Source organism: Sinohyriopsis cumingii, chromosome 2 (genome assembly GCF_028554795.1).
Source record: "Sinohyriopsis cumingii isolate HCF-2022 chromosome 2, ASM2855479v2, whole genome shotgun sequence".
NCBI lineage: Eukaryota > Metazoa > Mollusca > Bivalvia > Unionida > Unionidae > Sinohyriopsis > Sinohyriopsis cumingii.
Genome location: NC_142962.1, coordinates 13217779 through 13289867, shown reverse-complemented (window position 1 = coordinate 13289867; position 72089 = coordinate 13217779). Strand labels below are relative to the sequence as shown.

The window sequence follows — 72089 nt, the reverse complement described above, 5'->3', positions numbered from 1 at the left end:
TTCCTTGTTCAGTGGAGTGGACTTGTACTTGAATAACAAACTAGTCAGTAGCAGCATGGATACTTACCCTTATCGAGCGTACCTGGAAAATCTATTGACGTACGGAATAGACGCCAAGAACACTCATCTCAATGCCTGTGTGGTATGGGAAGCTGACGATGCAGGCCAGTTTGAAGAATTCGAAATTAATACAAAGAATCCACACAATGCGGGATTTGTAGAACGAAGAGACAAAATCAAAGACGGACAGAGTTTAGAACTGATGGATCGTTTGCATTTGGACATGTGGTTGCAAGAGAAATATTTGCTGAACGGGGTGAATGTTCGCCTGAGACTGAATCGTAGTAGTGCCGCTTTCCATTTGATAGGTACTACTGCTTGCAAAACTGTCATCAAGGAAGCCAGGCTCTACGTACGACGCGTGGAAGTGTTACCTAAAGTGGGAAACGACATCAGTCAGACGTTGAGCAGAACGACCGCTAAGTATCCGATACGACGCGTGGAAGTGAAAACCTTCACCATTCCCAAGGGGCAAAGATCCATGATCGAAGATCATCTGTTCCAAGGACAGTTACCCAAACGTTTGATCATTGGTATCGTCGAGAATACAGCCTTAATCGGAGCTGCCAATAAAAATCCTTTCTACTTTCAACACTTTGGTGTGTCAAAGATTGAAGTCAGTCGCGATGGCAAGACCTTGTGTACTCGACCCTTCGAACCTAACTTTGACAAGAAGAATTACTTGAGGTCGTACTTATCCTTGTACGAAACTACCGGTCAGTTAGGAACCAATACCAGTCACGGCATTACGTACGAAGATTATGCAGGAGGCTATGCTTTGTGGGCTTTCGATTGCACTCCAGACCAAGGCAGCGACGAGGGACATTTCCACCCTATAAAATCGGGTCAGATTCGTGTGGAAATTCAGTTTGCAAACCGAACCCCTGATGAAACGGTGAACGTCATTCTGCATGCAGTCCTTGACAATACCATAGAAATCAACAGTTTGAGAGAAGTCATTCTAGACTATTAGAAGCCATGGAAGACTGTTATCCCTCTTTGCCCAGTGGAGAAACTTTGGAGATGGACTGTGAGGAGACCGGGGAAGAAGAATCTCAAGACAAAGACGAAGAAGTTATCATGATGAAGTCAAGATGGCCAGAACAAGAAGCCCATTTAGTCTCCTGTTTTGCCAAACACTTGGTCGAAAAAATGACGGAATTGATCAAGAAAGATTGCTATGGATGTCAAAACGATCATCCCAGTCAAATTCAACACGATAAATGCCTGATGTTGAGTCAAGAAGAAAAATTGAACGAATATCTGGACGAAGCTTGGAGTCTCATCTCGGACGAAGTCGTGTTGCATCAGTGGTATAAAGACTTGCGTGAACATTCTTGTCCACCATTAAGCACTCAAGAGATAAATCGTATCGAAGCTCTTCTGAATCAGAGTGGGAAGACGAAGCTAAACGCCTTTTACTTGTCAGACATTTTCAAGCAAAACGTCAGAATCGAATTGATCACTTATTATTACCTGTGAAGAAGAAGAAAAAAACCACACAATCAATCGATACCTGGAACTTTATTACCTTTTGAACCACAGCTCGTACACGGCTTCTCGGAATCCTGTCGTCTGTGCTAAAGATGCCTCAAGACCATCAAGCTTATGTGATCAACACGGACGACAGTCATCTCCCAGGAACCCACTGGGTAGCCGTCTACTTTCCTCAAGAAGGATGTGTGGAATATTTCGATTCGTACGGATTGCCTCCTTTGGAAGACGATATCATTGACTTTATGAGAAGACATGCTCAGACCACCCGATTCAATAATGTGAAATTACAAGGCACAGATTCCTTGGTGTGTGGACAGTACTGTGTGTATTTTCTGCATCATCGCAGCCTGGGCTATTCCTTAGAACATTTAGTGACTCATTTTGATCCTCGTTCTTCTTCTAGAAACGATGTGAAAGTAAATCAGTGGTTTTGTGACCATTATACTGGTCTTTTGTCTCAAGCTAGGAAACGTAGTGTCCATCAATGGCCTAATGACTTCCAAAGTTGGAAATCACAATTTCATTCACAACGTTGTCAGCCCTGTCCAAAATAATGTGTTAGTTGAGAAAAAATGTTTGTGATTTGAAAAAATGTTTAATGTTATATTGTTGGATTATTGTTTAAAATGTTATAGTTGTTTGTTAGTGTTAAGTGATTATGAATAAAAAAATGTTGTGTTTTGAAAAAAATGCCTTTGTCGTTTGTTTGGCTATAGGAATCTTGATTCATGCTCTTTGACTTCTTACTATCCCTCTCATGACACTCATTGAACGTTGCGTGAGTGGAGAGTAGATTTGGGATTTGATTGCTTTGCGTGTGGGGATAGTAAATAATTATTTTAAAATGAAAATTTTTAAATTAGTAATGGATAGTATAAAAAGTGAGTGAGTGTTTCTTTTAGGTCCGCGCGTTGTTTGGTCATGATCTAGATAATATAACTTTTAGTGTGAATATAAACACTTACTCTTTTTTCCGTGTGTGTGTGTGTGTGTGTGTGTGTGTAAGCGCTAGCATAGGTTAGTGTGGATAGTAGATTATTGGGATTTGATTTTAATGCTTTGCGTGTGTGAATAGTAGATTTGGGGTTTGTTTATTGCTGGTTCACGTATGTGGATAGTAGATAATATGAAATGAGAAAAGTAGGGGATGTTTTCCTTCACGTCCGCGCGTTTTAAGTAATAATCTAGGTAATATAAATTTTGTGTCTTAGGGGATGTTTTCCTTCACGTCCGCGCTTTAACTATAAGAACCCACAAAGTTCGTCGTTCGCACCATTCTAAGGAATAAAAAAAGAAGATGGAAGTGTCCCAACTGTTCAATGATTTAAGGCATGTTTATTTTTGGATGGTGGATGGTGAATATGGAGTTGAAAGGATTGAAAGAGATTGGAGGTTAAGAACAAGTCTGCACTACGTGAACGAACTAAAATTAGCCAGGGAGATGATAGAGGGATTAATTGAAGAAGAAGTGAAGAGATTGAGAGGGCTGATAAATCCCCCTTATGTCAGAGTGGGGACAATAAAAGAGGCCATGGAGAAGGTAAAAGAAGTAAGAAGGTTCTTGGAAGAGATAGAACAAAGGTCAGAGTGGCCCTTTGTCAAAAGGAGTGTTGAACAATTGAAAAAAGGGGAAGAAAAGATGAGAAAGGTGATAGATGAAGAAGTGCAGAAAATCAAGGACAGGTGGGCAAAAGATAGAAAAGAAGAAGAAAATAGAAAGAAAAAGGAAGAACTAGAGAAACTGAACGCTAACTGGATGAAAATCCAACAGAAGTTCCGAGCCATGGGTCACCCGGACTGGATACCGGAAACAGAAAAGAAGAAGAAGAAAGGAATGATGGAAAAAATAAGGGGATGGATAAAGAAGTTAAGGAGTTAGAAGAAGAAAAAGAAACCCAAAGGCCCTTTTCAGGGCCACCCACATCTCTCGAAAAGAGATAGACTTTCAATTGCCTACCCCATTTTTTTTATTATTTTTATTTTTTTTAAAAAAACAAAAAAATAGAGACCCATCAGGTCGGGACCCTATTAAAATAGGGTCCCGACCCTGTTCCATTTCCCCTTGACGCTCAACAGTCCCATATTCCCATGTTCAATTCCCCTTGACGCTATAGTGTCCCAGGGTTTTTCGTCCTTGTTAAATTTACATGGACGCTATATTGTCCCAGGGTGGTTAATGTTAAATTTCCATAGACGCTATATTGTCCCAGGGGTGTTTTTAATGGTAAGTCCCATTGACGCTACGGTATCCCCATTCACTACTGTTAGGTGTCTTTGTGTCGCCTACTTCTGGTCCTAAGAGAATAAACACAGAAAATGTCAACATTAATATAATTTTATTATGACGGCTCTCAGCTGCTAATACATATGGATATCATTAAATTATGTAAATAAATATATTTCAGCACAACTCCGACTAACAGAATGTGGGTGTCAAGAAACAAATTGGATAATTTAAGTAGGTTGATTCTAACCCTTATTTTAATGCCGATTTAGATGACGTTATATTTATTCCATGACTTCAGATAGAAGGTGTTTTCTCTAGAGAATGGAATATACGTTTATGATATGTACTATAGAAGGTGTACCATGGAAACACTAGCGATGACCGTGGCAGAAGGTGCAAACCTTAGTTGCACAGGTGAAGGCACACTGAATGAAAGCTTGGCAGACCAAAATACACCGGATATTGCGGTCGAAGATAGAAGATGACATAGATTCACGATGCTATATGGCGAAGGTGCAGTCAAATCAGATATACCATTGTCCTTATAGCATTTTCGCTAGCCAAGGCTCCGATAACCCTATCTACACCTTGGCAGACAGAACAGCTATATTGGTGCTTTGTCCTAGCGACATCTATTGGATTTAATGAGTTGCCTCCCTTAGTATGTAATGCCAACTAACCAATAGCGTGATGCATTGTCCATCGACCGAAAACGTTGGGGGCAATATACTTAAAAATGATAATTTGAAAGTTTAACATCGAAAGTTTGATTCTGTACCAGAGGGAAGCCATTACATGTGTATTTGAGTAAAAGGTATTTGTGCAAACACGAACCGGCACTTGAAAAATGCTTATTTATCAGTCCATTCAAGTTGTGTGCTCCCCTTGTCTCGATCACATAGGAACAGTGTTCAAATTTGATCAAATTTTATTGGATGCGGTGGCTTGCTGCCGCATCCAATGAAATTCACAAACCCGAATCACAGAAATATCTGCTCGTTACGCAAAAATGTCGATAAGATTATATGAACCTTGGCTAGCGAAGATGTCCTTACAGTAGCTTAAAGTGCAAGTATTAGACTAAATGGGTGAATATGCTACCCATAAAGTGCACAACCCTGACATAAGGGTGATGACATTCAGTACTTACTACACCATGACCGCTCCGGTGGCCTAAATGGTTAGAGCGTCCGCCTCCGATGCGGAAGGTCGTGGGTTCGAACCTCGGCCGAGTCATAACAAAGACTTCTAATAATGATACTAGTAGCTACGTCGCTCGGTGCTCAGCATTAAGAAGATATTGTTAGGTAAGGACAGATCGAACTAGTGTCAGGATAATGTGACTGGGTTTGAAATGATATTACATGTCATGCGGCATGATGCCCCAGTGCTAGACATCACTATAAACTGCCACAATGAAGACATTGTAGCGGGGTGAATGTACATTGGCTCCAGTCTCATGACAAACAAATATTTCTCATATTATTGTGTGTGAATGTCTACTATGAAACTAGCCTTTCAAATACCAAGCTTCAGTGGAGCATAATTAACTGTATTGAGGGTTCTGCGTATTAATCATTCTCTAGAGATAATCATACCTCTATCTTTCAAATATTATTTCCACATTATCATATTATCTTGGGACTTTGCATCCTCAATACAAGATCTTTCTGAGCCATGGTGGATTTTCAGGTGTAAATAAAGATAGAAACGGAAATTTACAGTTGAATGCTATGAAATCAGATAGGATCAGCCGCGCAGGTAACAGCATCTTCGTTAGCCAAGGTTCCGATATATATATATATATCCTACTTGAAAATGTACCCGTGAAACAAGCTATAGTAAAATTCTTATAGGTCATGCAGGCGTTCAACAGCGTTTATTTCAGCAATGGATACCATGTTTTTTTATAATCTGATTATAAATACCTTTAAAGGGCACTTGATTTGGATCCCAAAGTATCAACATTCTTCTGGAAGGTCATTATTTACACTCCCCGAGAAGTTAATGCGGCTAGATCAATGCTAAGGTACGTTGACATTTTTGGACCAGATCAAACTACAGGTGTGATTCAGTACAATCCGGATTTAATGTCTTGCTCTGTGATGTTACGTTGAAAGCTACAGCATGTTTATAAACAAATTCGTACTACCCTATATTGAGACGATTAGACTTGACGGCTCTTTTCTCGACACAATTTAGTACCTGAACACCATTGTCAAAGTCCATAACGATCGATAATTTTCGTCTCGATGTTTCTTGATGACAGTTAAGTTGCATTGTATTCAATAATCATGCCTGAATTGATTTTGGTAAACAAAATCAGTATTAAATTTTAAAACAACATTGTATATTCCATTTAAGATGAGTAAATGTGCATGCATAACCTGCATGACTTTTACTATAGTAAAAGCCACACAGGTCATGTAGGTGTTCTTAACAATTTAATTAACGAGTGTCATTTTTAGAACATGATTACACGTACCTCTAAATGGCAATTATTCACTTTTTGGGGATCCTCACAGATCCATATTCCTTCGGAACGTCATTATTTACACCACCCTTGAAGTAATTACACCAAAACTAATGTTAAATTACGTGGACATTTTTGTTCGAGGTCAACCTCAACGTGTGATCCAGTACAAACTGGATAGAATATCGTGCTATGATGTCACAATGAAAGCCGCACGTGTTGAAAACAAATTTTGTACTACCCTGTTATTTGTTATGATGGGCCCGACGTCGTCTTTTCTTGATCCAGTTTAGTACATGACGACCTTGGTATATTTTCATTGCGATCAATAATTTTTGTCCAGAACTTTTTTCATGATCTTTAAGGTGCTAAATATTCAACAATTTGGACTGAATAGACCAATGGTTACGCTATTTTAATAGTACGTTTATGATGAGAAAAAAAATATATTTAACTTAATTTGAATAAATGCGTATACTTGGTCACATTGACATACACTGTAAAATGACTCAAGTTAAAGGTGTTCTGGAATCAGTCAAGAGTGCTTTCTAGCGAACTTAATTTAACAGGAATGATATCGAAAGTGAAACATCTGGGGGAATCGATGTCAACTTGTCATTCGTTGTTAAAGAGCTAAAAATGAACGTGTACGATAAGGACCGTTAAAACGCCATTACCTGTCACTCACTGTTACCACATCTGGCATTCAAGACAGATATGTATGATGTAAAATGACATCAGATGAAATAATCCACATAATCATAAAAAGTATTTTGAAACTCTATAAATGCTAATTTCCACGGTATACACATCGAACATACTTGTCACAGGAGGTTTCGTAGCACTACTGAAATCGTAGAGAGTTAGTGAGACACCACTGATCAGAAATGAACACAAAAACATATCAAAATATCTATTCATAATTAGTATATTCTCTATATGTATTTTCTGCTTTCCCTATAATTTGTGTTTCTATGTAGCTAAATATTGTAAATGAGCCATTGTTTTATACGTGTTGTAATCATCGTTTCTGGATCAGTCATTCATAAATGTGAAATAAATTCTTAAAACTTTCATATTTCAGGTTACGTGTCTGTCTATCAAACCGTCCACCACCGTTGTCTGTCGCTTGGTATGTTTTACTGTTGATCAAGAAAGTTACACTGACACTTCCAAACGAATTACGTCGTCGTCTACAACGGTTGACATAATAACTTGAGAAGGAAAATCTATACTTCAGAACCAACAACTTTGTTATATACTTACTATAACACTGATGAGGCTGACCAGTTTAATCAATCATCATTAACATATATAAAGCGTGCGATCTGTGCTTCAGGGGTCAATAACCTTAGAGTGGCATGTAGTTGACTTAAAGGTCAATGACCTACTGTTTAAGGTACTGAACATATGCTAATTTTCTCCTTGTCATTTGGTTGCTTTATTGTTGATTTTACGCGCACCAGCACCATAAGGATATATAGCGCCACAAAAAGGTTAATATAATTTGTATCAAAAAGATTTGTTGCCAATGAGCCATGAAAGTACAAAAGCAAAACGATGAGAATGTGATGATAACAGATGAAGGTTCCCGATTAGCGTGAGATGTAAATGGTATGTTCACTGGGTAATTAGATAATAAAAGATAAATCAGGGTGATTAACAGTGCACATGTGGGTTACATACAAGCTATACATTAGGATAAATGTCAACTTTCTTCAAGAAATTAAAAATACAAGAAGCATGTACCGTCTAAAAAAAGTTCCTTCATGTGCTAAACACTGTTGTAACGATCGCGTTTATGTTGGAAATCGAAACAATCTATCAGAACGTGCTTAAGGTAAAACATTCATTGCAAGAAACGCACTCAGTTGGGTTTTCGCCCTTAAATATGTGGGTATGGGTTATATAACTAAAGCAAATTCTAATTCTTGCAATAAATACCTCGTCCTTACGGATGGTTCTGTAGGAAGGAGGCCATTCGCCTAAGGTTGGTTTGATCACATGGAATTTGTTATGGAACCATGATTATTCCATGATGTCTGCCACTTACTAACTAAGGATTTTTTTAAATACCAGTTTAAAATCAGTGTATGGTATTTTAGAATCAGAGACAGCGCTATTTTAACAGTACGGTCTCATTGCCTTTAACACCAACAAGGCTTGGTAACCAACATTGTACTATATTGTGAGAGGTACACAGCTCGGTATGCTTGATGAGAATCGGGTTTTCCTCTTACTATTTTGTAGTGACTGAAGTACTGATAGTGAATCGGAGAAGACGTTTGAGTTTAAAATATGTTTGGTTTCGATGTGTTCAAGGCAATGTCTATTGCCCTGATTTCGGGTGAAAATATCAATGCAACATCTGGCAAGTTTTGTAATGTGATTTCTGCTAATAAAGTTTAAAGCAGCCTTTTCTATGGAACTCCACGGCTTTGGGATTTTCGAAAGGTCCATTTTTGTGTTGCCCAGGCAGGAAGATAATCTAATGCCAGCAGTAAGAATATCGTTTGGTTTATTTTTTGGTTTAATGTTTTGTATTGGGGTTGGAAAAAATACGCGAAAACAGGGTTTAAAGGGTTGGATTTGAATTTTAGAGCATCCTGTAAAGCTTATGTTTCTTTTCGATGTTATAGAGATAGCTCATTCGCTTCAACCAGTGACTTAGTGGCTAGAGCATCCGCCTCGGATGGGGGAGGTCGCGGTTTCTATCCCCAGCCGACTAACACCAAAGACTTGTAAAAATTGTACTAGCAGCTGCCTCGCTAGACGCTCAGCATTAAGGGGTTAGCGTTATGACTGGTCGGCCTGTTGTTAGGATAATGTGACTGGATGGGACACGATGCCACATGTCGGCCTGTTGTCAGGATAATGTGACTGGATGGGACACGATGCCACATGTCAGCGGCATGGTGTCTCTGTGCTAAACATCACTAAAAACTGCCACACCTCAGACGTAGCGATATGACTGAAAAATTGTTGAAGTTATGTTAAAAATCCAAATCAAACACATACGCTTCTGCCAACAGGCTTTTACATTGGGATGTCCTAAACGCTGTCTTCCTTGGCAAAATAAGCTATATAAAGAATTTTGTAATTTCATGACAATATGGAGAAAAAGGAAATAGCAATCCTAGTATTTTTCAGCAATATGCCTAGCAGTGTATGTAGGTGTATAATTGAGTCGATATAGTTAATGGAACCTATATTTAACGTCATGTACGTGTAGCTGTCAAACGGTTTAATTGTAAGACTATGAATTCGCATGCGAGTCTCAACAATAAAGAAAGAGGGTACCTGGGATGGTGTTACCTCGGGGTGTAAGACGTTTTTCTTCATAAAGTCTGCACATGTGTTATAAATTGGACACTTATAATAATAGTTACTTAAAACTCAAAAAGACTGAGGTTGATGTTGAAATTGAAGAGTCTGTTCATCAGAGAATGAATGGATTGCATTCAGCTACTCAGATCAAACATGAAAGATTTTCTTTAATGATCAACTTGCATACTTTTATACAGAAATAATAACTTACAAAAGATTCGTCTCTTTGGCAATTCGCATTGTTTTGCAACTGAAATGCACAAACTTCATACAGTAAATTGACGGATATAACGATTAATTGTCTTCCAACCGAGAAATACAAATGTCTAAATTGATTACTTCGTTACGAAAGCTACCTTGTTTTAGCGAACGATTCATGTAGATCCCAGATAGTTCAATACAGCGAGGGACCACTTTATGATGATTTCGGCATGAACTGAAAACAAACTTCATCATATCGTTTTCTTGTCCCGTTTTCTTTAGCCAAGTAGGATTTTTTTAATACTCAGCACACAGGAGCACGCAACATTTTGGGGAATTGAAAGAAAAAACGTCATTTATGAAAATGTGAACAGTTTGGTATTATTCATTAGTACATTCACACAGAATTATTCTTGAAAAGTGTGTGACCCTGTTATTTCTTCAACAGAACTTAGGTAAACAAACAATTCCTCACGACTGGTGTAAATAAAATGACTAAAGCTAAATGTGCGGAGTCAGCATTATGGATACTATTTGTACTAAGCCAGAAAGAACGCACATGTGTTATGTATATTTAATTGAATTGGTTGTTTGTTAGCTTAATTATTTTTATTTATTTCATTACATGCTATTGTAATGTTACATTCTATGCTGGACTTGACCTTGTCCAAAACTGAGTTCATTTATTTTGATCTGATTGTTTTTATATTTCATTTTATGTAAACAACTAATACATAGTTAAATTATTCTCTATGTGTATGGGCTTAATATCAGGATCTTTATTAAGAGAAGTAGTAAATATGTTTATTTGGGTTAGTGTTTTGGAATTTCCTAAAATAAATTTTACAGGTTATGGTTTTGTTTGTAAACATCAGGATCATTCTCGAAGGTTATTTTCCATTAGGAAATGGCTATTTTAAAAAGAAACTGTTAATTGTGACCTGAGGTCAAGTAGAGAACGATATAATCTTGTAATTGTGAGGACTTGGTCATTCGTGCTTTAACATCTAGCACTTTCAATTTCCATATTATTTGTTGTGACCAGTAGTTTTAGTCTGGAATCATTTTTGTTCACATTAATGAATTCAAGTGATTATTTTCTCTGGAAATACAAAAGTGCTCTGATAAAATTATTGGATAAAGACATGCACTGGAATTTATAGTATTTTCAAACCTGGAATTATATTTCTGTGATTCAACAAAAGACTATTGACACATCAACAACTTTAATAGCTACCACAGGCACGTCATCAACTTCAGTTTTATTATTTTTTCGGGACTTTTACTGAAATTTTATTCAGGACTTTAGATCACTAGGACTACTGTCTGTAATGCTTGGATTATTTTGGGATTTAATTCGCAATACTGTAAGTTCTTTTTTCTCACTTTCACTTTCTATTCAGAGGAAATAAATTATTTGTTAAATTTTACAAAGCTTGTTGTATTTGACTCTTTCCTGCCACTTATTTTAAAAGCATAGACTCGTAACACGTGTAGGTAACTAGGCAACCATACATCGAAAATATTTGAAGCGGCAGGACATTCAACATAGATGTGTCCTGCAGAGATTACTATCAGACAGACCAACATACTGTTCTTTTCAACATTTTAATACGTTTGCTGACATTATTGAGTCGAACACCAGTATAAACTGCAGTCGAATGGTTAACGATCTTGTCTGCACACAAGCGTTAGCAGCTTGTAAACGGGATTTCAAAAGCCGCCGGACAAATACATGCTTAAATTAGAGAGGGGAATGATAATAAACTTTGAGTGTTTGTAAATGTTCCTTGTAATTAATCGATAGAAGAAAGACTCGACTTATTGTCTCATTACAAAGGTCAAGTCCAGATACTTGTATTTTAATTTCTTAATTACAAACTGCCTGAAATTCACAAACATCTACCATTGAAATTTCCTCTGCACACTCGTTCTCGGCCATGGCCAATAATGTCCCAAAACAGAAGATGGCGAGGAGCTTTTTGGTCTCACTATCAGAGGGCGAAAATGGAGGTGGCTCAGACGTCTACGTGTGGGACTCACAACCAGAATAACACTCCTGTTAATCTTCCCGATATAAAGATAAAATCAGCACACAAAAAGGTCCTCGTAAAATGATAGAAGGTGGGCGCATTATTAGGGTATTAAGCTGGTTTTGTCTTTTTCCGAGCTTTCTGATAAATATGTTTCTTATTTGTCTTAGTGCAAGAGGTAGAAAAGAGAGCATGGAATGAAACTAGAGGAGGCTGATGGTGCCAGTAAAATGATCTAGGATAGGAAATTTGATCCTACGTCTCAAGATGGCGGACAACAAACTATACTATTTGCGTATGCTTTAAAGGGTAAAAGTGAAGACCACACACATGATATTCTGATAGAAATAAAGGAAAACAAACGAACAAACACGGCATATTATGTGGAGTTGTGAAATAGATTGAAAGAATAAAAATGATACGATGGATGATGAAAACGGCAAGACTCATACACAAGGGTAAGGGCGCTGAAACCTTGAACATCGACCTTAAATGGTTATGCACGGTATGAACTATGAAAATGAATAGAAGGACGAGTATTGTATTATTCGATTTAAATGACACACGGTAAATAAATGAGTCAATAAGTATTAACTAACAAAAATCATGTGCAACGGAAATGGAGAAAATCTCGGAATGTAGACGGAACACGAGATAACTAAATGTAATTAAATTATAGATACATTAACATAGAAGCATGTAAAGAAGATCATGTCACCATTTTGCGCTTAACTATGCCAGCAGTGCCCACCGCGGATTTCTCAACACTTGTATGCTCGCTGGGTTTACAAGAGAAACCATGGCTACCTAAATATTGATCGATAACTACACTTTGGAAAAACAAATAAGGAAAGAGACCCAACACTGTAAACAGGACCCAATGCTGTCAATACATCCAAAAGTGAGTAGGGTGCATTTCCTTTCGTTTTTATGGTAAATCCCACATTAAGACGTTACAATTTGTGACTGCAGGCAAAATTGTCTTCTAATGTATGTTTCCACAGCATGAATATTTGTTATTTTAGAAAAATACATTGCAAGGTGGGTGCGATGTGATTATATGGGCAAGCTCTCTGTTAAATAATTTTTCCAAATGTAGAAATATCGTAGATTCGTGTGGCTTTTATAACCAACATCTACATTTTCATAAATGTACTAACTACAGTTTAAAGACATTCTACATGCTTGGGTTAATGACTCAAGCCATTCTGTACTGTGACCGTGACATACAAAATTGCGGTTTACGAGTTTCAAGAGAATGTGATCCATGCAGAGACATATAAATTTTGGGGACGCGATTGCGCATAACATAATCTTTCTTGATTTCAGTGTAATGAAACAAAGATTCATAATTTCAGCTCTGTAATGATTATATATTTTTGAATGTTGAGCGTTGAAGCTTTCTTTGATATTATTGTACAATACAGTTTTTAAAATAGTCGCTGTGGCAGCCATATTGGATGCGAGATAGGCACCATTTTCATCCAAGTCAATCTTGATACGATCAAAAGACCTGATGAAAACCAGATGCCACTATCATTTGTAACAAGATGTTCAATACGTTCATTGTAGCAGCCATACTGGCAGTCTATGTGACATCGTTTTCATTTAGGACCAACTAGACACCATAAATAGTCTTATAGTTAAAATCATGTCCCGAAATGACCATAATTTCTACAGTAGCGATAACAAGATTTACAAGATGGCTGCCATTATGGTCATACTGGATGTCAGATCGACATTATCCTCTTACAGGACGATACCAGCTAAACACCATAAAAAGTCTGAAAACATGTCAACATGATTTTCCATTTAGCAGGAGAAACAGTAACAAGGCATTCAAGATTGCTACATTGGTGGCCATACTGGATTTGATTTCGTAACCATTTTCATTTAAAACTAACTAGACATCCCAAGTCCTCTCATGCAAACCCAATGTCGATATGAATTTTCATCTATAATTAGCGATACAGTTTTCATGATATCCGCTGTAATGGTCATTTTGGATATCAGATCGGAACAATTTTAATTTAAGGCTAACAAGACATCATAAAATGTTTTTAAAAAACCCTGCTGATATGACCTTCGATTCATGAATAATATCAATAGCATGATTTTCAAGATGGCCCAGTGGTAACCATACTGGATGTCAGCTCAATGCCATATTCATTTAGGACCAATTTTGACGTCGTTGTAAGTCTTGTGGTGCCGATACAACTTTCCATTCAAGAGTAGCCATAACAAGATGTCTGCTGATAGGACCATATTAAACTTCAAATCAAAACCACTATGTGAGACTAATTTAACATCATAATAAGTATTTCAGTGAAAACCCCATTGTCATATGACCGCCAACTCAGAATGATTAGTGATTTTAAACAATGTCAAGATGACTGCTGTTGTGGATACGTCAGATGTCTGATCAGGACCGTTTTCATTCGCGAGCAAATAGACTTTGAGATGATTGTGTGTGTGCAAAGTTTCATGGCAATCTTCAAAGTAGTAGAACTAATAACGATTCCATTTTTTCCTAACGGACGGATGACAGACAACATACTATTCCATCTTTCCATAAGCTCTTCTGATCTTTGACCAGTAGAGCTAGAAAACGACTCACTTCAATAGACTGACCGAAAGAGCATTTCCTTTTCTACTACTGATTGCTGAAACCATCTGAAGACCATATTGCATGCAAAATCGGCACCATTTGCATCTAGGATCAACTATACATCATAAGCCTTTTGGTGAAAACCCTATCATAGGACAAGTCACTGAGGAATAGCAATATCAAACTGTTCAAGACGGCCATATTGGAAGCAAGATCAGCACCATGGTATTTAGGGCCATCTAGGTATCATAAAAGGACCCTCTATTCAGGTGTAGCGATAAGACCATTTTCTAAATCGCCACGATGGCATCAATATTAATGGATTGGCACAAAATTCAATTAATAGGACTAGACTTCATAAGAAGTAAATCCACTGTCAATATTACAATCCATTTTGGCAGCAGTAATCCCATTTTAAACATGGCTCCAATCCATACAGGATGTACTGTGGCCATCATTTTTATTTAGATCCAATTAGACTATGGGATGAATATGTCTAATGTTCAGTGGCAATCCTTCCAAACGTTATGGGGTAGCATTAACAAACTTGTCCTAACAGACGATGGAAAATAGACACACGAGCTCCTCAGACCTACGACTAGCTGAGTTAAAGCAACAAAACTGGCTACTTTCCATGAAACACTTATCACGTATACTTCATATTCAGTGTGTAAATTCACAAAACTACACACACACACACACACATATATATATATATATATATATATATATATATATATATATATATATATATATATATATATATATATATCCCTTATGGTGATCATCTATGAGAGCGTTTCATGACTGGCTCCTTTGCCATTCAGTTTGGTCGCTGGAATGGAATAAAGGTACACACATTTCAAGAACAATGACATTTGCAAATATTTCTGACAAGTGTATGTATGTAGCCATAGAGGGAATATGAACTATATATGTGATAGACTTTGATTCGCTATCCAGGTGTGGGATGGATTGCATATATCCACTAAAAAGAGGATGCATTTGCAACGGCAGTTGTTAGAACTTATTTTTTCAAAATCTTTTCTTACATATGAAGACCAGTGTCATAATCACATAACAAAGCTTTGTTTGCAAAATATGTTTATCAAGTACTCGCTACTTGATTTGTAACTCAAGGATCCGAGTAAACATCCATTTTATGTACGTATATATGTATGTATGCATATGTATGTATGTATGTATGTATGTATGTATGTATGTATGTATGTATGTATGTATGTATGTTGTTGTAGTAGGGTTTAACACCATTTTTCAGCATGTATGTATGTGCGCATGCATGGGACATAAAATATCTGGCCCAGAGTGGCTTAGTGTTCTAAGGCGCTCGCTTTTACAGACCACTGACTACTCACCTATATCCCATTGGCTGCAAGTCTTGGCTAGGTCAATGTGGGTATGTGAGAAAGCTTGCCGGTAGCTTCCTATGGGATAGTGGTTCTTCCACCACCATATACACTAGCAAAATGGCATTAAGCCCACAACAACATAAAAAAAACCTGACAGAATAATCTACTACCTCGCATTTCTAATGCAATGTCCTACAACAATGAATACTCTTGACTTTGTAATGACTTCTGATGCGAAGATTTGCCTCTTTTTTCAATATTCCCAAGTCAAAAGCAAAACGTCGCAGACAGACCTCACTAAATATGCTGCATAAAAAGAAAAAGAAAAGACAAAACTCTGGTTTAAAAATAAAGTATGATATTTAATAAATAATATGAATGTAAGAACATGATATGAACATTTGGAGCAACATATGTTCTATTATCTACCCCAGACCAAATTTTAATACTACTTCTCAATCGAATCATGCTCAGGTTTTTCAGCCAACAAAAGTCACCTTAGAAATACTATTTATCTGCCACTACATTGTTTACAAGATAGTTTTGTGTGTACTTCACACAACATCAGAATTCATTATGACAACTTATCAATTATGATAATTCATTCTTGGTCTAACCTTCCTAACTTTCTTTTTTTTAAAGACCATTCTTTAAACAATGCTTTATGATGAGGTCTATGCCATCTTCGGTCAAATTCACTCTTTTTACCCTGTATGACTCCACCGAAGTATTTCCAAGGTGGATTTTGGCAGAAATACCATGAGGTGTTCGGACTGGACTAGCTATGTGACTAAGTGCAAAATCTATAAAAGTACCAATAAAAAGTCCACTCAACCCAAAACTTTGAAGGGGGTAAAAATCATATCCAATAGAATGAAAATGCTTTATTTGTACAGGTAAACGTCTATGCACATCTTATGTGTTAATATACCTGCATCATATTGCTTATGATCACTATGATGGATGGAGAGTGTTAAGACTAGCGAAAATGTCTCCTTTACTAATGAATTAAATATTTATTAGTATCTTAACTCATTGTAAGGGAATTTATTACTTTATGAAAACAAAATTCTACACCCATCATAATGAATCTTTGGTACATGCATATGTAAATAAAATGTAGAAGATTCTTCACATCTTAAGTTACAATAAAGCAACTACAATGAAATTTAATACTAATAACAATCTCCGCAAGTTTTGGGTTGACACAAACTTATTACATATGACTGATTTCTTATCAATGCTTGAATGGTGGACAACTTAACATTGCATAAAAATCTGGAGACAGTTTTCAGACATTTAACTGTCGAACAATTTTTGATCATTAAATTAAATATTTTGACAAATTATTTACAGTTCAGTAACAAAAGTAGTTCTATATTATTAATAACTGTATTGTTAAAAATGGATATCCAAGACATCTTTTATGTACATGTTATCAATTTATTGCTAAAATACCATACACACTTTATTTTAGGACAGGAATCATCTTTACACAAATCTGGCATCACATAATTTGTGTGCATGCAAATGATAATTTATAGGCTTGAGAATAAAGATAAAAAAATCTGCAAGTAGCAACTACATCCCCACCCCCATTGAGCAGATATACAAAAAACTAGCAGATTGTAAAATTCTTTTCTCAAATACCAAAATGATGAACTTAACATAAATCTGAAAATCCCAATACCGCATAAGCAGCCCATCCTGTCATAAAATGAAGTATATACACAACTCAAAGTCTTCCCTGCCAGCCATACAACACTTACATTATAAAGAATCACAGCCCTGGTGAATATTGCGATAACAAAACAAGACACTTGCATCTTATTACAGCTTTTTAAGACAGTTTCCTTTGGACAACACATAACCTGACAATTTCAGTTGCAGACCAAATTATTCACTTTTGTATGTTTTTTTTTTGTACAAAGGTAACTTTACAATACATTTCCTATAACAGTAAATGGGAAAAAAGCTGAAAAGGATCTGCAGTAACAGATAATGTATATAGCCCATCACAAAAAGTTTTCTTAAAGAAGATTCACCATTTTTGTAATGTTTATTCAGCTGATAACCATTCTGTAAAAAGAAATTTAACAAATGTTTTGCGTGCCCAAATTTTTTTTTAAAAGGTGTGAGACCATCTGGTGGATACAAGATACCAATACTGTACCTTTGGTAAAGAAGTACCAAATCAAGCAGAAAGATTTCATATATTGTTCAAATAACACATATATCAAATTCCCATGCAGAGAAGCAAACAGTCCATACAAGTACTGCCCATAATAACTTCAAGTACCAAATAGACCAATTTATCTATAATGTCTAACCCAAAACATTTCATAAAATACAAAATAATGATGCAATAAACTGGGATCTTTTTTAAGTTGTTTGTTAAATAGTTTCCAAAACAAGGAAATGATGAGTACTGCAACAAATTATATAAAGAATTTATGAACCTGCATAGACCAAGAGCAAGTTAAATGTGATTCACATTATATTTTGTAAAGACAATTTCCAAAGGTACAGAATCTACATAGTTTAAAGAAAATACTTGAATAACATGAGCATTGCATTATAAACATGAATTTAAACTATTTCTTTTATACCAAAAGAGATACGAGAAAAACTAATATAGACTTTGGTCCATTAAAAAAAACAACATCAGCAAAGTGAATTACTTTTGGCAGACATACTAAATAGTAATAAAATTTTAAAGTTAGCAAATCTCATAACAATTCATAATAAGTAACTTTTCTATAACACTCTTGGAATTGTTCTTTATTTAATTTTGTTAAGTTTACATAGTACAAAAATACTTGCAACTGATGATAATAAAACCTGGAATCATTTTAATAAATTAAGAACACCTCAAAAAAGCTGCTAGTTTATCAAACAGCAAAAATAGTTTCAAGTGTTTTAAAAGACCAGAAATGATAAATATCTGTGACTGCATTAATATGCTGGTTTACTACCAAGAAATTAACAGACTGAGCTGCAGTTTTCATTGCACATAAATGTGAATGCTGTTACACTTCTAAAGCAGACATTATAACTGACCTTGACATGCTATACTGTCTTCACTAGCCAAGTTCCAGTATGATAACCCTATCAACAACTTGGCATATCAAAATGATATTTCTGTGCTTCAGGTTTGTGAATTGAATTTCAACGACTGTGACAGCAAGCCACCACATTCAAACAAAATTAAGTTGTTCAAATTTGAACACTGTTCCTGCATGATTGAGAGCACACATCTTGAATGAACTGATAAATAAGCAATTTTCCACTGCTGGTCTGTTTTTGTACAAATACCTTTCACTGCAATACACCTCTGGTACATAGTCATATTTTTGAGGTTGAACTTACAACATATCCTTTTTAAGTCAATTGCCTCCACAAATTTTGGCTGATGTACAATGAACTGCTGGTGGGTGATTTGGATTTTTAATGTAGCTTTAATAATTTTTCAGGCATATCGCTATGATGTCTGCAGAGTGGAAGTTTAAAGTGATGTCTAGCACTGAGGCATCATGCCGCAGACATGTAGCATGATGTCCCACCCAGTCACATTATACCGACACCAGACCGACCAGTCCTAACACTAACCTCTTAATGCTGAGCGCCAAGCGAGGCAGCTGTTAGTACCATTTTTCTAAGTCTTTGGTATGACTCGGCCAGGGGTTGAACATACGACCCCTGCATCAGATGTGCTGGAACACACTATTGATTAGTTGGCATTACATACTAAGGGATGCAAGTCATGAAGTCCAATAGATGTCGCTAGGACAAAGCACTAAAATATACGCCAAGGTATAGATAGGGTTACCATATCGGATCCTTGGCTAGCAAAGATTTTATACAAAATACAGCACCTTATTAAAATATTCTGAAGACCACAGTTTGACAATTTGCATGCTAAATCACTAAAAGTCAATGCTGAGGACTAAACCAATGCCAAAGGGAGCCTGCAGCATCGTGTATTCACAAGTTCTCAAACTATGGGTTGCAACCGACTCGTGGGCGACAGGCATGCTGCATGTGATATAACATCCAGACATAAATACCCATAGGCAGGTAGCAGGTGCAGAAAGTTTGAGAACCATCGTTGCAGTGAAAAGAAAAAAAAAAACCAAATGTACAGAATACAGCTTCTGCTGGAGAATTTAACATCCAGCATACACTGTAGTTTTTTGTATCCTCCATAAAAGACATCTTTACACTAGATGATTCTGCTGGTTTGCTTTGGCATTCATTTTACCTGCCATCATTGATAATTTAAGCCATATGGAATGCATGGTATGAGTTGATCTATCCATGGCCTTAATATGTATCGATGTTTTTCTCTTCACAAAGTAACTCCTATATGACAAATCAGTATAAAAATAATCAAATGATGTTTTGTGAACACAGAAAATATAAAAATTAGGTCTAGATTTGCAATACAGAAGCATTAAGAAAATATGCAATGTTCCTTTCATACTCCCTCTCCTTTTTCATTATCACGCTTAAAAGCCCATGGTTGCAAACCAAGGGAAAAATTCTGTTCTGTGCTCCTTTTATCACCCATGCCTGCAGCCAACAAGATTTCCATGCTCTGCATGAAAATGCATAATCAAAAATATGCGACAGTGCAATGAAATAAGCACATCAACGTAGGTGCCCTTTTCATCAACTGATACATGACTGTGTTTGGGAGAGAAACTTTGACTATCTCATTAAAACAGCAGGAAAAGTCATGTTTGGTTTGTAGGTTTATAAACATTCAGCAGTAATTTGGAAATCATCACAGGCAAGCATGGGTTAAAAATGAGTATTGCTGAATATTATTCTCCGCTCATAACTCCTTAAAATCAGCAACTCCACCCATTTCCTCGCATGTTTCAATTTGTAATTTCCAAGTCAGATTGAAATAGGATATTCATGATTAATCATCATGCATATTGATTTCATAACTGATTTACTTGTAAATACATTGCAATAACTTAAAGATATGTGGCTATGTACAGAAAATCATAATTCGCATGTTTTATGTATACAAAATTGATTTACGATGTGCAAGTTAAATATCAACAATTACAACGATGTACAGTTAAGCACGGGACACAACAAAAGAATTATCATGCATATCACTATTTACATATGAATATTCATCACATTTTCGAATTGTAATGATAGAATACATTTTAAAATAAGAGAGAGATTGAGATATATGGAGAGAAAGAGCAAAGTTCATATATTCAAATATTTTTACCATGTTTACTTGTTAAGATGAAAACTTTTTCACATACTTAAGTTTTAAATATACTTGGGTCAAACAAATTAACATTAAATATTAAACGGTACAAGAGTTTGCATACTGAAGATATAATTTTCACAGCTTCATTAGCACCACATTTAACACTGTCTCTCCTAGAAATGCTTTTACACATGCCAATGCAAATGTTAATTTTCACAATAAAAAAAAAATAATAGAACTCCAAAAATGTACTTAAGTATTTTCCCCCTTTTTTTTGCCCATGACAAGAGTATAAACTTGTAAATCTTGTACTGGTGATGCTCAGTTCACAGCATCATAGATGCTTTCTTAAGCTTATGGCGTAATTCAAAATTGGTATACACTGCAAGTGATTTAAATGCACACACACACACCTGAGCTGCGTGCAAGTCACAGTACATGGTGCCAGCGATGACATAAAAAACAGCGCAAATGTAATGTTATTTCTTCATTATTAATGTCACTGAAATGAAAGCATGTACATCTAGTTGACATAAATTGAGCGTCACCTGTATATTAGAAAAATCGATTTCCCTCATTTCTGAGATTAATAAGGTTTGTAGGAATGAACAAAAAGTACATGGAGCACATGATTGTGTGATTCAAACATTTAAATCACCTGAATCAACCATCTGTATGTAAATGCACATCATATTTAATTAATTACTAATATGATTTGTCATCAGAGAATTGTTTTTTTCTGATTATTTCAAACTAAACATATCCGCACCCTAATACGGCATGTGATCAAACAAAAAGTTAACTGAGTCCACTTTGGATAGGGCATTAATCAGTTATGAGCAAGTGTACCCAACAATTAAATTAAAAAATAGACAGTGAACGCAGTGTACAAAAGACACAAGCAACCATGATATTATTCTTTGAAGACAGGTACCCTTTACAGAGAGGCTGAAAATCACCCAATAAGTAACTTAATAAGGTGGTGTCATTATAAATGTTGATAAATTTGTTAACAAACATGCACATACCTTTCAGTGATAAATAAAATATCTGTTGTAATTCAATTATCTATTTCCATCTCAAGGTAACAGTACTGCTGAGAATAGATTTTTCTAATGCTAACGAAAAGTTCTTTAAAGTACCTTTGATTACTTAAATACGTTTCTTAACAGAACTTTTAATCAGTTATATTTTAAAATACCATACATACTTGCTTATATGTTGAGTCAAACTGCAAACAACAGATCCTGATCTACATTAGCATAATGTGCCTGCTGATCAGGTCTAGGTTGTTTATTCTATTGATTACCGGGGTTGCACTACAAGAGATACTTCCTATCAGCAAGGACAGAAAAAGTCTGTACAAAGCCAAATTTTACCACAACAAATGCTAATCAATAAATCTCATCGATGTATGGCTTATTACTTGGACTGACCGGAGGTAAGTATATAGTAAACAATACTAACGAGTAAGAAAATGAAATTAATGCATTTCTGACCTTTACAGGAGCTGCATTCAATATTGACAGCATTACACTTCAACACCACATCACAACAGTTCGTTCCAAACAGCATCGCGAATTCTCTCCTAATTATCAGGTCAACATCAATAAATGTAGCTAACAGTACCTAATTTGTTTCACACAAAATTTTTAAAACAAAGTATGTACTTTTCTAATGATGCTGACATGAAAATTTAAAGAGTTACAGATAGGATAAATAATGCAATGGTATGTAGAACGATCTATAGTGTAACCTCATTCCTATAGTGTCATGCCAGTCACCAACTTAATCCACATATAATTAACAACTTTGGTTCATAAAATAAATAAAGTGCTTCCATGCACTGCATAAAATGCTTAGTTTTAGTGGCTTCATGTGTGTGAAAGCCTTCAATTTCTGCATGGCTAGATACTTACAGTGAAGTACAAACTGGCAAAATCCAAACCAAGTGTCCTCCAACAAACACACATGGTTATTTTAAATATTTATTTGTTCTTAACAAGAGTAAATGAAAGAACCAATGGTATACAAAAAAATTAACCTAACACCCAGTACTTTTTGATGATGAAAAAAAAAAAGATTGATTAATATGCTGTGATTACAGATTCTTCAATGCAAATGGAATGAAACAGAAAGTGACTGCTTGGATGAATGTCTGAAACAGAAAAAGGAGTGCTTTAATTTGTATTGTTTCATCTTGAATCAAATATCAAGTCCTTGTAAAGAGATAAGCTGAACTCCTGGTGTTGTGTTGTCCCCAACAATCACTGATTCAAGTCGACAGAGATATAGGACTACAAATGTAGGAATAGAATAAGCTGGCGTCTTACAGGCTTTGATGTTGAGAGAGTTAATCTCAAATCTTAAAAACATGTTACACCGCTTGTCAGGACATTAATACAGACAGTGTCCTTTTCTGATTCAGATGCAAATTTTATCAGTAAAACCCACAATGAATTAAAGTGCACCGACCCAGAACTGATGGTGCATTATGTGATGGCCAATCTGGGTATGTGCAATTTGTGCTTGGACTCAACTTATTTGCAAGTATATATGATAAACAAACATGCTTCAGGTTTTGTAAGCCAGTACATAGTTTCTTAGTCATTGTATATTCTACACAAACACCCATGCAGTACCATTTTGTTGTATTACTGTTATTTTCCAATATCATGATGACCATATGGATATTTTTACTGAAACTTTCAGGGAGTCCACGTCTAACAAAATTAAACAATCACAATCTGAGCAGGGTACAGCATGCACTCAAATAGATGTTACCAAGGTACAGCATGCACACTCAAATAGCTGTTAGCAAGGTACAGCATGCACACTCAAACAGCTGTTAGCAAGGTACAGCATGCACACTCAAATAGCTGTTCCGTAATCCTAATGGGTAAATGTGGGTAACAGTCGAGTTTCTAAATCTTTCAATTACACAGCAAAGTTTTCGTTGTAAACCATGTGCAGAAAACTGGTACAAATTACATTAGGTTGAGCTCAACTTACTAAACGTTGTGGAGATTTTAAACAGTTTTTCCAATGTGAACACTTAATATTTCTTTTTATCAGGGTTGGGCTTAATAGTGAAGCTTGGAATTGATTTTCATTTCAATGCAGCACAATGAAAAAAGCAAACAGGGATAGCTTCAGCTCATATCTGTAATGCAGTCTAGAATTTTCACCAGTCTGTTAGTCTCCACAACAAATCAAATGATTCTTAGATGATCTTAATGACATTGGAATTACATTTATATGATTTTTTTAAAATACATACTCTACCAAAATAATGAATAGGAAAAAAACATGTGAAATTATGTATTAAATCATGATCATGCCATGAAAACAATGTGATTTTGGTGTGAATATGATGGACTATAAAAATAACATGTAAAAATACTATATCGGGATAATAGTAATGCTCCATAAATACAAATATTTCAGCATGATTTTTTACAGGACCTTATGAGGACACAAAAAATGTATGCATTTCAATACTGAGATACAGAATACCTTGCATGTTTTGATTTATAAACTCATTAATCACATCAACAAATTAATATACACCCAAAAAATGATCAACACAACCAAAAATATCTATTTCCAAGATGCACTGAGAAGGATATAGAATATATTTTAATGACAGAATGCTAGCAGACTCAAATGTCGTTCTTCACTCATAAAATTAACACTCTAAAGGTTTTATAAGCGATGTCCCACATTGACTACAGTTCTACTTCATTTAAAAATGCCATGGTTGCTAAAAATATCAACATTTCTGAATAGATTTCATGCTTTTAGACTTCAACGCACCAACCATTTTTGCTAGAGAAGGTTCCGACTTGTAACCCTATCTACACCTTGCTTATGGTCTGTGAATTTCATTGGATGCAGCAGCAAGCCACTGAACCAAATTTAAGGTGTTCAAATTTGAACACTTTTTTTACATGATCAAAACAATGCTCACAACTTGAATGGACTCATAAATAAGCAATTTTCCACTGCTGTCTCATATCTGTACAAATACCTTTTACTCAAATACAACAGTAATGGCTTCTCTCTGATATGTAGTCATAGTCATACTTTCAATGTTTATCTTACAAAGTATCCTTTTGAAATCAATTGCCTCAACCATTTTCAGCCAATGTACAATGCACCGCTGTTGAACACTATTGGTTAGCTGGCATTACATACTAAGGGAGACAACTAATGAAATCAAATAGATGTCGCTAGGCCAAAGCACTAAAATATCTGCTTGATCTGCCAAGGTGTAGATAGGGTTATCATAACGAAAACTTGAAAAGCAAAGATGTCCATCAACAAATTTAAGGCATTTACAGAAGAAGCCCATAAAGATACACAAAAAAACTGTAATCAAGTTTCCTTTCTGTGGCTCTCCCCAAGCTCACAAAACATTGGCCTTTAGTTTCTTTCTACTTACTGATCAAAGTCCGAAGGCCAAAATAAGGGCTTCAAGAATACGTTCCGATGAATAAACTCCTCAGGTTCAAACTCATTGGATACTGATTTCCTGCTTCTGAGGATGAAAACAGTTCTCTGCATAAGACTCCAGAAATTCACAACTCAATACACTCTGATAATTAATATAAAGGCCATGGATGTGAGTGAAATTTCCCTCCTATTACAGTACTTGCAATAAAATGGTAGAACCAAATATTTAATTTCCCCATGTCAGTATATTAAATTCACATCATATGATAACACATTTTAGAAAATGTGTCCTGTTTTGTCAGGTCTCAGATCCCTAGTCTACAGGCAACAAATGAAAACTTGGCCAACCAAACAAAAATGGCAAACCCCCAAAGCAGCTGAGGGGGTACAGTGCACCTGAGATTTTATAGTTCACCGAGTTTGTTGCAAATTGACTCCATCCACATAATTCTTCTGGAGATCAAAAAGCACATACTACATAGTTCTAAATATTTATAATTTATGTTAAAATGGTCTGAAATAACAACTGTGATTTGATGGTTGAGTGCAGATCGTGGAGTAATGACATCATCCATCACATTCTCAATGTAAATATGGCAACACGGTGAATTCACTGGTAAAATCCAGGACAATTGCACATTTACAGACTAGGCACCTTATTGTGAAGGTGGTAACAAAGGCACTGTGCACCTTTACATTTTTAATAAGTTCAGTATATAAATAAATAATAAATAAATAAATAAATACATTCTTTTGTAATGAAATCACATTTTTAAAGTCTCAAGATCCTACAAGAATTTGCATGATATTTTCTAAGTCATCAAAGGCAGCCTCACCTTTACAGAATGGGCTCACCCCTGAGCTTAATATATTTGCGTAGTTTTCGTTGGGAGATCCATTTTGGTGAGGAAAGGAATGCACAACATCTTCAGCACTGAGTGGTGTAAGTTTCATACCTGTTGCGATTGATGAATAAACGTCAAAGTCACTGAATGTGAAATCTATGTCACTGAGCATTTCCTCAACTCTGAATGAAGATAAATAAGTTGACTGACCGCTGTCAATAAAATCAAAATTTGAAGATTTGCATATATCTACTGTAGGAACTGGACTATCTAGTTGGACTTTACTGTCAGCACTTACTGTCCTACTTCCTACAAAAGTGTCAATGGAAGGCAATGGACCAATGTGTTGAAACTGAGTGGGACATGGAGAAACCTCTGTGTCCATTTTGTGACTGTCCAATAAGCTGATATCTTGGTTTGGCAAGACATCCATAGCAACAGACTGAGGATCTGCATCTGGTATTGTGAATGCTGATTCCGATGATGGAGACTGTACACCTTCCTTTTTCAATTCATTTTCGATGTATTTCAGAGTATTCAGAATGAGAACTGATCGAAGAAGTGGAGGTTCTACACGCCTTGTTGGAGACTTCCGTAATTTGCACATGGAGATATTCAAAATGGACTGGCGCTGATATCCAAGAGTCATAGACTCTGGTATTGGCTCAATGTCATCCAGTTTTCTTTTTACACCCATGTTTAGGTTCTGGAGCATTATCTCTGTAAAGGGAAAGAAATACATGAGAATTCTTGTAACTTCAAAAACTATTATGAAAAGTTTACCAAGACACTGATATCCACCAGAGGTAAAGACAAGGCCTCATTTGTTACAGGCCATACATTGTGGAACACTAGCTTGATGTAAATTTCTAATTGTTAAAAACCATGTCAACAAATTAAACAAATCACACATTAGAGTTACAGACCCATTTTTCTGCTTATATACTATAGCAGGTGGCATTTGGTCCAACTTTTTAAAAATATTCTGCCAAAAGATTAGTTAACCAGCCAGATGTATTTGATTTTCTCTTGCAAAGAAATTGCTGTTGAAAACTGCCTTACATGCTGACTTACTGGCCTACTTTAACTAATTTGGTGAACAATCTTCAATGCTGTCTACTAATTAGATGAATACATTTTTCTCTTCAAGTTCATTTTCAACAGTTAACCAACTAGTCAACCAATATTAATTCTGGGTTTTGGAGTTTTCACTGACTCACCAACCTACTTTCTTAATAAAGTCTATATTTTTAATTTCTTACTCATCGCCCAATACAACAAAACTGACACCACTGCTAGAGCCAAATCTTGTTTCATTTCTGTTAACTGGAAATACCCGTCTCATCAAAAAGTGCTATAAATAAACACGAGTATTTCCCTGTCATATGCAATACCGGGTACATAGTGCAATTTCTTGAAACAAGAACCAATCACAGTTCTGGCCGCTTGGCGACGGGGCTTTCTGGATAATCAAGCAGGAAGTTCTGCGATATGTGATCTAAAACCCTTGCTTACAAAGTCTCTGTATGAAATGAATACATTTATCTTTGTTTGCAGGGTTCAATTTATATATAAAGTGATTTAAACTTTTAAAAATAAGCGAAGACAAGAAGGCTGCAAAATCAGGTCAGTGACCTAAGGCTTTCGGGCTCCAAGAAACATTAGCCTCGTTTTGACAAAATCAAACGGTTACCCCAAGTAAAACAAACTTTCAAACCCACAAGTATACTGTATGTCGAAAAACAAGAGATGTGAAATAGAATCTAAGAAATTAGCAGCACAGCAATCTTGTCTAAATCCAAACTGTATAGTACAACGGAAAATAAACTCAAAGTGATGAGTCAGTCAGGCCGAGTGCGCACACAACCGAAATGGACATAGACAAACTTTCAACTTACCACCACAGATCTAAGTAAAAGTCGGTGCGTTTACAGTCTCCCTCATACAGGTTCTATCCCTCCTCGCACTTTCTACATCTAAAACGTAAACATAGGATTTGATTCCTCATGAAAATCCTCTTAATTTTTGATTTTCTAAACGAGTACTTGCTCACTCGAACTTTCCTCACCTACATCTTGGCGGCGCTTGATGTTAGCTCCGCCTTATCCGACGAAGTTATAAAATCAACCGAATCTGATTGGTTGATTGAGGAATAAAATGTACGTAATTGAACTGAAATGAAAGTCATTTGATTTCACATTAATGGAAATATACTTCTCTTACATAAATATTAATTATAAAAATAAATTAACAAAAAATTGACGAACATAGTTTATATCATGTAAGTGATTTTTAGCCAATGAATACAAAGAAATTGTTGATTCCAAAACGAGGCTCCACATCTCCACGGCATCCGGACCAAACACAATGCGACCTTGCCCTAAATTGGTTAGCTCGGAAAGCAACACTTACTGTTTACGTGCTATAGCATATATACATGTATGTGCTGTGTCAGAGGCGACTTGTTTGTCTTGGTTTCCAGAGTATATAAACAACTTACAGAGAAACAACATTCACCAATGAGCAAGCATGTGTTTCATTATTATAATCATCAACATATACAAAAACAAGAGTTTTATCAATCGAAATCTCTGACAACATGAAATCACCTTATCAGTACTGTAAATGAACACATTTATAGTACCGATAAGGTGATTTCATGTTGTCAGAGATTTTTGTCGTACTTTATTGATAAATTATCAGACTCCTGTGTACAAATATTACAGTTCAACATATAGTTTCTTTTTCCTTTCTTCTACGACTTTTTTCCGTTTCTTAAGCGTGCCTCCTATAATTTATAAAATTTTCTTTCCTTGGTTATTTAATTATGAGCATTACGACATTCCACAACATTGTTTTCAGATGGGCTGAATTTTGTTGATTTGGCTGGTAAAAGATGTTTATATCTACCGAGTGGACAATAATAACATGTATTCCTAACTGGTTCGCTCACACGCTCACTGGCCAAGTCGACTTTATTTACATACACATACAAGGCTTTAGGCCTAGTGTTTGTACATTACTAGCAGTGGTAACCCTTCTCAAAGCATTGGAAAGGAGCTAGATACACTGTATAAATGAAATGCTTCTGCATTTAAAAGTGGTTTAGGTTGTTGTCGTGAACATTTCTAACCAGAAAATAAAGTGTGTGAGTGTGTGTCCTACACTGTCATTTAAATGTCAGACTTGGACATCTACAACCTTAAATCATTTTTATACGCTTCATTGAGATGCAAGTGGTATATGATTCGTATTTGTTCCTCCAAATGTGGGTATGTCAGAAAAACTGACAGTAGCTTAATGTAGACGGTGGTTCTTTCTGAGATTTCCTCCGCCAGATATACTGCCAGGCATGTACAGCTATCAAGTACTTAAAAAAATGGTGTTAAATGCTACAAAATACAAAACCATGATATCTGACCAAACCGTTACTATGTTCTCTGTTTGAGCACTGGCATTGGGCTGTCCTTATATGACGTAACTCACGGGTTGGTATAGAGGCGTAGCTATGATATTTTGCGCCCGGGGACGAACTATAAAATTGGCGCCCCAGCCCCCTCCCCGTTTAATCACATTTTTGAATATTACCCTTGTTTACTTATTATAATGTAACGTTGTAAGCCTCATTTTGGCGCCCCTGTACCTTGGCGCCCGGGGACATACGTACCCCCCTGCCCCACCCCACCCCCCAGCTACGCCTCTGGGTTGGTGTAAGACTTGTGTGAAGGTAAGTGAGGGAGTGCTGAAAATGTGACGTCACAAAAATACCAGCGCCATCTGTTAGAGAAACTGTAAACTAAGCAGCATCACAGTATCATCATAGGAGGAAGATAACACTGAGAAGTAAATTCATAAGATGAGATGTCTACGACATCACTCTTTGGATTTGAAATCTTTTTCCTATCCATAATTGTTCTCGGTAGGTTTCCAGAGGATCAAACGCGGAATGTTCAATATATGTTTTTTAAATTATTATATGATTCAAAAGGCTGTGATGTATTCTTGTGTGGTTTTTTTTATGCAAAATGATTTCAAACCAATGTTATAATTTTTATTTGTTATGGCCGGGGGGGGGGGGGTAAGACGTCATATATGAGAGGATCTGAGCTTTTGCAACAAAATGTGTAGAGGGGGGAGGGATCAAGAATCTAACAAATTACATGACGTCATATATGGATGCCACATTTCGAGACGCTAACGTGAAAATGCACTAAGCTACAGAATAGATATCATTCAAGATGTTAGGCTGTATAGCAAAGGGGAGACTCGAGTAAACGTTTGCATGAATAAGTTTTTACTATATATATATATATATATATATATATATATATATATATATATATATATATATATATATATATATATATATATATTATCATTTAGTTCTAAACACAAATCTTATTTAGTGTTTAGAACTAAATGATAATATATATATATATATATATATATATATATATATATATATATATATATATATATATATATATATATATATATATATATATATATATTTAATGTTTCAACACAATTTAACACCAATAATCACTCTCTACTTGATTTTTCTTTCATGCCAATAGATATTGTGCATGGTGACATGAATAGACTCATAAAAGAAACTTATTGGATTCACAAGTTAGATACTCTGTATCCTAATGGACTTAATGCTAATGCACTATATAAAATTGTATAATTTACATTGATATATTGTATATCCTTTATAACAATATAATTATATGTATGATTGTTTGTCTCTAGTTTATTTTATTACATACATACATACATACATACATACATACATACATATATATATATATATATATATATATATATATATATATATATATATATATATATATATATATATATATATAGTGTGTGTGTGTGTGTGTGTATGTGTGTGTGTAACGTCGCCCTCTTAGTAAGAGGGGTGGTTAAATGGATTTGGTTGGCGTTATCTAGAGGATGACCTCCCTAGATGTTCATAAACGACTTTTGGGGGTGACAGGTGGGGCGACCGCCCCAGGCCCCGCTCTTGAGGGGGCCCAGCGCTTCAGACCTAAGGTTGTCCTTATGAATTTGTCAAACTATATTCTCCGGAAAATTGGAAAAGTTGATACAGGCCGCACGTAATGCACGTAAGGTGGGGGTGGGGGTGGCCCTAGAATGTGCGGGGCCACAAGGAAGCAAGCGACGAACGGGGCCCCGAGCAAACAAAAAAAAAATGCATTGCGGAGTTGATTTCCTAAAAGCGCGGGGCCCAAGCGGTTGCCTCGTTCGCCATGCCCTAGTGCCGGGTCTGGAGAGAGTGATGTGATTTGGATTTTTTAACGTAGCTTTAACAATTTTCCGGGGCCCCGAGTGGCCGAGTGGTCTAAAGCGTTCTCCGTTACGGATCACTGCCATCTCACCTCTGTCTGCGCCGGTTCGAGTCTCAGATTCAGCCAATGTAGGTATGTGAGAAAGCATGCCAGTAGCTTCTCGTGGGTCGGTGGTTCTTTCTGGGGTTTTCCCGGGTTCTTCCTCCACCATTAATACTGGCCGCCATATATAGCCTATCGTGTGCTGAAAAATGGCGTTAAACCCCACAACAACAACAAGAACAACAATTTTTCAGTCATATCGCTATGATGTCTGCAATGTGGCAGTTTATAGTGATGTCTAGCACTGGGGCATCATGCCGCAGACATGCAGCATGATGTCCCACCCAGTCACATTATCCTGACACCGGGCCGACCAGTCCTAACACTAACCTCTTAATGCTGAGCGCCAAGCGAAGCAGCTGTTAGTACCATTTTTGTAAGTCTTTGGTATGACTCGGCCGGGGATCGAACCCACGACCTCCCGCATCCGAGGCGGACGCTCTAACCACTATGCCACCGGAGCGGTTGGGTCTGGAGAGAGAGAGAGAGAGAGAGAGAGATTAGGTTATAATTTGACATAAACTTGAAGATTTGTGTTTAGAACTAAATGATAAAAGACTATGTCGAATGGTATGTTTCGCTTGCTTTGTCTGTTCAGCACAAAATCTAAAAACTTGGCATAACCAGTTTAGAAAGAAACGTAGGTCATTGCCAGTAGTACAAGCATATTTCGATTCTTACCGGTATGGTACCGATCCCCCAAGCTCCGTCACACCTGTGCGGGAAATAAATGTATTGATGGTTATAGCGTACCTGGCCGTATCGGCTTCCTTGCAACATTGGCCGTTTTTTATTTTTATAAGTGTAAACATAAGTAATAAATGTAACATTATGTGATTGCATCCAGTTACGTACAAAGGATGCAACTTTCACTTGTAAATGAATGTTTAAATTACTGACAGTAAACATATACAAAATCTGTGATCGGTAACAAAGTAAACAAACATATACGCGTCTGTCAGTCATGTAGAAACTAACACTTCAACATTCGACTGCCTATTTCCACGTTTAAAACAGCCTCAGCTGACAAGAACTGGTTTTACCGCAAATTACAGATCAGGTTGATTTACTGATACTGCTGATTTTTTAAAATTGAAACTTAATTAGTTACCTTTTTAGAACGTGTTCATAAACAGAACCTTTGATGACGAACATTTTATTTCAAGTTTGGTGCATAACTATTTTTTTAAATTTTTTTTTGTCTTTGTAGACGTCTAGTCGCCTTGTCCTTTTTGTTGCCAGTAGTACAGTATCATGAAGATCATAAAATAGTTTGTAAGGTATGTTCAACAAAAGTACGTTTTACAGTCTGAATATTGTTATTATAAGTAAAAGATGCACATGAAATGAAGCAGATGCAAGCTGAAAGAAGTATAAGCATGCATTGACATTGCAATGGCGTTGCAACGACTCATGCGACCTCCATCCCGGTACCCTGGGTCCTCGGTTTTAAACACTAGTCTGGTTCCCTGACCTCTCTCCACTCCCTTAATCTTCGTCATAAGAGGAATAGAGTGGCGAGAGGTCAGGGAACCAGACTATGTAAACACTTGCTCATAGTGAGGTGTACATGTAATATTAAACAAAATTCCAATACAAGTACCGGATTCTCATTGGCTCGTTCGCAGGAGTTGACTAGCGAAGCCGCTTATGTACTTGAACGTCACGTTGGTTTAAATTTTCAAATATTTCCTTTGTCTGTTTGCCAAAGGCCATATTCAGAAATAAGTGTTCCAGAAATATCCGTGAAAATAACAATTAAATTAAGATCACGAGCGGTGGATGTGCTGTATGTGACAGTATTTCAGAAATATTACAATGGAAACCCACTGGGCTTCGTATCAAGCCCCTGTGTCACGGGCACTTGATTCTGGGGTAAACTAACGTGTACACTCACCATATAACACCCTGTTATATGGTGAGTGTACACGTTAGTTTACCCCAGAATCAAGTGCCTGTGCCCTGTGTGGAAAGGCGGGATGCTAGGTTTTGGAGAAGAAGGTACTTTATAAAAAAAAAAATATTCTCGATAATATGTTATACTTTCTAGGATAAAACAGTTATAATTTTTAGCATAAAATGGTTGCAGAAAACTTAGCTATCAATTTATGTTTTATCTCTACATAATGCCATATAAATGATTTAAATAAAATATGTTGTTTTCCGTTTTGCTTATTTCTTGTGTTTTATGCCTGTCAGGGAGCATATGTAAAGGTATCTGTCCAATGTATTGTTATTCCAGTTTCTCAGATAACTTGCCCGAGGGACAAGTTCATAGGAAAATATTAATGATTTCTTCACAGATCCCCACAGTTTTAGGCATAATATGACATTGGTTGAATTTGTTTATATCATATATGTCATGTGTCACTTCCTTTATAAATAAGGCATAAGGCATATTATCTACTTTACAAAATTTTAATCTTTTTGATTAAATTGTGGTACTGTACAACAGAAAAGCAATACTTTAAGAGAAAACGTTGAAGTTTTTTTTGACTCTTCAACAGTTGGGAGAGTTTGAGGATTTTTGTTAAAGAATTTTGAACAATGTTGATATTGGAAATACTCAAATAAACATTATTGTACCAGATAAGATTATTAAGCAGTAGTGAGTAAAAGGGAGTAAATGGAAAGAGAATGATTCTAAATGCCAGCTGATGTTTGTACCAAGATTTACATGGCGTTTTTGAATGGTTTTTGCAATGTACATGTACGTGCAAATAATTCTTCACTTGCATATCATGCTCAAAAATTAACAGTTATTAATGTACTTTTGCTTGAAATATGTCTGTTCTTAAGACAGGAAAAACCTTTTAATACTTAATTTTACTTTCAAACAAAGATATTAAATACATTGAAGTACATATCGCCATCTCACCTTGGCGTGGGTTTGAGTCTCGGGCTCAGCCAATGTGGGTACATGAGAAAGCATGCCAGTAGCTTCTCATGGGTCGGTGGTCCTTTCGGGATTTCTCCTGGGTTCTTCCTCTACCATTTATACTGGTCGCCATGTATAGCCTATCTTGTGCTGAAAAATGGCATTAAACCCTACAGCAACATTAACAACATATAGCTTTCTTACTACATACATGTATCACAAATATAGTCCCATTCTGTAAAGGTTTTCTCTCTTATAGTCACTTTTCTGGTGTAGAAAGGATGCCAATATAAGAGATGGACTACTGTACAATCAAAACTGTCTTCAGATATCATATAATTTCTCAAATTGACTGATCCCAATGGAATTTATCAAATTATTTGTGAAAGTTTATGTATGAAATCCTATGTCTAACCTGGCATGACATGCCATATTTCTAAACTTGAAAATTTATCACGTTAATCTTGGCATTAATGATTCTTTTACCTGCATTTTGATGGAACAGTAATCTATTTGTTGTTGTTGTAGGGATTAACGCCATTTTTCAGCACACAATAGGCTATACATGGCGGCCAGAATTAATGGTGGAGGAAGAATCCGGGAAACCCCCCCGGAAATAACCACCGACCCATGAGAAGCTACTGGCAAGCTTTCTCACATACCCACATTGGCTGAATCCGAGACTCGAACCCATGCAGACAGAGGTGAGATGGCAATGATCCGTAATGGAGAGCGCTTTAGACCACTCAGGGCCCCCAACCTATGTGCTAAAATTATGTTCTGTAGTCTCTATACTTGTTCTTATTGTACTAAAACTGATTTAAATTTTAAAGTACATCATTAAAATCTTTGAAATTTCTTACACTGGCAATTGCATTTAAAATATAGGTATTAGGAGAAAATAACTTGTCACTGTTTATTGAGTGTAAGGTGAAATGATATTAAATAATTATCACACTTTCATTGAGACAGGTCTGCATAAGATTGAAATTTAAAGCAGTTGAATGATTTTTGTGCCACCAAAGACAGTCATATTTATTTTTGACCTATCATTTTTTTTTTTTCATTTTCATTAGTGTTTCATCCTCATGAGCCAGACACATACACAATCGATGATCTTCGTATCCTTGCAGGCTGTCTGGTGAGAGAAGAAGGTAGGTTGAAGATTGAAAATTTTAATTGATCCATGACAGTTTTGCTTGATACTAATTTTTGGAATTTTTACGTCGATTTAATTCATGTACCTTCGTTATTTGTCCATATTATTCCTGGCATTGTATTTGGTTAGATGTCTTCTAATGGTAGACATGTTCTAATGGTACATTGTATCACTTTAAATCACATGCTAATTGGCATGTAGTATGAATTAATACAACTGGAAAATAAATAATGCTTAATAATTATTGATAATGAGCAGCATTGGTGTAATCAGATATTGCTACTTTATTGAAATTTTGTTTGATAAAGCTTCAGCCTGTATATGGTGGTATTTTTAAAACTTGTGCACACACACACACACATAGTGGAAGGCAGGGTGAGGCCACTGCTTGGCTAAGAAATACCTGGCTGCCATCAACGGAACATAAGGTGAAACCACTATTTGGTTAAGAAAGACATGCCATTGACCACAGAAGACACCTGACTGCTGATTATGACATTTCTATAGGCAATTTGCAGGGTGGATTCCATACTACAGATATACCGTTCCTCCACACCCACCCATCCCCTGCTATCAACTGAGCAATGCCCATAGTTTTACTTGTTGTTATTGTGCATGTCTTGGGGTTTTTAGCTATTTTTCATGTTAGGATAGGTTATACTTGACATAACAAACCAAATTAGCCATATTGAAACAGAGGAAACCATTTTTCCCCAATTCCCTTTCTTGAGTCAATTTGAAAAATGGCGGCCAAAAATGTTCATTGAACACAAACAATTCCAGAAGGTGGAGTTAAAAAGAGTTTTTCCACAATTGCAGTCAATCAGTAAATAGAATACTGCACCATAATTTCATAGTCTTATTTGAACCAATCAGAATCACATAAAGTGATATGTTCACATGTTAAAATATAAAAACTATGAAACTGCACATTTATAGGAAAACTATACCGACTGTGTGATAACAAAACAATAGAATTTTTAACAGTATTTTTATCAGGTTAAAGTGTGCATGTCATTAAATGAGATTACTCTGGTACATTTATGAATATTTTTAACTCTTGAGCAAATATATATCTGTATAGCAAACAAGCATTAAAATTTTGCTCTTAATAACCGATTTTAATTGATTATCAGCTGTTTAAGTGGAACCGATTATTGATTGTGAAATTCTGACGAATTGTCATCACTAAGACACACACACACATCAAAGCAAGAATGAAAACAGTTATAAACATAATTATGAAATATAGCAAGTGATATGTCATTTATGGTTCTAGATTTTCTGTTGCTACAGTTTGAGCATTATCATTTTATGTTTCATGAACCTTTGCTCAAACTGTTACAAATGATTCATTTATGTAGTAAAGAGTTTCTTTCAAGCATGGAGTCAGTCGAGATTTTTAGAGGTTTCCATTTTTAGACCAGTCTTTTGGCCCGATAATATGAAATTCCAGTCCCTCATGAGAGACAAAAAGGTATATGTATTTAATATGCAGTAATTGTTCGGTACCTTTTGCAATGCATGAATTTAAGTGCAGACAGGCTACCACCTGTTTTTCTCAAAGTTTTGTTATAGTCTAGAGTATCTCTCTATCCATTAGCTATTAATACTTACCACTCAAAGACTATATCTCTGATTTCAATTAAACTTTGTAAGATGATACTAATATCAGGAAAGCTCAGTGAAATATATGATCTATATCAGGTGATTTTACATCACATTATCTTAATATATAAACACAGATGAGTCCACAATTTTTATCTGATTTTGACCCAAAAATGTGTATGTTTATATATATATATATATGGCTGTGATGGTATGTGGGTTTGTCCTGCTGACCCCCAGAGTCAGGTTCAAATCTCTGTAGAGTACCAATTAAAAAATCTCTATTCTGTATGATAATATTATTTATTCATTTTATAAAACATCTGCTTGTATTATCCTGCATTCCTCTGTAAAATCCAATAAGAACAATTTTAATTCTGTCTGGTACCTATTTGCAATTTCTCTCTCTCTCTCTCTCTCTCTCTCTCTCTCTCTCTCTCTCTCTCTCTCTATATATATATATATATATATATATATATATATATATTATAAGCAGGTAATGCTTCTTTCAAACAATCCAGTTGCCATGCCACACATGTAATCATAGGACTATGGTTTGGAAATAAGACTTCATAAAAGTCTTTGAGTTGCAAAGATTAATAGCTGATATAATTTATTTTTTTAAGTTATGCTTGTATATAGTGCCTGTTCAGTATGGTTTTTTGACAGTATCATCTTCAAAGTCAAATTCAAAATATAATCTAAACAAGACATGTTTGAAGTCAGAGCTGTAAATTCACAACTCTTCATGGGACATGTATTTTATCACATTTTTAGGATGCTATGAAAAGTAATATTCTAACAAAGCAGTGGTTGTAAAAGTGTGTAATATGTTTATTGTAATTTAACATGTTTGGCAGTAAATCTAAGAAGCTATTGTCTTTAATGTTCAATATGGTTACTGAATTAAAATAACAATGATCTTTTTAGTGCACAAAAATCTTTTACTGGCTATAGGTTTAGGACTTCAAGGTTTCTTCCCTTACAAGTGCAGTACAGTCCAGAGAGGATTATTGGAACTAATAGCTGCTAAAGATACCCTGTGCTAATTATTAAGACCACTGAGGTATTTAATAAAAGCGTAATTTATCCAGATGTATAAATGTTTAGACATATATGAAGCAGATGAAATTTCTCTCAACATGATTGCAACAACCATAGTATGGAGGTTAATTAGGTAACCCAAAATTTGATAATTTCTCTTTTTGTATGAAAAGCCACATTCATTTTGTGATGCTTGACTTGCCAAAAGTTGAAAACACTTGCTTCCAGTAATTTTCCATTCTGTAATGATTTCATTCATTTCAGAAACGTCTATATTCCAGGATTCAGTCCAGGATACAGTCTCACACAGGGAGATTGTCTATTTTCTTCATTGTCATACTTGTGGACAGGCGATATGAACCAGATCATGCTGCATCATGAAGTTATATATATCCCCACCGTACACTGCATCATGATGTGTGTACATCATCAAATACATACAGAAAACTTTAAACTCAGTTGTTCAAAACATGCCTAACACAGACAAATGCAATTTGATATGCATATATAAATACCTCTGTTATATTCTTGGGCAAATTCAGCAATTTCTACAATTTTTTTTATGGTTTTCAGTATTTTTTTAACTAATGTTTTTAGGAAGTATTCCTTGTGAATACATTTAGCAAGTATTTTAAATGGCTTAATTAAATTGTAGAGATGTTGATATACATGTATTGGATGTGATGCAATTTTCAGGCAATCACAGCATTTGTTCTTTGTGATATTTTTCATCACTTCTTAACCTTTACATGAAAATCATTGAAATTATTGCAGCAGTAGAGATATTGCAGCCCTCAGAATGTCAAAACCATCTTCAGTTTGTACTGGAAGCTGTTTAATGACACATCTCAGTTGCTCTGAAGATCACTGTGTCTGACTGCCACCTAGGTGGGCAGACAACTTTTAGCTTTCGTAACTAAAACTTTTTGCCTGGGGGTGGGGTGGGGTAGTGGCTGTATTTGTATCTTGTTGGTTGTGAACCTAAGGTATTATGATCTGACAAACATTGTCAAAGAAATATTTTTTACTCCAAAATTTGGAATCCCTGATAATATTGCCGTAGGAAAATCAGACCTCTGACTGTTGTACGTAATGTTTATGTTAATTGTGTATGCATCATTTATCAGTAACACAAAAAGAACTTGAAAATTTACATTTGTGTAACAAAACGGTATACTTCTTGTTGCTACAATGATTTGTCAACTAAGGAAAGAAAATTGTTTTCATCAGCCACAAGTAAAGTCACTAATTGTTTAATGTTAACCTTGTTCAACTTTAAACACTCGTCATATTTTAATTTTAATTGACAGAGTTTATGCTCTGTTCATCTTTGCTGCCTTTTAACAAGCCATTGTATTGAATCATGTTCATAGAGGCACTTCACTTCCTATATCTGTGAGACCATTCCGGTGGCTAATGGTTAGAGCATCTGTCTCAGATGTGGGAGGTCGAGGGTTTGAACCCTGGCCGAGTCATACCAAAGACTTACAAAAATGGTACTAACAACTGCCTCGCTTGGCGCTCAGCATTAAGAGGTTAGTGTTAGGACTGGTTGGCCTGGTGTCAGGATAATGTGACTGTGTGGGACATCATGCTACATGCCTGCGGCATGATGCCCCAGTGCTAGACATCACTATAAACTGTCACACTGCAGACATCGTAGTGATACGACTGAAAAATTGTTAAAGCTACGTTAAAAATCTAAATCACACACACACTCCTATATCTGTGGCACATTTCATTCATTATTTTTAGTGAAGGAAACATGTTCATGAGGCAATTTTTTTATCAGAATGATCAATTAATATAATTATACATTTATGTAAAGTTTTGTCAATGGATACATATGTACTAATGTATTTTATCTTTCTTTCCTTGTTCCTTAGCTCATCTCAGTTGATGATGTGAGGATGCTGATGGAGAACTTCTTACCCAGAAGAAGTGTGGCAGAAATGTCCAGATGCTGACAATCCAGAAGAATTGTTAACATTCATATTGCAAGAAGAGGCCAGATTAACAGCAAAACCCAGTTGTTATTCAGGTGTGTATTGGCTGGAGAGTGGTTGGGTGGGGTTACCTACTAGTGTTTGATGTAGCTAGCAACAAGTGTCTTGACTCCTATATTTTTCCAGAGAGTGATACAAAAATTGTCAACATTACAATGATTTTTGTATTTCTTTCTTATTGTGGCTGTAACTTGTGAAATGTGACATAGTGATAGCATCCTGAAGCTGGGTATATATTTGTGTGTCTCAGTTGAATTTATGTCAAAACAGTTTTCAAGGTCAAAGAAAAATTGTCAGAAATACAAACATGCCTAATTTTTTTAGTTTTAGAACTAAAATTCTATTTAATTCCATACATACCTGTTCATTATATAGTCTTGTAACTTGAATGGTATAATAATTGTTTTGAAATTCTGTTTTTCCTAATCTTTATTTTTCTGCTTTCTTGTTAATTAAAAATGAAAAATTACTAAGTTTTGTGATTTGAGACACATTTTATAAGGTCCCAGAGTCTACAGACACAATAATCTATAGTAATTTCTTTTACAGTCTTTTTGTTCATATATACCTTGTAAGTCTCCCACATTTCCTTTCCTGATAAAATTTGCATCTCAAGAAAACAAGACACTAATAACTTTGACTATTATGGTTATTACAAAAGTGGCTGATCATTCCCCTTTTCTGTCTTTCCATTTTGTCAGTTTGTGCCTCTGCTGTAAACTGTGTGCCTTTTCATGCTTTTCGTTTTACATATTTTGATTATGATTAATAGTGTCACTTTTTTAATTGTAATGCTTTCAGTTTCTTTCATTATTAGTTGTTGTTTTTTTTAATAGAATCCCTAATGTATATTTACTTCATAATGTAACATAAATCTACACCATTTTTACAATCTTTACACTCTGGTTGATACAGTAAGACACTATAAAATATAAATCAAAATTATATTTTCTTTTGAGAAGGTTTCCATTCACTGAGGATTTCATAGGTGTAAAGATATATATTTATATGGCATAACATGTTTTGTTTTGAGGGTTTTGACTGTATTTATAAATTAATCTTTAGTGTCACCAAAAAATAGGTTTAAGAGGTCAATAGTCAAATGTGTTTTAATTAAGACATTTTATGTCAAATAAAGCTATCATATGCTTGAAGTACATATATCAGTTTCTAATTCTGCTGAAATTAATATTTAGTAACTAGCTTTTGACACACAAAATAACCAGTTACCTGGTATAAACTAAAGCAGTTGAATATCGTAGATGATCATGCCTTAATGTACAGTCACATGTTTAATTATAGTTGTATAATCTTTACTATGTATGTATGTATGTATGTATGTATGTATGTATGAATGAATTGCTGTCAAATACTAATAACAAAACAGACCAGTCTCCAGTTAAATCATATGAATATTTTTTTTCATGGGGCCTATTCAGGTGCATTTTCTGGCAGGCTACCTGGACCTTAAAGGGTTCAGTGAGTGCATTCACCCTTGTACTTGCCAGCAGCAGACCATTCCTAATGATCCAGTTCATATCCTGTGGATAAACAGAGCTGGGGATGAGGTGGGGCACGTTGTTCCCTTGATTCCCATCCAGGTATATCTTATGTTTATCTGTTTTCCTGTCTGCTAATGCTTTCAGTTGTAGGTCTGTATTTTCACAAATTACATTTTCCTGCTGTTGATGTATTCTTTTATGTGAGCTTTGCTGTCTTTCTTTGCAAATGCCTCATACTTATATTATTGAGTCATAACATTGTATGCCACATGCAAAAATTTGTTTGCACCAGCTTATCTGAAAACCAACTTTATGCTTTTTTCAGTTCAGTATTACTCTGTTTTATGATTACTTGGTTTCCAAGTGACATGGTGTTATGTATAATTAAAATGGATATGTTCTGTAGCATTACAAAGGTCTGTACAAAATTGTACTTTATTTTCAAACCACTGATAATTAATTATCCATCATATTCTACACCTGTCCATTAATGTCAGTATTAGTGATTATTTATACTTGCATATTTTATACTGTTATAATAAATAACAGTGACTTGAGAATAACAGGGAGAAAGACATAACACAGTTTAATGTTCCTGTCTTTAGTTTACTACCGACTATAACATTTATCAAATTCATGTAGTTCAGGATAACCGTTGACTAAAAGAAGACCAACAACAACAGTGGTATAGGGTGTGGTTAATTTCAGTGTAAAATTGGAATAAAATTAATCAAGTGAATTTTGTTCATCATTCATTTATGCCCATAAAAAGATCTTGAAATGTATTCACACAATTTTATAATCCCTGACCGTAGCACTAGACAAATATCCTTTCCTGACCCTTCACCCTTTCACCTGACACATAGCTTCACCTTAGCACCAGGCTTATTTATTTCCTAGACTTTAGCACCAGATTTATGTACTTCCCAGACCTTAGAACCAGAGGTATATATATTCTGGTCCCATAGTTAATTGCTGGAAGAGAATGTAACCCCAGCAGATGGGAGGGTAGGCACCACATCCTTTCAGTTTTCACTTTCTAATAATATTTTATCGTAAGTGAAGATGACCTTCTGCGGGATGTCGATCTGACAGATCCCAAAACCACCAAGAGCCTGATCAATCTTTTCGGATGTGGATTATGACATTTATGAAACTCTTCCACAACTAAGTGATTAGAATAGATGTGAACACTAACAAAAGGAGAAATCTGGACATTCCGGTTTCAAAACGCTAACAAGCCAAGGTTTGCTACTACCTAAGTGTCTATACACTTTAACCAATCTGAACACAATGAAAACTGTATTCTTTGTCACAAATTATAAAATCTTCTAATCTGATACAATGCTATATAGTAGTGATATTAGTAAGATAGTGATTTTGATTGGATATACCAATTACATACCCTACCGCTGGTAAGGATCAACATCTCTGTTTAAATGGGAGTCCAGACATTTTTTAACTTTATAATGCACTTCCTAGACATTAGCACCAGAACCAGAACTAACTAATTCCTGGACCTTCAAACCAGGCAAATACACTTCACTGACTCTAGCACCATACATATGTAGTTCCTAGACCTTAGCAACAGAAATGTACTCCACTGACTCTAGCACCAGATGGATGTACTTCCTATACCTTAACAACAGACATATATAATAAACATTCTAGACCCTTGTACCAGACTTATATACTTCCTAGACCCTAGCACCAGACATATGTAATTCCTAGACTTTAGCACCAGATGCATTCATTTCCTGGACTTTTAGCACTAGCTGTATACACATATCGGACATTACAACAGGAGATATCTAAGTCCTGGAACTTTGCACCGACATATTTATATCAATGGTGCTAGCACCAGTTGAATACCAGGACCTTAGCACCAGACATATATACTTCCTAGTTCCCAGCACCAGATGTATATACTTCATGGACCCACGGATCAGACATATGTAATTCCTAGACCTTAGCACTAGACATATAAACTGCCTAGACCCTAGCCCCATACTTACGTACTTCCTAGACGATAGCACCAGATGTATGTACTTCTTAGATTATTGCACCAAATATATGTAATTCCCAGACTTTGCGCTTGACATATGTGCTTGCTAGACCTTAGTATCAGATGTATATACTACCTAGACCCTAGCACCAGACGTATATACTTCCCACTGGGGCTTGTATCGTTGCTTACAATTGACCTGTCATATATGTACTATATAATAACTACAAGGGAGGACATTTATTGCCTTGCTCACATGACATATTTAAGAATAAACGCTGGTATTTCAAGCTACACTTTGCGTAGCTTAATAAATTTGGTACTGATGTTTAGCTCAGGCATTTGGCTGTGTATCTGTATCAGAAGTTTGACTTGCTATCATACCTTTAAGGAATGTCAAATCATTTTCCCACACTACCACTCTACATGGCCCTGATCGAGCCCACTTAATATGCAATAACAACATGCTGAATGGAATACTACCTTCTCATTGGCCAACTGAAAATAAGTAAATACAAGACATCATTTTCTTTTAACCAATGAGAGGACAGTATTCTATTCAGTGGGATCTCACTTAAATATTAAGCGGGTGCAATCACATATGTTGAGGAGTAGCAAACATACTTCCTAGACCCTAGCACCAGACAGATATGCATTCTACACAATAGCATCAGACTTATGTATTTCATAGACCTTAGCACCAGACGTGCATAAAAAAGGAAATATTTGAAAATTTAAACCAGTGTCTTTCAAGTACATAAGTTCTTCATCAGTAAACTTCCTGTGAAATGGCCAATGAGAATCTGGTGCTTGTGATGGAATTTATTTAATATTATACCTCCTAGGAAACGACATCTTTGCTATGGGAACCTTGTATAGCGATGATGAGGCAAGAACTACCGAGTGGGGGAATCCAGCAAACCAAACAAAATGGCTGACTTGGTACGATTTACTATAGAAATATGCCAATTCACTATATTCTAATGGAGACAATGTTATTGTTGCATATAATGGTTATAAAAAACTTTACAGAAAATTCCTGTTTTTAGTTTTTAAAAGGAAGTCCTTTATTTATTTTAAGTGTTTACACCAAACTATTATATTGTTACAGGTTAGAATCCCTATCCCTTGATTCATGGACGGATACTCCAAATTTTCTTTGTTACAAGTTAGAACCCCCCATCCTTTGATTCATGGACGGATACTCCAAAATTTTCTTTGTAACGAACCCCTGTGATTTAGAATCTTATGGGATTGCAAAATAGACCACGTGACAAGTTCCCTCCCCTAGAAACATGTCAACAACATACACCACGGGTTAAGCATATTGCATACGATCATGTCAGCAAATTTACCTTCTAGCTTGTGCTACTCTATTGAAGAAGCTTCTTTCTTTTCAACTGACAGTCCCCATAAAGTTGTATCCCATGAATAATGGCAGAATTGGTCCATGTGTTCGGGTTTCATCCAGAAACTAGTGCCATACAAACAAAATTGCGTAGGACTTTTTTTTATTGATTATCTCAAAGCTGTGCAAAAATATCATATTTTCCTTCAGTTTTTGTAAGGTTTAAGTGATTTTAGAATAATGAAAGTTTGACACAAATTAGCCTTGAAAAGTCGTGTAAAATTGTCTTTCCTAATATGTCTTTGTTTATCTAGTAGCTACTGCAACAGGCATCAATACTCAAGTTTCAGACCATTACTGCATTCTCACACCATCTTGTTTGTTTATATCCCCTACTAATTTTAAAAACAGAAACCAAGGATATCAAAAATGCATACAACTTGGTCATTTCATTCGTTCGTTTATGAGGTCTAACTTGATTGTCATCAGGGGTTCACAAACACTATCAGCTTGTTGGTGTTTGGAGTAAAGCAGGAGTTTCTTTAGCAACATGGTCGTCATATTTTCTTGGGTCAGTCTATATTTTCAAGTAGCAGATGTGATGTAGTATGCTGTCTTTGATACTCTCAATAATTCTGTAAATTTTGGAGTTATATCTCTTTGAAAACATGTATACAAGAATTCATCAAATTTATTTGTTCAATTTATTTAGAAATATTATAACTAGAAATTGTAAGTACTGGACACAGACAATGGAGGTGTCACTGAAATAAACTATTCTAGAAACCAGAAATGGACAACGAGCAGTCTGTTTGCCTGTATACATCAGGAGCATCGGTTTCCATTGAAAATAAGTTGACAGTGTCAGAGACTCCTTGGCATTAATCAGGTTAGAAATTATAAATCACTGAATTAAATGTTTTGCACATTTTTTATATATACTTGATACTTTTCATTTATTTAAATTGGTAGGGCGTACAAACAAATGGGAGAGTGTGCTAATACTATAGTCCATAATAAGCAAAAGGGAGGTCCCCACTCGATATGATAAATCAAGGTATATTGACACGCAGTATCTTCTGCATTCTAAATTGCTTAGGCCTTGCATGAATGTAGACACCCAAAAATCTATAGTCAAATCTTTGTTGAGACATACCCTTGGGAGAGATACTTTTGTATAGTCAAATCTTTGTTGAGACATACCCTTGGGAGAGATACTTTTGACCCTTTAAAAAAGCTGATCTTCTTTGCTTACTTTAACTGGACCTCATTTTGCATGTTTTGGACCAGCTGGCCATTTGTTGTGTTGTAAACAGGTTTGGATTCCCAGTTAGATAACATAAAATAAATTTTATCGAAATCATGAGGCAAAAAAAATGTTTGAATGTAACTATTTTAGTAAAATTATTGCAAAAATATTTGACATGTCTTCATCTTGTCTCTTTTTATTGCACTAAGCAATTTCTAACATGTTCACGACATTTAAGTTTATTGTTACATGTTTTTATGATAAGTCAACAACATGTCAAGATCATTTTAAAATTATTTTGCAGAATGAGCATATTGAATACTTGGGCTGTCAGACACAAACAAATGGATTAAGGCAGAAACAACATCACTGCTTAAATTAGCAGCTGAAACAAAACTTCATTCCAAAACATTATGAGAGAAGTACTAAGAAGAACTAAATAAAACATTATCATTATCAAGAACAGGTAAATACTTCTTAAAAATCAAATTGCTGGACATTTATTAATTACATATTGTACATACCTAGATGTCATAATGAAACTTAAAAGACTGTCTTGTTATAACTGATAATCATAGAATTTAGGACAAGTACTAGTAATCGATACAGGTACAAGTGATGATATCGAATACTACACATACTTTTATTGAGATCCTTACAGCTATAGCTTGTGAATAATGGAGATATACACATTCACTTCCTGAACTTGATCCAATAAATCTATGCTTTGTAGCAATGGTCTTGGGTTCATTTTTTGAGATTTGCTCCACCCCATCCATTCCAACATCACAAAGTTATAACTGGTAAATAAGAACTCACCTTTTGACAATACATAAGACATACTTTGACAGGAATAAAACTGACATTTTTGCATCAATTCCTTACATATGGTCCAATATTTACCATCTACACTTAGCTGTGGTGTAGACTGTCTGCGTACCAATGTTATGGAAGAATTTAGGAATTGTAGGGTTGCCATATATACTCTTTTTCCTGGATATGTCCTCCTTTTTGGTCCTTAAATCTCTGTCAGACAGTGCTTTTTAAATATATAAAAATATCTGGGATTTAGCCCCGCTCATTTGATATCAAACAAATTTAGATGACTGAAGAAAGACTGGGGAAAGGAAATGATGATGTACACAGGTCCCAGTATTTTATATAATATAAACTTGCTCACTGTATAATTATGCTCATGATGGATTAATGCGATTCATTGATATTGATAAGGAAACACCCATTTTCCAGAGTGTCCTCTCTTTTGAAAGTTCAAATATGGTAAGCTTAGGAATTGTTGACTGTCTGCATGTTATTGCAATGTGAGTGAGACAATTTAGAATTGTACACTGTCTGCACACTAATAAAGTGAGGGAGACTTTGGAATTGTATACTGTCTGCATACTCAGAGATCTCAGAAACGCTTAATTACATGTATTTGTACACCAATTTTTGATCTGGGACGCAGAAAATCACTGAGGTGGTAGTCCTCTGTATGCATGTAATAGGTGTGCAGCAAAATTCAAAGACTTGCCAGTCCTGCTTCAGGCACCTGCTTTGTGGGAAAATGTGTTGATCAGTTAGCTGTGCTGATATTTACAATGACGGAATTCAGTGACTGAAAGACCCCTTGATATATACATGTTGCCATTTTGTAAGAGTACATAAAATAGAATATGATACAATAGCTGGGCAGCAAATTGAAAGGCTTTGACTGGCACCCTGGTGGGAAAATGTACTGATATTTATAGTGATTCAATTCAGAGGCAGAAAGACCCAGAGATGTACATGTGGTCATTTATAAAAGTACATCAAATAAACAACTTTAGCTTTCATTATTGTGTTCATTTCCGAATGTAGCGGAATAAGCAGTGCACGTGACCTCAGAATCAAGACATGTTGAGACTTAGACAAAATGCCATTTGTAAGTGGGTGACAAGTCACCTAAAAATGTAAATTTGGCCTTCTTCAGTTAGGAAAGCGAAAACAACTTCGCCCTGTGATTATTTAAGAGGTACATTGACTGACAGTACCATTTCTTTTTAAATGCCCCTCGCCTTAGCCCGGTTAGTTCTAGTGTTGTAGCAAAATGTATTCATCAGGGCATCAATAGCTAGGCTTAATTTTTATATCAATTACGTTGACAAACTCTTGCGCATTCACAAGCATTATGTTTTGATAGCTGATTGACCATTAACCCTTTTCCGAGTAAGGTAGCAACTATCAATTTCCTGTATGCTATCCTTTGATGATAAAACATACAAACTTGTGTTTTAAATCTGAATCGGTGATCTGGATATATAGTAACTGCCTCTTGGGGGCCCAGAGTGGCTGAGTGGTCTAAAGCGCTCTCCATTACAGATCACTGCCATCTCAACTCTGTCTACATGGGTTCGAGTCTAGGATTCGGCCAATGTGGGTATGTGAGAAAGCTTGCCAGTTGCTTCTCGTGGGTCAGTGGTTCTTCTGGGGGTTTTCTGGGTTCTTCCTCCACCATTAATACTGGCCACCATGCATAGCTTATTGTGTGCTGAAAAATGGCATTAAACCCCACAACAACAACAACAACTGCCTCTTGTACACTATTTCGTCATAAAATTAGTTTGAAACTGTAAGTGAACCAGTAGGCCTAACGGGAAATAATGGCAGACTTCACTAAGTCTCGGATGTACCAATTTATTAGATTGTGTTCTTAAAATATACAAATCATTGAAACCAAAGCCTAGGTATTATTTTATCAAAGATTTAACTTTAAAATGCAAATTATGTGGGTCAGAAACGCATGGGACAATGCTGCGTTGTGAAATCGCAAGATGCGCTTTAAGATCTAAGCTATTTTCTGACTTGACACGTATTTGTGAAAATACGGGGAAAAACAGCAAATCAGATACCTGTTAATTTATTTGCCTAAAATTACTACAAGTATGTATTCAAATAAATAAACCATAAATTTGCGATTCTGCCAATGGACTGTTGTAATGAAGCTATATTATAGTGAGTAATTACATTACAAAAACCTCTCCATCTAAAAATAGATGCACTCACATCTGTGTTGATTCTGTAGGAAAGATGGGACTGAAACTTTTGATGGTGGGACTCCTATTTTTACCAAAATGGAAGTCCTGGACTCTTAGTTTTAAAATACTAGTGAGACCTCTGATATTACTATAGCGGAGTGATGAAGGCATTTTGGAATTGTACACTGTCTGCATACTATATGCAATTGAGGGAGGCATTTAAATCAAGTGTATTAGTCAACTTGTGAAAATGCAACAAGCGTATATGTTTGTGCTTTTTGAATTTCTAACGTGGCTTTTATTTATTTTTTAGTCATATCGCTATAATGTCTGCAGTGTGGCAGTTTATAGTGATATCTGTCACTGAGGCATCATGCCACAGATCTGTAGCATCATATACCACCTAGTCACTTTATTCTGATACTTGGCCAACTAGTCCTAACACTAACCTCTTAATTCTGAGTGCCAAATGAGGCAGCTGCAAGTACCATTTTTATAAGTCTTTGATATGACTTGGTCAGGGTTCAAACCCACAACCTTCCACATCCCAGGCAGACATTCTAACCACTTAGCATTTATGAATAAAGGAAAATATACTTGTAAAGAAAGGACTATGAGCCTCTTTCAGCATTTTGAAGAGAAAATGGTGGTGGAATAATGAGTGATACTTGTTGCCCACACATTTCCTAAATTTAAATGAAGTTAGTCATGGGAAGTCCCTTGTTTGCATCATATGAATTGTACATAGCTCCCTAATGAAGGCCAAGTAAAGATACATTTGAAAATAGGTATATATCTTTGCATGCATGTTATGATGAAGGTAAGGATTTTTACACAAAATATGTAAAGAAATTAAGGATAGAATCATGCAGGCTATTTGAGTGATATCTATACTCTGAAGAGTGCTTGATGACTATAACTGATATCTTGCAGAACTTACAAATGTATTTCTATACAAGAACCAGCATATATATCTCATTTTCATATATTCTGTATTAACACATGAGGCATATATTTACCAGATAAAGAGATTAAGCAAGCATATTACGTTCTTGAACAGACTATTAACCACTCAGATATTTTTTTTCACAACTTAAGTTTCAAGTTTTTTCAGACTGTCTTTTAGGTGATCAACCAGAATTAATTTGTTGAGTACAGCACATTAACTTATCTTCGCATTACAGAATGAAAACAGCAAGATGAGTTCAATGTTGAAAGAAATTATAAAATTTTCAGGCTACACAACTTCTTTTTGTTTAATTTATTCCTGGATTTATTTTCTTACCTGAGACAAACATAATATTAATTCTGTCAGAAAAATGAAAATGTGCATACAATGTATTAAACATCAACCAAACATCATCTGTGCTGTACCTGAAATTATACAACAAAACAGGTTTTATCATTAAAAAAATATGGAAGGACTCGTGGTGCTAATGATATGGGAAAATGGGAACCAGTCTCGAAATTTGGTGAAGATAAACCAGGTCTGACTAATAATGAAACAAGATTTGATTAAAAGAATCGTTTGAGAGTTTATTCTTTGTGTGACTGAAAAAGCCCAGATATGTTCTTTATTGACAGAATTTCAGTCCTTTAACAGATTTGAGTTTGGAAACTCATTACTGAAATTAACACCTGACTTTTGGTGTGAAATTGAAAGCACGTTTCAAACGTATATGTAGATCCAGCAAATGCCATGGCTCATATGGTTTTCTTTACACAAGATATGTCTGTACTGATAAATATTCATGAGCATTCAAAAATTTAAATTATTAATACCATGATGATTCCATAGGTTTACAATAGGAGCTAAATTATTACCATGTCCTATAGAGAACAACTGCTCTACAATGGTTTCGCAAATGTATGCACAATAAACTTTACTATAAATGCATAATTATGGTTCTGTTTGTAGATAACAAGCAAAAACAAATACCTTTTGTATACCTTAGTGTGACTTTCAGTTGGATAATAAACACACTTTCAGATAAGGCAACTTTTGCCACAAAAAGGGGAGGGTGTGTGCAGTGTGTAGATATGACTATGCTAGGTGCAGTATTTTGTACACAGGTTAATATGTATGCAGTAAGATATATAAAATTTATACAGTTTACCATATATATAGTAATTATTTCCTAGATGTATTTTGAAACATGCATCAGATATGATCACTTAGATCTCTACCAACATGCTTAATGGTGATGACCCCTCATGAATTTGTGTCCCATCAGTTTCATTCAATGAATATTTTGGAACTTCATATTTTATATATTAATTGGCTTATGCCTACCTTTAGTTTTAAACTGCATGTGTTCTGGAGAAATATTAGGTAATTTCTGTCATGTAAATCTCCATTTCTGTATTAATACATGCACATTTAGATTGTCACCTTGACCTCTGGCTTATTTATTACATAATAAGACAAGGCTGATAAATATATTCCAATCTTAAATTGAAGAGAGATAAGTATTGATAGTAAAGTGGTAACTTAATTAGACGGATTTATTTTAATATTTTTAAAAAATATGAAGCTTGAATATTTTAATGTTGCCTGAAATGGACCATTGCTGTTTTTGTTAAACATGAACTTGTAGTATACTTTAATATTCACTAATGTAATTTTTGACCAACAGAACTGTTGGCACTGTTTACTTATGCATTATAGTACTATTCATAGGTCCATCAAGTGAATTGAGGGTGGATATAGGCCTCACAGAGTGCTGAAATTAACACCCGACTCTTTGGTACAGAAATGAAAGCACATGCTTGAAACACATGTAGATCCATAAAATGCCATGTGGTTTCTTTACACAAAATCTATCATCAGTGATGTGTCTATACTGATAAATATATGTTTGATTATGAGCATTCAAAAATGTAAAATTGTTTAATTTTTAATATCATGGTGTTTGCATAGGTTTAGTATGGGAGCTAAATTAGTATCCTGAGCCCTACAGAAGGTACAGCCTTTGCAATCACGTTTTTATTAATAATAACTTATATATGGCAGGAAAAGAAAACAGTAAACTTAAAAACAATTAAAAGTATAAAAAAATATTGTCCTCATTATCAGGAACAAGAATTTCCTCTTCACTTCTTATTGCCTTTGTGAGACAGGAACAAGAATTTTATCTTCACTTCTTATTGTCCTTGTAAGACAGGAATAAGAATTCCCTCTTCTCTTCTCATTGACCTTGTAAGACAGGAACAAGAATTTCCTCTTCTCTTCTCATTGCCCTTGTAAGACAGGAATAAGAATTCCCTCTTCTCTTCTCATTGACCCTGTAAGACAGGAACAAGAATTTCCTCTTCTCTTCTCATTGACCCTGTAAGACAGGAATAAGAATTTCCTCTTCTCTTCTCATTGACCTTGTAAGACAGGAATAAGAATTTCCTCTTCTCTTCTCATTGACCCTGTAAGACAGGAACAAGAATTTCCTCTTCTCTTCTCATTGCCCTTGTAAGACAGGAATAAGAATTCCCTCTTCTCTTCTCATTGACCCTGTAAGACAGGAACAAGAATTTCCTCTTCTCTTCTCATTGACCTTGTAAGACAGGAACAAGAATTTCCTCTTCACTTCTTATTGCCCTTGTAAAACAGGAACAAGAATTTACTCTTCACTTCTTATTGTCCTTGTAAGACAGGAACAAGAATTTCCTCTTTTCTTCTCATTGCCCTTGTAATACAGGAACAAAAATTTCCTCTTCAATTCTTATTGCCCTTGTAAGACAGGAACAAGAATTCCTTTTTCTCTTCTCATTGCCCTTGTAAGACAGGAGCAAGAATTTCCTCTTCACCTCTTATTGCCTTTGCAAGACAGGAACAAGAATTTCCTCTTCTCTTCTCATTGCCCTTGTAAGACAGGAACAATAATTTCCTCTTCACTTCTTATTACCCTTGTAAGACAGGAACAAGAATTCCTTCTTCTCTTCTCATTGCCCTTGTAAGACAGGAGCAAGAATTTCCTCTTCTCTTCTCATTGCCCGTGTAAGACAAGAACAAGAATTTCCTCTTCACTTCTTATTGCCCTTGTAAGACAGGAACAAGAATATCCTCTTCTCTTCTCATTGCCCTTGTAAGACAGGAGCAAGAATTTCCTCTTCACTTACATTGCATTTTAAGATGGGAACAAGAATTTACTCTTCACTTCTTATTGCCCATGTAAGACGGGATAAAAAATTTCCTCTGAAAATTATTTACTTTTCTGTAAGTCAGTACTGGATTTGGTTTGTCATATGAACCTGCTGAAAGACTGCCTGAAGGCACATTCAATGTTTGAGTGGAAGTGGAATAAGGCATGCCAGGGTGATTCAAATTCATGCTTCATTTGAAAAAGGAAGCAGTAAGATAATACATGTAATTCCAAGCCAAGATATGGCTTAAAACGATGTTCATTTTGAATTTATGCCTACTTAAATGTTCATCCAAACAATTTAAAGTCTTTAAAATTTGAGGAATATTTTACAAAAGGAGACTTAAATGAATGTAATACTGTACTGCTCAGGACCAGATTGGGTGGGGGTCTGAACCCCATCCCCCTACTATAAAAAAAAAACTGTACACACACACATACATATACAGTCACTTGTCACATGAAATTTGACCATTGTTTTATTATTGCACATGTTTATTGTGTATTATGCACATTTTGAGTAAATAGACACATTTACTTTTGCTTTGGTACCCTTTCGATGAAAGTCCAGGCCCTTTTGAAATTTGGACCCCCTCAAAAAAATTGATGCTTAATTGGGTTAATTCTTCAACTGATACAGCTTTAAATATTTAATTTACACTCATGTACTCACACATGCAAGATCCAGATTGGAAGCAAAACTGAATCGAGCCTTGACAATACCCAAATTTTATTCAGCAAAATATCAACAAGTTGCACCAAGAATATATAATTTTCCATTCTCAATATTGATATTATTATTTGACTGAATATAATTATTTATTTACTGGTTTTAAAAAAATCATATTATATAATAATTAATTTGTTTTTGTTTAATAATGAAAACTTTTACTGTTAAACCCTAATTCAGCTTGCTTTACTCAACATTTCTTTGTTGTCGCTTTACTCAACATTTCTTTGTTGTCGCTTTACTCAACATTTCTTTGTTGTTGCTTTACTCAACATTTCTTTGTTGTTGCTTTACTCAACATTTCTTTGTTGTCGCTTTACTCAACATTTCTTTGTTGTTGCTTTACTCAACATTTCTTTGTTGTTGCTTTACTCAACATTTCTTTGCTGTTGCTTTACTCAACATTTCTTTGTTGTCGCTTTACTCAACATTTCTTTGTTGTTGCTTTACTCAACATTTCTTTGTTGTCACTTTACTCAACATTTCTTTGTTGTTGCTTTCTGCAAAGAAATGTTGACAACATTTCTTTGTTGTCGTTTTACTCAACATTTCTTTGTTGTTGCTTTACTCAACATTATACTGTAGATGAATTCAGCAGAGCATCATGAATTGGTTTATGTTCATTGATTCAGCATTTTTCTTCAGGAAGCACCTTACTCAAAGGACCTTTAAAGCTACTTTGAACAGAACCAACATTCCAAAGGGGTGACAATGACTTTGAATTCTTTGAATTCCAAACCCTTTTGTCTTGCAACTTAGACTCATTGTGAATCTGGCTTACACTGAGAAAATTGTTAACTATTACGTTGAAGGATTCTATGTGCATTTTTACACTGAGACAATTGTAACTGTTATGGTGAAAGATTCCAGGTGCATTTTTACACTGAGAGAATTGTAACTGTTATGGTGAAGGATTCTTTGTGTGTTTTTACACGGAGAGAATTGTAACTGTTACAGTGAAAGATTCCAGGTGCATTTTTACACTGAGAGAATTGTAACTATTACAGTGAAGGATTCTATGTGCATTTTTACACTGAGAGAATTGTAACTGTTACAATGAAGGATTCTATGTGCATTTTTACACTGAGAGAATTGTAACTGTTATGGTGAAGGAATATTCTATGTGCATTTTTACACTGAAAGAATTGTAACTGTTATGGTGAAGGATTCTATGTGCATTTTTACACAGAAAATTGTAACTGTTACGGTAAAGGATTCTATGTGCATTTTTACACTGAGAGAATTGTAACTGTTACGGTGAAGGATTCTATGTGTATTTTTACACTGAGAGAATTGTAACTGTTACGGTGGAGGATTCTCAGTGTGCATTTTTACACTGAGAGAATTGTAACTGTTACGGTGAAAGATTCTTTGTGCACTTTTACACGGAGAGAATTGTAACTGTTATGGTGAAGGATTCCAGGTGCATTTTTACACTGAGAGAATTGTAACTGTTACGGTGAAGGATTCCAGGTGCATTTTTACACTGAGAGAAGGATTCTATGTGCATTTTTACACTGAGAGAATTGTAACTGTTACGGTGAAGGATTCTATGTGCATTTTTACACCGAGAGAATTGTAACTGTTACGATGAAGGATTTCAGGTGCATATTTACACTTGGAGAATTGTAACTGTTACAGTGAAGTATTCCAGGTGCATTTTTACACTGAGAGAATTTAACTGTTATGGTGAAGGATTCTATGTGCATTTTTACACTGAGAGAATTGTAACTGTTACGGTGAAGGATTCTATGTGTATTTTTACACTGAGAGCATTGTCACTGTTATGGTGAAGGATTCCAGGTGCATTTTTACACTGAGAGAATTGTAACTGTTACGGTGAAGGATTCCAGGTGCATTTTTACACTGAGAGAATTGTAACTGTTACGGTGAAGGATTCCAGGTGCATTTTTACACTAAGAGAATTTTAACTGTTACAGTGAAGTATTCCAGGTGCACAAAGTAAAGAGTAAAGGGCATTTGGTCAATCCGGCCATTATTGTATTATGATATACTGAGCTGAAGATTTATGTTCATGAAATTCTTGCATTTGTATATTTGATAAAATTGTTATTTATTCAACCTTGAGTTGTTATATGTATTTAGAGAGTTGGAACTGCTGACTGGGGGGCTCGTGAGTCATTAAATTTTAATGCACACCTTCTGCAGTATTATTTATAATACCGTAGTGGATCAGTATTATTTATGATACAGTAGCAGAGTTGTGACAGTTATGTTGGATCAAAACGATGAGAGAACATTCATGGCGGAACCCAGAAGAAAAAGGCAACCCCTGTTGTATTATTGGTGTCTTGAATTAGTCGCTAAACTACCACCTAATTAACATATTATGAACTCCCCAATCTACATTCAACATTAAAGATACAATCAATCATGGGAGTGGCAAACCACACTGAAAAATATCATTGACGAGTATACAAAATCTGTTTTCTTCTCTATCTCAGTATTATAATGATGATAAAAAAACAACTGATCATTGAACCATTACAACATCTAAACCAGGTTGCATCAGACCTTGAATATATCAATGAAATTGTCATTGAAACAGTAGTTTTCCATGGTGATGAATGTATTACCTCCGCATCAGTACAGTAACACTAAAACAGTATTTTCTCAATCATTCTAAAATAACCGAAGCAGATCTTCCAAACTTTGTACTGCCAGGACTTAACGCTGATGAGCTAAAAAATCAGTCAATGATGTAATCAATGAAAATCTTCCAAAAATTATCAAGTCGTGGAGAAAAGTAAACCCACTAGCAGGTATTCTCAAGTATAACATTGATCTATACAGTGGAGGTCATCACATTTCACCAGGAATAGTAAATATAACCTCAACGATCGTATTCAATCTTGTATGTGATGCAAGATGCAGTTGATTGCAGCTATCAAGTAGATCTAGAGAAATCCAGTCAGGCCCAGCAAGGATAGACTTTATATACATTTACACCTCAAGTACCTCCTGGATATTTGATCGTACAATAACCCATTAATCTGGTTTATCTGCGATGTCATTATCCGCTATTATTAAGAATACATTTCAAACTTACTGACCAGACTGGACACTTGCTTGATTTGCAACATGAAGTTTTGAATTTAAATCTGTACGTAAGATCATAGAATTTCATGTTCGTAAAGGAGTTTTGTAAAATCTGTTTCTGAGGCTACGAACTCACAAACAATTATTTCCTGATTTAATCAAGGGGTATTATATAATGTACCAGCACGTGAGAGTTTTTATATACAACAAAGAGATACTTGAAAGTGCCATCAGAACAATATTGACACTATCCACCCTTGACAAAGCCAAGGCAGAACAATTTAGTCTTAACATAATTATTGCTCAATACAGCGATGAAGAATTTTTGTTAATGCAGGAACAATTAAATGAGTTGCATCGAGAACATAGTGCAATTATGTGCAACAGAAATAAGATTCTGAATCATGTACATTCTTGCATTGAATTTGATCAGCTTAAAATAATATCTGATTCCCTTCACAAAGTCAAGGTAGAATAAAAATAAATATAAATGACAAAATCATTGAATCTGATACAGAATACAAATCGAATTTAATTAAATTGATGGGTATATTACCAAATTAGATGAGATTATTAGTCAAATTCATTAACAATTTTATCTTTCAATGACTTTATCATTGATTTTAGAAGCATTTTATCATTATTAATATTATTTCAGATTAATGGTTAATTTCATCCAATTGATGGGTATATTACCCAAATTAAACCAGTATATCAAACAATTTCATCAAATGTATGAGGTAAATAATACTCGAATAAAAATCTCATCGAAAACAGATTTTTTTTTTTACATGTTAATAACTTCACCATTGACTTTTTCAAGGAACAAATAAATATATTGTAACAGAATTTATTTACTGATTCTTGTCCAGATTTCAGGTAAATGGTACTTGAAATTGTGAAAATCAATCAGATTTTGTAATTTGATGGGGTAAATGGTTCTCGAAATTGTGAAAATCCTACTGAAAAACAGAAATTTACATAGTAAATATTATTGTCAGAATAAATATTATCAGAATAAATATTATTATCTGAATAAAAATAAAAATCTTATTTCTTCACTGATTATTGAATCTGCTGGGGGTAAATAGTACTCAAAATTGTGATAATCAATCACATTTCATAATTTGATGGGGTAAATGGTATTTAAAATTGTGAAAAACATTCAGATTTTATAATTTGATGGGATAAATGATGCTCTAAATAATAATTATAGGACCGATTTCATAATTTGTTGGCGTAAATGTTTTTAAAAATAATATTCGGACTGAATCTAAATAAATATTATAATCAGAATAAAAGTAAATCTAAATCAGAATAAATATTATAATGTGAATAAATATTACACGTGTTATTATTTCGTATTAACACTTTCACTTTCACAATCACTAGTAACTTTGTCATTGTTCTTCACAATCCATTACCCCAGACACAGCTGAAACGTTCACTGTTGCCATATCTTTCAATTTTACAATCCCCTTTAGTGACGTTTTCACTACTTTCACTTTCACAATCATTATAGGTGACAGCATTTTCATTTTCACTTTCACCAGTAACAGGCTTACTTGTAGACATAATCCTTTTCAATTGTCTTATGCGTGTATTAATAACCTTTTTTGTTTTGTATTTGTGAGCTAATTCTGATTTAATTTTTTTAGTCACACATGTGAGAGATATGACTTGTTCAACTTCTTTATCTTTGACTGTCGCCATGGATTTAACATAGACTGTTGAATCAGCTTAATGAATCTGTGTTCTGCTGGTAGTGTATACCTGTCTTCAAATTTTCGTTTTTGTAATGATTCAAAATCACAAATAATTTTCTCAGGATCAGTAATTTTTATACCATTATCATATAAATTTTTAATTAATGTTTAACTTACATGTTCACTCCCACGAATACACTTGGTGAATGACCACGAAGAATTCTTGTTGCCTTCTATAGTCATTTTAACTCGTACACAGAATGACAGAACTTCCAGAATGACTCGATCGCGTGATTTTCTAGAATATTTTGGAACATTCGCCTATGTGGAATATCCAGAATGACAGTGTTTCCCGAAAGACTCAATCACGTGATTTTCTAGAATATTTTGGAACATTCGTCGATGTGGAATTTCCAAACGACAGCGTGTCCAGAATGACAGAGTTTCTAGAATGACTCAATCACGTGATTTTCTAGAACATTCTGTGTAGGCGTTATAAATGACTATCAAAGGCAACCAGAATATTTCGTAGTCATTCAGCAAGTGTATTCATGGGAGTGAACAGGTACGTAAAACATTTTCTTGAATGTGTTATGTTAATTACCATATAGAAAGTTATTACGGTATATTAGTTACTGAATGATGACACAAAAATGAATAATCACTTTAGTCACATACTAGTAACAAGCAGGGTAACTATTTAATCATTCTATAAGAGATCTTTGCTTGACATAGTTATGTCCCTTCACAATTTTTGCTGTGTGTGATACTCAAATGCTATTTTTTGTTTATATTTCTTCGAAAAAGCCGATCTGGTAATATTATCTGCTCCACGCTGTACTGAACGCCCGCAAATATCAAAATATTTTCCAGCTGCATTCATTGATTTAAATAGTATTTCTTCGCCGTTCTCTCTATTTACAGATTTAATAACGTTTGCAAGTTTTGTGTGCTTACCAGTACCTCCCCATGCAGAATTCTGACTCTGTGTAACAGCTCGTAAATTACCCAAGGAATTATCTTTCGGATCTGAATTAATATGATCAACCACAAGACCCTTTTCGATTTCGATTAGTCCATGAAAATATTCTTATACGAATTTATGATAGAAATAGGGGCCCCGAGTGTCCGAGTGGTCTAAAGCGCTCGACTTTACGGATCACTACCATCTCACCTCAGTCTGTGTGGGTTCGAGTCTCAGATTTGGCCAATGTGGGTATGTGAGAAAGCCTGTCAGCAGCTTCTCGTGGGTCGGTGGTTCTTTCCGGGGGTTTTCCCGGGTTCTTCCTCCACCATTAATACTGTCCGCCATGTATAGCCAATCGTGTGCTGAAAAATGGCGTTAAACCCTACAACAACAACAACAACATGACAGAAAAAATGTTTATTCCTCTCAGTATTGAACATGAGATAACCATTATTAGGAACCGAACCGACTGGTCTTTTAAGTGGACAGTGCTTGATGATACCATCACGAGATACTTCATAATTTTTTATAATGGGATGTTTCATGAATTCATTTTGCTCTATTTGAATAATAATATTATTTATCTAAATAATTATTTGAAAATCTGGCTAGATAGTCTTCAGGGTTTTTATGACCTTGTCATTGCATGCGTTATTTTTTATATATCATAATATCTTTTCAGCTTTCTGTATTTTTACCACCACGTTGCACACACAACTGCTTTTCTCCTCTAACCCCAACACCACACTTCAAACACGGCTTTGGTCCTAGACTTCCGCGACGCACGCTTTGTAGGTGAAGTCCACATAATTCGTTTACGCAAGCTTTGTTACAGGGAGTTATTGAACCTATCATTAGCCATTTACAGTTATTCTTTGTTTCAATCACACACACACACACACACACACACACACACACACACACACATATATATATATATATATATATATATATATATATATATATATATATATATATATATATATGCGTGTGTGTGTGTGTGTAATTATATTTTAATTTTAATTTATTATATTTGCCTTAATTCTAATATGGAAGAGTTTGAGATTATCTACAATCTAACCTTATAAATCTAGATTCTATCTTGACAGAAGAACCCCTGACTTGCCGAGGCGAAATTTGGTTGAACCAACGAAATCTCTGACTAAAAGTATTCATGACGCCAAGAAAGAATTTCGCAACGATGGGGCATCTCATATGTGGTCAACATTCAGAATTATGCGTAATACCGAAGGTGTTATCGATGCTACAATGAATTCCCAACGAGCAACGACGATTATTAATTATCTCGACAATCAAAGATATTTTATTTGAATAAAATGTATTGTAGCGGTACATACCACTAAAGACGATACTTTGATTATCCGTGACAAACATGACCCTCTCCATCTTCTGACTGGAAATACTGTTACGTTAAATAAAAACTCCAAACCCAGATGTTGACTGGTGATGATAAACCGTATTAAGAACGAGCGTATGCTGTGACTGCAGTTATTTATGCAATATATTCGATAAATGATAAACCTAGCGTTCATGGTCTCAAACCAGTGAAATTTTCAAAAATAAATCGTGTAGCCGAACTAGTTACAGAACACTTCACAAACGCGATACGTGGAAATAAACTAACGGATCTAAGACGTAAAAAATAAATGAGTGGACAGAAGATGTTAAAGATACCGGAGCGTCTATCAAAGACGTTGCTGAACTGGGAAAGAAACTAAAATTCCCAATAATGGTAAAAACAATAACCGGAAAGATTTTGTACAAATCGAAAGGAGCTCCGATAAATATTATTGATCATAATGCGCATGCGTGGACATCGGCTATAACAATATATCCACGAAATCAAACTTAAGTTCTATAACGGTGATATGTTTCATTTTATCAGAAATATCAGTAAAAGCGATCCTTTATACTTGTGGCTGTTTCAAAGTTCTGATGATAGAAACTATGATCAGTTTGTACGACCTAATGGAGATATTTATCGCACAGAATCTCTCCGTGAAGAATTGAACAATCTTGCGTTGAAATATATCCATGACGATGCTAAACATATAATGAGTAATTGTTTTACCGTTCCGTAAGTTGCTGCTCATTTTGCTCAGAAGGAAACTTCATGGAAACCAACACGATTGGAATTTCTTAAAGATGTCGAGCGCAGTTGTTTCGAATATGGACACGGCGGATTGTGGAATACTAAATACGATTATAAAGATGTTATTTCAGTTGATATGGTTGCATATTATCCTGGAAGTTTTCTCGGAATAGGAGAATGTTCTGAGTATTTTAATAGATTTGGTCATCCATCACACGAAATGACCAGAGTTGCAATAAACAGACCATTACCAGATATTGACCTAACTAGATTCGTTTGTATCAAGTCATTTAAGTTTGCCGAAAATTTTCATCCGATTTGTTATGTCTGGTTTGGCAAACACTTTTCAGGAAAAAATGTGGGCAACAATAGTTTTACTACGATATATGCTGATGTAAATTGTTATTATTGGTAATATTAAGTGAAGCAATTATATAGCTCACGAAAACAAGTTTGGTTACCACAGCAAAATAAATATTCTGATGATGAAAAACCTGATATAACTGATTTTGAGAATGAAATCGAAAAAAATCTTGGCAGAAACATAACTGGCAAATTTACGCAAGGAGGATCATATGATCACAAACGACGTTGTACAAGATTAAATATAAATGATGCTGAACTCGATTTTAAAATTACCGATACAGCGGAGGGAAACATTTATAAGTCGAAGTAATGTTAACTTATCGGATGGAACTAAATTAGGTACACTTGTGAGCTATATTGATGGTGAGTCACCTGAGCATACTCATTTAAGATCTTCAATACTCGCGTACGTTTGGATACATTTATTATCGGTGATAAAAAGATATTCTGATGCCGCTGTTAGAGTTGCCACATATTCATTTTATATCAATAAAAAAATATAGGATTGCTAGAACAACTACACATCGGCGCTGATGCATCATGGGGCGAATGGAGAATAAAACAAAAAAAAAGATACTTAATTATTCTGAATCTGCCGACGTTGAAATCAAAGATATTTATTACCAATAAATCAATTATCAGAATTGTCACTTGCACTATCGGTATATGATCCTTTCAGCACACATAAGACTGTTTATCTCAATGGACCAAGATATTCTGGTTCAACAACACGTGCGATCGAATTATTTCGTCGGAGTTCTTCAAACCATGTTGATATAATTGTGTTAGCCCCTACACATTGATTCGCCAGAGAAATGATCGAACAAGGAGTTAAATCTCAAACTTATCACAGCTTCTATTGATGGAAGGGAGATATATGGACTCCTGATCGTATGAGTGAGAAACATATTCCAAAGATTATTATCTGAGATGAAATATGTACAGTGTCGCTAGAGACATTAAAAAAATAATACTGCTGCAATAATGTTCGGCAATTATGGTTAACCGCCACCTTTTGTTGGATTGTCTCCGCATTAATGGCTAAAAAAGTTCGTAGATTATTATGAGGAAAGAACTGATGATCATAGAGTGCTTGACCCAGAATTAAGAGAGCTTAAGAAATTAATCAGAGAACAACCAAACAAAATTCAGTGTGAAATAACGCGTGAGACAATTTCAGAAACTCCTATGAATGATTTTTGGAATATGTGGAGACCAGATGATTTGATAGTTGCAAGTAGAAATATAGTTCGTGATACACTTCAACAACAATTATTTCTGTTATATGAAGAAAAAAAAATTCAAATCTGCTTCTACCATTGTTTTATCGCCAAGCAGATACTCGACGGCAAAATGTCGACGTTGAAATTCCGGGTTGTGGTAGTAAACAAAATCTTATGTTATATGATATTGTTTTAGTTCATGTGAGTGTTGTTGAGAGTGCGTTAACGATGGACAAAACTCCGTGGTCTCTTGGCTATGCTATAACGATTAATTCGTCACAAGGATTAACTATCTCAGATACTAATATTTGGATTGTTGATGATTGTATTGAATGGTCAAAATTAATTTTCCTCACCCATGCGACTGAGAAATCTAGCTGTTTTGCTAAACTTACTTTTCTTATTTCAGTCTAGTCATCTCAGACCAGTCGTCTCAGTCAAGGTGTCCACGCGCTCAGAACTACTTTTTATAATAAGAAACCCTTGTTGTCTTATGCTCTGCCTTACGTAGTTATACTAAAATCAATAAACAACAAAAACAACAACAGCAACAAGTATATAACAAAAACAAAGTAAATTAAGGTAAATCCATCTTTGAGAACACACCATGCAAAAACATTTCGAGAGAGACAAAGACACAAACGCATACGGTGTCGAGCTTTTTGGTATTATGCTAGTTCGTTCCACACAGCATGGTCAATTTTATCCTATATACAGGCCTAGCTCAGTACATTTTCAGGTCAGCGTCATTAATGTAGCTAAAACTACCTAAGTAGTTTTAAATACTTCGTGTGAAACAAATTATATATACTGTTAGCTACATTTAATGACGCTGACCTGAAAAATGAATGCTACAGATAGGATACAATTCTCAATGCTGTGTGAAATTAACTATGACAGAAAACACTGATCCATGCACATAGACTATAGACATATACACTTCATAGCCTCCCAACTCTCTTAACAACTACGGAAAACTTAGTAACAGCCAGAAAATTGTTATATAAAACATACTTTATTCTAATTTTGTTAAGCATCTCCATTGTGCCACGGCTGAATCAAAAATACACATACAATATTTAATGACAATAAATGCACTTACCAGCCAGAAGGAATAATTTATCCGTCAGCACATTAATCCATAAGCAAATTTCACTTAGCACTTGCCAAATTTCCAGGACAGAAAAAAAATTGTTCAAAGAATCTGTGAACTTGAAAGTTTAGGACATGGTTATCCGCTAGAGTCCGTTTTTGGAGGGTCTGTTATACACGGGGGTAATTTTACATTCAATATTAAGGACAACATAAGGATGTCACAAACAGTTTCACCTCCTCCAAAGAAAAGAATAGTTATATACGATAGTGACACAGATCTCTAATTACCCATGAATAATAAAGCAAGATGTTACTCTTCGTTACAGCTTGTACTAAGAATAACTAAAGTAGAGCTGAGTAGCCAATATCGTTTTATTATTACAATAGAACTTTTCAAAATTGGAACTAATGAAAATAAAACAGTTTCTTGTAATAAATATTAATTATTTATTGTCAATTTCATATAACATCCATAAATTAAGTGTGATAATACGTCGTTACTATGCGACGTTTTATGTTGTTATTTTTCTTTGTTCACGCGTATAAACTTTGTACTTCGGACACAACGGTCACACCACAGCCATCATTAACATATTTATATTCATGCGCCGCATGTAAACATTGGACGAGAACACTAGTACTTTAATGGAAAATATTGGGTGAGAAGAATAATCTACGTTGGGGTTAGGTCAGAGAAAAGGAAATCCCAGTCGCAGGGTTACATTATATGTCTCCCCACTCGGGCAAGCCTCGTGGGGAGACAAATAATATAACCCCTTGACTGGGATTTCCTTGTTTCGGTCCAAACCCCAACATAGATTCTATATATCTCGCAGTGTCTCGAGTCAGAAGAATATCTCATCTGCGGTGGATTATCATAGACTTCACAGAAAATAATAATTACACTGCTAGCAATAGGGATGATCAAGTAAGAAAAAAATTAGTTAAAAAAATAAACGCGACTTTAATCTCGACGCTGAATTTATCATGCCATTAAAACAACAACGGAATGATCATTGTGCGAGTTGTAACACAGTAATGTGGCAGTATTTAAATAATAATCCAAGACAGTTTACCATAGATATAATTAATAGTAGTCTTGGTCACACACGCGAAAATGTGATGCTGACATGTCTTGAATACAATCGACGTCAAGGCGCTAGTTCACAAAGGTGAATGCGGTTTTAATTGTGTGTCTTCATGAATTACTTGTAAAAGTTCGCGTACAGTTGAATCTAGTCTGTAGATTGCAGGTCTACCTGTGGATCTTACCACGCTGAAAATTGTATGTGTCGTCACACTCCAAATAGGATCAGTCGCTCTTTTTTTTACCACCTTCAGTTCACCAGGTTCATATAAATATCCTAGTCACATTACACAGTACTGCTTGTTTTAAGAATGACTCACGTCGTTGTATTGGTATATGTTTTTTTGTGATTGCATTGATGGGTTTCATAGAAATCGCACGAGTAATTTTATTATTTAACGCAGCTGTTACACCTGGAAGTCTTGCAACCCATTCACGAGATCTCTTGTTTTTCTGTATTATTTCCTTCTAATACTGGTATCCAAACAATCTCTTAGCAAATGATCGATTAAATCGTTCAACAATTGCCTGATCGCGATGAATTGCTGCATCTCCTCGTCTGATTTTGACGTTTTTTTGTTGTGTTTTTTTCATCAGAGATGACAATGCACCAAGAAATTCCTTGCCAGGATCAAACTGTAGCAATTGTGGCCATCGTACACCACCACGTTGATAAATTCGTTCAAACTCTGATGCAACATCTGTTTCTGCTTTAGTTGATAGTGGTTTTGCTTCTTTATACCTACTTGCAACGTCAACGACAGTCACCGCGTATTTGTATGTCCGTGATTGACGTCTACCAATTTTGATAGTATCGTAGGGTAAAAATAAAATATATGCTTGACGATCTTCATTAGGAGTGCTGACATCAAAATGTGCATACTGAATTTGTTTAGGTGATGGTAGATATATTTGCCATATTGCCTGTCGTGCTAATCATTCTTCAGCAACATAACGTGTGACATTTGTTGCACCAGCAAGTTTACTAATCGCTGCTCTACCCCTCCAATATCCTCCTGCGGTATAATAAATCGATTCCATTATAATAATAATCGGTTGATTAATTACTCGTCCCTAATACTAGTTCACCTTTCATCGTGGATTTTACTAGGAAGCCAGCAAGATTTCTCTGAGACATTTATTTTGTATGGAATTTAACGAGCGAATCAGCTTCACATCTGCAAAATGTCGTTGTTATAAGTCCTTATTTTTATACGCTACATCATGAACGTGACATTCTTGATAAATCGCATTTATTGGATACTCTCCAGGTCTTGCTTGATCTCGCTCATCAAGTCGGATATCAAGACAGGCTCCAGGACCACAATAATTATATCGAGGAAGATGTTTTCTCTTTAGTATTAAGTCCATGGAGCTCCTGGTAATTTTCCTAATGAAGCAGCGATGGCACCACCTGTTTTACTTGACTTGTCAAGGAAGATAATTTTTTATTTGCTTGTACCACATTTTACACACTTACTTGTAAGTGCACGCTTTTTATTTTTTTTTTTGGTTGTTATTATTGTTGTTAATCCACTGGTAGTGGGGATGCTCTGCATCGAACACAATATAAATCCATATTATTTATTTTATTTGTACAGCATGGATATCACTGATTTCTAAGCGACACGAAAGCGAGAGTCAGTCAAGCATCATCCAGTGCTACTGAATTCCATCAGAACAATTATCATAGGTCCATCCGGATCTGGAAAGACGCAATTGTTGCTTAATCTGATAATGAGATAGCTCAGGTGGGATAAGTTGTATTTAATGGCACCATCTGTAGATGATCAGCGATGCTACGATGTGCTTACAGATTTTAATGAAAACGCAAAATTATTGGACGAGGATGGTGATGATATTATTGATTTTATCAACGATATTGAAGAAGCCCCATCTGTGGATGACCTCGATGGATTTATTAATAATCTCGTATTATACGATGATGTTATGCTGGACAAACAATTAAATCCAGCTAGAATATTTTCTCGAGGCAGACATAAAACTACAGATGTTATTTATGTTACTCAGCGATATACACAAATACCTAAAGAGATCAGAGATAACTGCAATATTTTAGCTGTGTTTAATGGAGTTGATACACATACTCTGCGAAATATTCATCGGCCTTGGTGTTTAGGGTATATGGATATGATTAAGTTCAAAAACTTCTTTTCAAAAGCGCAATCTACCCTACATTGATTTATAACAATAAATTTGCATGATCCTCGGTCACGACATCTTGTAGGGTTTTTCTTAAATAAAATTTTTTGGTTAAAAAAAAACAGTAGCAGGGAGGGTGCGACCAAAAATGAGTGTCCGACGCGTAAACAAACACACAATCAAATTTGAAAACACAAGCGACAAAGATAAATTAACAAAATGAACTAATCCATTTGACGTTATTGACATTGTGTTTTCACTTTTTTCGTATGAAGTTTTATTTTCAAAGAAGACATACTCCAATATTGGTCTGTTCACCCTCCCTGCTGCTTTCCCACTATTCACGTGGTTTATTCATTGATGTATAATTAAAGAAGATACCTACACACCACTAAGTCGCCGAAAAAAAGATGCCGACATTTAGTTATGATTAAAGTCACCTTTACTAAATTAATGAATGCAAGCTAATTTGAATGAAAACAAATCAAACGTACCACACACCGTAAAATTGTAAACAAAAAGCCGAAAAGTTTCATTCCATAACAATTTGTATCTTGAGGATAAAGGTGTTTGGTATTCGTGTGTGCAAATTTTGGATTAATTTATGTTAAATAAAGTCAATATTGTTAGGTTCAGACCTAATATAACTTGGCATAATGGAAACTGAATAGTGTTAATTGTGACAATGGTGTTTTATCCTTGTGTAAAATGTCACAGACATGTCAGTCCTCGACAACATTCTTTGCAGTTAATATTTTCTTTCATTTGTATGTTCAACATCATAATGACATACAATTTTAAATTGAAGCTAGATCTTCTTTATCATTAGTATTTACAGGATGGCATCGTAAGCAGGTCGACAAGAGCTGTATGTTCTACTTCCGCCACAGACTAGTGATGTACCACCACATGGACTCGAAAATCATGGGTCAGTGGGATTCGTGCGATGAGCACGAGATTGTCGGAGAGAACTTTTCTGAAAACTGTTGGAAGTGTTTATCAGCCGGGAATTTAAGTGTATATTAAGGGTATAAGTTTGTGTAAATCTTTTATCTATGATGCTTTATGCACTATAGTAAGAAATTGATTACCAATAAAAATGAAAAGTATGACTTTTTATTTCCTTTATTAAAATTGTTTATTTCGAAGTGGGCTTCCAAGTTATTTTGATTAATAAACAGTATTCTCATGGGTCCTTAACGAGGTATGAATGACGAGCCATTTGTAAAGGTGCAGAATTTTGTAGGTATTTTCGCAGTACATTCTGTCGTGATCTGCGTGACACGTAACCATTAAGATTGACATATCGGCTAGGCTTCCATAAATTGATTAACCTCTCTTGTTTTGGATCATGATTTGATTTTAATTAGGTCCGCTAGGGTAACGGTCCGACAAATATGTTAACGTCGGGTCCAGTGGATGAAATGACAAGATAGAGACAAGCCAGAGACAAAATTTGGGAAATCTTTGGCTATTTGAAATAGGTGTCATAAACTGATATTTTACAGAATATTTACTAATAAAGGCGGACTAGAGAGAATTATTCTGACTTCGATGAGAGTGTTAACATTTTGGTGGTTAGAGAAAGTTAAACCTGATTGTCTAATATAAACAAGGGGGTGGGGTCACAGAATAAATTCAAGGTTTTAAGTAATTTGCTTGCGAAATCATGCACAAGCAGTCCATGTTTTTCTGTGGAAGGGGAAGCTGCCTCCAAGATCAGTAAAGTACTTTTCTTTTTAAATTGTCAATCTTAATGGTTACATGTCACGCTGACCACGACAGAATGCACTGCGGGAATATCTACAAAATTTTGCACCCTTACACTATTAAATATCTTTGTTTCTTACACCTTGCTTGTATACTGTAGCTATTATATCTTTTTAAGAGAGTTATATTGATTTGTTAAAAACAGTGATAATCCTTATGGTACTAGAACTGCAACACAGTTTTCTTCTTTTAATTAAATATCATAAACGAACTTACTTGGGGTTTTTTTTGTGTATTTTATAACCATTAGCATTGTTGATGTTTATCACCCGTTTAAATCCTCTCAATGTTCATACAGCGACACATGCTTCTATTACGTGTAAAATTTGAACGGCTGCCCCAATAGTCTTCGTTGTATTTGACTGATCTTGTTTATAGAACACAAAGGTCGTTGACTATGTTGCACTTGTATGATCCGCGCATAAACAAAATAAATTAAGCTGGGGTTGACTTGTCCTTCGGGTCGAAATGTCTGGGCCGAGTAGTCTTTGGGGTCGAAATATACGGGAGAAATGTCTGAGAGCCGCCTGGCATCGCGTGCGGAGCATCGTGGGAGCTCGGGTTACCAGGCTATGCAGGCACAATGCTGTAGGTGCCTGTTTTTGTTGCTGCTGTTAATTTAAAAAAAAAAAAAGTATAATATAAAAATATGCAAAAACAATTTATAAAATGAAAATATTTAATATCAAGTATTCAAAGTTTTTATATTAAAAATATTAAGTGGTGAAATCGTATATACTTTTTTAAAATCTGAACTGTTAGATTTCTTTATAACATAAATTGTTTTATATTTCTTTATATCGATATTTAAATTTATTTTATGGCATTAAATATTCCACTGTATTATATACCTAAGTGGAAAATAAACAGACTCATTGGCGAAATAACTTTCATATTTTTTCATTTCTATATTTTCCCATGTGAAAAATATCATCTTGCCATGCGACGCTTGATTCTGTGTGTCTACAACAGTTGTACCTGCAGCAACAAAAACGAGTACTTTGCCAACCACTGACATTTTCGTTTGAATCTTAAGGCCACTTCATTCTTTTCTTTTTCTTTTTATTTAAACAAAGAAATTTACAATTTTCAAGGCAAATAACGAAAGCGTCAGGCCTGTCTAAATGTACCTCTATGTAGTCACAAATCTATTTTCACTATTTTCTGTTCGTTGTCGATTTGGAATAGTGCGGCCCCGGCTTGTTGTAAAAAAAATATCGACCCATGTCAGTCACTCCTCGCTGCCATGCTGCAAACATATGCCTGTGATGCGGGATGTACTAGACCCAATCAATATATTTTGGACCATAAACCGGTGTGATCCAGTCCCATTTATCTCCATTCCATTTGTCCAGTACTCAACACTAACTTAACTACTAAACAGATTAAGTGAAAATACAACGATTTAAAAGGAAATGAGCACGAAACCGATGTCTTGTTTACCGTTTTATTAATTACCGCAGCTAATTGCTGTGAAAAGACGGCATGGTCAGTAAAACGATTTGAAAAGAAATACAAGAATAAAAACATATAGCTGCTATCACCGTATATTCCACTCTACGTCCAAAATGAAAAATTCAGAAATTCTACCATATATGAAAATGACAATAACAATAATAATGACAACAATAAATTGACCAGTCCATACGATATCCACACCACACGGCCCGTTTTATTTGTCCTGGCATTTCGATCTGTAAAATCTCAGCCTCCAGTTAGATTTAACTACACACAGATGCACCGGACACGCACCTATACAACACAGAGTGGCGATTAGGTAAATAGTTACACATAGCCCACGTGGAACCATCGATTCTGATTAGTGGGGACAGATATGAGCAGGGACAGAAGGGTTGGGTGGACGGAAGGACACATAGTACTCGGTCAAAAGTGAATAGCCACTTAAATTGACGTCATACAAAAAAAGGACTTAACCATCTGAGATGTAGTCAGTAGTCTTCTGCTAATATTGCATGCATTAATTCGAGCACAGGAATATTTTATAATACGTAATGCAACAAAGTATTGACTTGGACGTAGTTTCCACTGTTTTGAATGCTGCCATTTTACTTTAAAATGTGCGAGCATATTATGTTGTCCGTGTC

At 35.3% G+C, this 72089-nt stretch overlaps 1 protein-coding gene and 1 long non-coding RNA gene across 11 annotated transcripts; one reads left to right on the top strand and one right to left on the bottom strand.

Moving 5' to 3' along the window:
• Positions 1-16137: 16137 nt before the first annotated feature.
• Positions 16138-28419, bottom strand: LOC149804352 (cell division cycle-associated protein 4-like). Its single transcript, XM_089939313.1, has 2 exons — positions 28234-28419; positions 16138-27055 (listed from the first exon to the last, which is right to left on the bottom strand). The coding sequence occupies exon 2, from the start codon at positions 27048-27050 to the stop codon at positions 26271-26273; it is 780 nt and encodes a 259-aa protein (XP_089795439.1). The 5' UTR covers positions 27051-27055; positions 28234-28419; the 3' UTR covers positions 16138-26270.
• A 4902-nt stretch (positions 28420-33321) lies between these two features.
• LOC149804351 (uncharacterized) lies at positions 33322-56516 on the top strand. 10 transcript variants are annotated; one of them, XR_016415502.1, is made up of 8 exons: positions 33322-33756; positions 35710-35787; positions 38358-38466; positions 40331-40485; positions 41890-42051; positions 44803-44899; positions 46089-46194; positions 46859-47286. It is a non-coding gene; the product is annotated as an uncharacterized LOC149804351 (long non-coding RNA). The 10 variants fall into 10 exon arrangements; XR_016415503.1 differs by having other exon boundaries at positions 46018-46194; XR_016415501.1 differs by lacking the exon at positions 46089-46194.
• The last annotated feature ends 15573 nt before the right edge of the window (positions 56517-72089 follow it).

Bases quoted from the DNA above. Each gene is read 5' to 3' on its own strand.
- LOC149804352 (XM_089939313.1), bottom strand. From the start codon at position 27,050: ATGCTCCAGAACCTAAACATGGGTGTAAAAAGAAAACTGGATGACATT.